The 72089-nt window shown below is 40.2% G+C and overlaps 2 protein-coding genes across 2 annotated transcripts in view; both read left to right on the top strand.

Moving 5' to 3' along the window:
• Positions 1 to 13366, top strand: part of LOC306821791 (immunoglobulin superfamily DCC subclass member 4-like) — a gene marked incomplete at its 5' end in the record, with an annotated part of 14014 nt that extends 648 nt beyond the window's left edge. The window contains 13 exons of the mRNA XM_079340364.1: positions 1 to 442; positions 722 to 886; positions 1244 to 1381; positions 3221 to 3403; positions 3837 to 4046; positions 4736 to 4922; positions 6278 to 6405; positions 7696 to 7866; positions 8015 to 8149; positions 9858 to 9960; positions 10146 to 10377; positions 10491 to 10619; positions 11458 to 13366. The exon at positions 1 to 442 is cut by the window's left edge and continues 648 nt beyond it. Coding sequence (XP_079196490.1) covers positions 1 to 442; positions 722 to 886; positions 1244 to 1381; positions 3221 to 3403; positions 3837 to 4046; positions 4736 to 4922; positions 6278 to 6405; positions 7696 to 7866; positions 8015 to 8149; positions 9858 to 9960; positions 10146 to 10377; positions 10491 to 10619; positions 11458 to 11988 — 2754 coding nt within the window. The 3' untranslated portion in view covers positions 11989 to 13366. The remainder of the gene's footprint in view (positions 443 to 721; positions 887 to 1243; positions 1382 to 3220; positions 3404 to 3836; positions 4047 to 4735; positions 4923 to 6277; positions 6406 to 7695; positions 7867 to 8014; positions 8150 to 9857; positions 9961 to 10145; positions 10378 to 10490; positions 10620 to 11457) is intronic.
• A 27237-nt stretch (positions 13367 to 40603) lies between these two features.
• LOC306821790 (immunoglobulin superfamily DCC subclass member 4-like) lies at positions 40604 to 53905 on the top strand (the record flags this gene model as incomplete). The annotated part of the gene is made up of 13 exons (XM_079340363.1): positions 40604 to 41693; positions 41973 to 42137; positions 42512 to 42649; positions 44489 to 44671; positions 45105 to 45314; positions 46004 to 46190; positions 47546 to 47673; positions 48964 to 49134; positions 49283 to 49417; positions 51126 to 51228; positions 51414 to 51645; positions 51759 to 51887; positions 52726 to 53905. 13 exons carry the CDS (start codon positions 40604 to 40606, stop codon positions 53254 to 53256), a joined length of 3402 nt encoding a protein of 1133 aa, XP_079196489.1. The 3' UTR covers positions 53257 to 53905.
• Between the last annotated feature and the right edge of the window lie 18184 nt (positions 53906 to 72089).

Genomic DNA, 72089 nt, shown 5'->3' with positions numbered 1-72089 from the left:
ACCCATGCACTGCTCACCATCACGCCATATACTATTGCATTGTTTAGAGACCAGTCTGGTAGATATGGACTCTTTGACTCCCATAGCAGAAATGCTGATGGCTTACCAGTGCCAGATGGGAAGGCAGTGATGATGACATTCACACAGTTGGATGATCTGATAAAGAAAATCGAAGAACTCAATGCTCAGCTCCATCCTTTTCAGTCTATTAACAGGATGCTGTTTGACTTCACACCACTTAAATTTGTACAGAAAGAGGCTGTTTCACTACAAATGCCAACTCAGATACCACTTGACACAGATGTTGGAATCCCAACCAATGTTGTCATGGATGACAAACAGCAACATGTGGCTTCTCTGGAGCCACTCACTGCACCATCCACAGTAGTGATGTCAAAGGCTACACAGGTTGTTAAATCTAAGAAAGTCAGTGAACACAAGCGTAGAAAGATAATGAGGAAACTAAGAAAAGATACAGAGGGGGGGAAAAAACCATCTCAGAGAGAGCGATACAGAAGCGATGAAACTTTCAGGCTGAACAAAAAAATAACCATGAAGAAATACCTCACCAACAAATATGCATCAGATGACATTTTCAGAGAAAAACAGAAGCAGGCAATAACCAAGAGGTACGCGACTGATGAGGATTTCAGAAAGAAACAGAAGCAAGCAACAACCAAGAGGTGCGTGTGTTGATTTTAAATATGTTTCTGCCTTTTAGGCTCTAATAATGTGGAGTACCAGTTTGCAATGAACAACGACACCACAGAGTATCATGTCAAAGAGCTTCTCCCACACACTGCCTACACATTCTTTGTGGTGGCTTACTCTCCCAAAGGAGCCAGTGGCCCATCCCTACCTGTCACTGTGGAGATGCTGGAGGACGGTTAGTATTCAAAATCACACAGGTAAAAAAATAAAAAGACCGTACAACTAAATAGCCTTGGATTGGTCATTGACTTAATTAGCAAACTTTATTGGTCTGCCAACCTTGTAACTTCTAATGAATTTTTAGGAGCTCATTAATTTTAAAAGAAAAGAAAAAAACACTGCAATTTTTTGAGAAAACACTGACTTTGTGCACACTTTTTCTCAGCATAGATGAGTTTTCTTTGTTTAACTGCTGTTTATAAACTCATGCTGTTTATAAACTGTGTCAGCTGGTTTCCTGTGCAGCTCTAAAAGACAGGCTTTGTACGTGAATCATGTAACAGTTCAGCGTGTCTTTTATTTCCTCATGCAGTGCCGAATGCACCTCCTCAGCTGTCTATAGCCAGCACCTCCCCCACAGACATCAGACTCATGTGGCACCCATTGTCCTCGCAGCATAGTCGAGGAGCTGTCACTCGCTACCGCATTGAGTACAGCGCTCTGGATCAGGGTGAGTAACCTTAACTGGTCAAAAGCTGGCCTTACCTGCCAGTAAAAACACCTTTTTAGTAAGACAGAGTATATTCAATTTGCCTATTTTGGTTTCAAATAAGTTGATAAAATAAAAAGGACATTACTTATAGAGAAATACCAGCTGTAATGTTTCTGTTCTGTTTGTAGAAATTGTCAATCATCGCATAAAAGTTTAGAGGCAGAGGCTTATATACACGCGTATGCTACTTAAGATTATTTGATCAACTTTTAGAGAAGAATAATATCTTCTGAATATTTACCTTTCCAGAAAAGAGAACAAGTTCAGTCTTCACCAAAACTGTGCTATGTTCTCTGCTTTCTAAAAGACAGCAAAATACCTGAATGAACGCAGGACCAACACAGTCATGAACACTGGAATAATTATCTGTGTAATATTCAGTATCACCTGTTGAATCATCAATTCAAAAGAGAATAAACCTAAATTTAATAATGTCATCGTCTTAAAAAAATATTCCAAACTACCAAATAAGAGTCAAACTGCATTCTTAGAAACATAAAAAATCCAAAGTATGCACATTGAAATATAACAGCAAATGTAGACACTCTATTTTGATTCTTACTGTGTCTTTAAATCATATACTGAAGCAAACTGTACAATTGCTGACAAGTCAAAGTCCTTTATTCGATTTGAAGAAATAATAAAAATGCTAATTAGTTCCACGGAAATAAATTAAAACGTGAAAAAGAAGGATGTGTCATCAGAAAGAACCCTATAGGGACCATCTGATTTCAAGTGTCTTGTTTATTCTTTGTTATGTATGTGTGTGATATCACCCTCACTATAGCAGATAAGCTCTCGGTCTTTGGTAATAGGTTGGAAGGTGTACAGGAGTCAGGTTGGGGTTGGAAGGTCTCCAAAAATATGTTTGTCTACAAGTGGCAAAGGTTACAGACAAATGTTTTAGTAGCAAGAAAACCTTAGCATTTGAGAAGGGCCTCATATCAACGATAAAACAAGAAAGGGGAAGTGTAACGGTTTCAGCTTGCTTTGTGTATCATGTTCAGGCAGAGGCGCTAGTTATCAACATGTAAGGTAGACAACCGCTTGGGGCCCCAGGCCAACAGGAGGCCCTGTAATGGCCGACATACTTCACAGCAATGAGGCCAACATGTTGAGGCTCAAAATGTGCAAATTCAGCAATGACAGTCGGAAACCGCACTCGCTTTCCTTGCTCTGTTAAGTGTCACATGCTATATTGAACGAGGAATTATCTGAATGGGAGTGAAAACCGAGGCAAAAAGAGGAATAGGCATCTCGACTCTTGCAGACATGATGGTGACGTACGCTGGTTTGAGGGGCCCCCAATGGATTTTTGTTTGGTGTCCTAATGGAGTCTAGAACCGCCACTGGGTTCAGTCCAACTTGCAATCAATTTAAACCTAAACTCTGTGAATGCTTGAGGAGACAGTGAGACCATCATTCCCTTAACCTGACAATGAAACATAAATGTGTCTTTCAACCTTGTTCCAGAGCATCCAAGAATCCCACAAAAGACTGGTTAAAGAAGAAGACATTTAGGGTTATTAAGCCGCCTAGTCAATAGCCACATTGGAATTTCCTCAAATGTTGTTTATTTTAATTTGCTTGACCTACATACCCAAAATATCTCTTCTGAATAAATGTTTGGAGGAATTGTGAAAAGGTCTTTCTGCAAAATGAGACAAATTATCAGCTCCTGAGTCAATAGTAGGCATTCATGTATTTCCCAGTAGAATATTTTCACTGTGTCACTCAACATTTCTTATGGAGTGTAGTGTATACATTTGTGAGGCTTTGTATTATGTGTTCCCACAGTGGACTCTGTGTTCTCAGTTGAAGTGGGGGGTAATGCGACTCAGTTCACACTCAGAGAGCTTCAGCCCAACCAGGCCTACAAACTGAGGATCGCAGCTGGAACAGTTGTTGGCTTCGGGGTTCCCTCTGAGTGGGCCCAGCACCAAACATTAGCCCTTTACAACCACAGCAACCACAGCTTGGGTAAGGACCACAACACAGCTGGCTCTAGTTTAGTTTATTATTGTTGTCAGTTTGTTTGGTTTTTTTTCCCCCCTAGGGTTGTCATTTGTCTTGTAGCACCATCTTTGAATTACTTGTAACCTCAACAGGTTTAGTCGGTACAGGGAATTTAAGATACCGTTACTAACCCTTTTTTCTAACCTTCACAGAAGACATTTTATTTGCTTCTAAACTGTTGCTCTGTTTCTCACAATCATTACAGTAAAGCCATCTTACTAATGTTTCAGATGTTTCAAATTCATGGCCCCCCCCTTTTTTTTTTTACTACTGACTTTGTAGTCTGCACGTTGAACTGCTGTGCTGTCCCTACCGCTGATATGTAACTACGCTTGTACTATATATGATGTTATCATGGCGAATTCTGTTATGTTTCCCCTTTTTAAATCCCTTTCAGTGATCTTTGCCCCTACTGAGCTGAAAGTCAGAGCCAGAGTGAACACACTCAATGTGACATGGCACCCTCCCAATCACACATTAGTGTCTGGGTATAAGCTGTCATGTCGAGAGATGGAGGCTGAAGATGCAACCAATGGAGAAAGAATGAAACAGACCCACACCATCAGGCTCCGGAAGAAAGCCCGGTATCATCTCCTCACTGGGCTGGGTACGTTTGTTGAAACGGGCCTGTTTGCTTAGCAGATTCCAGGGTGTTGAGTCCAGAACTTTTAATTACTCCAACTGTCTGACAAATAATATTTTATACACCACTTCGCTTAAAAAAGTCGCGCTTGGCGGACAGCCATTTCAAGGCTGACCAAGGGAACTTGTGTTCAATCAGAGACCTTGCAAGAGCAAATTTGACATGCATTTCTTGGAAAAATCAAAAAAAGCAGAAAATTATCAGACCCCTCTCTTAAAAAGTGATCATAAAACCTAAGAAATACATTAAAAGGGGCCACAAATGTAAGTATTTCCATGAAGGTGGTAGTGCAGTTGCCATATGTAATCTCCAGATACACGGTAAACATCAAGACTTTTCAAATTTCCCCAGTTTACTTGCAACATGTGCTACATACACAGTACGTATAACTTAATCATAAAACAGGTGAAGGTTTGGGCTTTCAACAAACAAATAGAAGGAGCAGCTGCTGTGTGGAAGGGAAGGACAGACAAGGCCCCAGGACGTAAGACTCATCTCCTTCATGTGTGCATCTATTCATAAAAAAACTGAATGAATAAGTGACATTTACCAGGACCCTCATCACTGTCTTGACCTATAAACAATGACAAATTGTATTTACATTGGCTAAGATCCATGTCTTATATGTCTGCGTGTGTGTGTTTGTGTTAAAGCAACAGTGCTGCCCATGCGCCCCCCTCCGCTGCCCCCAAGCAGCATCAGAGCCACGGCCAACAGCTCCACTTCCATCTGGCTGTGCTGGGAGAAGCCACGGTTCAGCAATGTACGCATCATCAACTACACAGTGCGCTGCAGCCCTGCAGGGACCACCAACGCCTCGCTGGTCTCCTATCACACCAGGTCAGATACAAGGAAAGGAAGCTAAGTCGTGTCTGCGATGTTGTACATTACATTTTTCATCAGTCACTGTTTGTATAGTATTTTATTGTATGAATGTGAAATAATGAAATCATGCCGGTTAATTTATGGAAAGAGGACCGTGCAGAGTAAGGTAAAAATTCAATGCCTTAGCATTTTTTGTATCTTATTTCTTCTCTTAGAAAGTCATTTTATTTTTCAAGTAGGCTAATAGAATTTCTCAACTTCATTAACAACTTCATCAAGAACCTTACCTGGCTTTCTTTTTGACTTTTTGACATTTACCTTGAGATTTCTAAAAAGAAAACTGTTGAATGAAACAAAAGGGAGCTTTTTATAAACCTTAAGTAGTCCCTTTGTGAAACATCTATTTAACATTAAGATTAGAGGAGCTCTGTTTTGAACCATCATTTAAACATTTTAGAAGAAATGTGTATTATTTCCACTGTAAAAAAGGAATGGTACGGTGACTTTTAACTGGGAGAATAGTGTCTCTGTCATGTCCCTGCTGCTATTAGCACTATGTAGCTTTGGCATCGGGCCGCAGCTACAGTGTATATTTATACTGTATTTTGGCGAAAGCTTTGTGAAACAACAGTTTGTAAGGAAGTTAAATAGTATATAAGCCTACACATACCTTACAGATTGCAACGTAACATTAGGCTGTATTGTTTTCTTTGTCATTGTTTTCTCATGTTTTCTCAGCCAAGTTGCAGTACAGTATGTCTCAGGCTTGAATACAAATAAATGAATAAATAATCTGAAGTCAAAAAGTTTTCTCTTTCCTTGCTGGTCTTAATATTATTCCACTTTGTCAGTTGGCGTGGTTCTTCGGCTTTTCAAAACATCTTTGTCCTCTGTGCACGGTGCCCATAAGAGAGAGGCAACAGCACTGTTTGACTTAGAATAATGCAGATAAAGTCAGAAACCATTGGCATGTGTGCAACCACAAGCGCACTTATCTGAAATCCGTCTTATTGTTGCTTTTACCCAAAACACTCAAAATGAGTCCACTAACTAACAGTTCAAACATATTGTCTGCTTTATTTTAGTTATGTTATTTACGCGTCCTGTTAGTATTTTCATGTAACATATACAAGAGTTATATTTTTATGTAGAGCATTAAGTCTTAAGGCAAAAGAGCTGCATAAATATTTACAAACATAACATTAAAGGATTGTCACCCTGGAGGCAGGTATTACGAGTTAATGATGTGAGAGAACATTTATTGTAGATAGTTAGGATTTGTTCAGTACATGTTTTTTTTTTGTTTCGAGCAGGTAATGAAGTGCAGAACACTCAACACACACACTAAAAACATTTTTTTTGTTTTGCAGCTCTGCTCAGGAGATACTGCTCGGGGCATTGAAGCCCTTCACCCGCTATGAGTTGGCAGTGCAGTCCAATGGGGTGGGCGTGGTGGGACCCTTCAGCGGCACTGTGGAAGAGTCTACTCTACCTGACCGTGAGTCTCTACTGCGCTCTTGTCACGATAGCCAGTCTCACTTAAGATCCAATTTACTAGATTATATATTTCATTTTCTCGGGTTGGATGTCTCTGGTGCGCTCCGGAGTGCGCTCGTCTCTTCACTCTACAGCCCCCTCCCCTGCTGCTGTGCTGTGGGACGCTTGAATGGGGGGTTCACCACTGCTTGTACCCCCAACTTCAGTACCTGTTGCCATGGCATTTACTGTATGTCCTGTATATCAGACACAGCGCTGACCAGCTTCTGGTCCGCAACAATGGCACGAGTGGCACACGCACTGAGCAACAGTGCCACAGAGGACTCGCACCTCCTGCGCAATGTATGACAATTCATTCAAAAGAGGGAGGGAAGAAAAGAGAGGCCGTGTTTAATACCAAGGTTTTCTTATAAGCCACGTTTTCCTTTTGTTATATTCAGATGTATTACTTGAAAATACTGGACGTTCATTTGCCTCTAACTAGTACCTATGTTGCGCTTGCAGTCGTCCTGCTTTCCATCCAAACTCTCCGTGACGTAAACCAGTACAACACGCAAAAGCCTATCTGAAATACTACCGCCTCCACAGGGTTTGCATCTGACGTTTTTCACGCAAATATTCTTAGGAAATGACCCGCAAAACGCCCACGAACTAAACGTGCAAACTTTTGCAGTGAACATGCAATTTAGTACACGTTAATTGAGATCTTAGTAAATCAGGCCCAAAGTTTCTTCTAGTTCTTGCGCAAAGTCCATCTTCCTGAATGTTTGTCTGATCAGTTTCAATTGGCTAATTCCAAGTTGTGGCTGCAGATGCTTTGATATTTACATGCAAGGTTGTGCTTGAGTGCATGCAGCTGAATATGTGCTCTCTCATGTGAATCATTTAGTTGGCTGGCTGTTTGCCAGCGGACATGGGAATAAGTGGTTGGCATCGATGGCTGATAACTGGCTGTAATGAAACACCCAGGTGTAGTAGCAGCTCCTGTGTTGGCCAGCAGCTCTGTCACACAGCCAAGTCAGGGTGCTGAGAGCAGAGTGGTCTGCTTTTAATGACATTATTACAACCAGTCACCCCTTCACACGCTCCACTTCCAGGTATTATCACTCAAGCCCTGGCCTATTCCACCCTGCTTGTCCTCTCTCTGCTGTACCCAGGTGGCCCAGACATGAGGGCGCAGATGGTTGTCACACAACATGTCAAATCCCCCACCAAGGCAATATACACGCTGCAGATGTGACGCCTCATTGCTGGGCTCTAATTACTGACCCTGTCGTCCGCTTTACTTCAGGGCCCTCAACACCTCCAGAGGAGCTTCAACTGAGTGCGCTGGACTCATCCTCTGTGCTGGTTAGCTGGCGCCCTCCACTGGAACCTAATGGTATCATTGTCAGCTATAAAATCCTTTACAGTGGCAACCTCAGCCAACCAGAGCACATGTGGGAAAACCTCTTTCAGGATGGTGAGTCTTAGTCAGCTATCATGGCTCTTCTTCACTAAAAACATCACTTCTAACTTTCTCCTTCTTTGTTGAAGAAGAACTTCATACTTTGACATTTCATTTTTAAAAGGCCATGACATTGTTTTCCTGTCTGGCATTTTTTTCTCAGGGAAAATCACCAGCATGGAGGTCCAGGGTTTGTCCAGTGATACACAGTACTTTTTCAAGTTGGGGGCATCTACTGAGGTTGGGCCAGGGCCTTATTCACCTGTAAAGGATGTTCACATCCCCCAACAGCAATATGGTGGGTATGGTGGTCATGAAATTAATCTTAAAAAAAAGAAGCAAATGTTTACTGAATGTAATTTCAAAAGTATTTGTATTAGAGCTGGGAATCTGTGGGTGTCTCACGGTTCCTTTTGATTACTGTGGTAATGGTTTGATTCAGAATCAATTTTCAATTCAAAATGATTCTGGATTAATTGAATCATGGATTCAAAGAGAGCAGGGAGTGACTGATTAGAAAAAAAAAACTTATTTAAAAAAAGAACGTTTTTAGAGTTATTTAGAAGAAAAAACTGGATTATTATTATCAGTTATGTGTATATGTATATACAGTAGTAGTGGTTAGAATTCACAATGAAATGTATGTCCTTTTGCTTCAAGATTTTGCTATTAGAAGCAGACACACATTGGACAACATGTACACATACACCCATCTACACTTACTACACACATACTCACACACAAAGTATTTCCTTGCAAAGTGGGTAATTTCCCTGCCAGCAGGGAAAATGTAGCTCAGCAGGACCCTATAATTTCACTTATCCTATTCTGGTGCATTTAGAGAATAATATTAAGTTTGGATATCAAAGAGCGGCTTCATCAGTGACCCCCAGGGGAGGGCTTAAAACTCCTCTGTACCCAGCAGAATAGCTGTAAAAAGCACTTTCTTCACTCGTACAGCACTTTGTGGTTAAGCATGCCATCTTATTTTGCACTTTTTAATTCCATTAGTCAGCATGCTAAAATCACCTGTAATTATTGAATGCCCCTTCTGTCTTGAGTCATAAATTCAACGCAATTAACTCCCCTGTCAACTGTTACACGACATGGGCCTGTCATTCCTCAAAGTTCTACAACAGGTCCCTGTTGTGCAGGAGGGCGCAATACGGCAGAAGCCTGGTGCCTGCAGTCATTTCAGCCCTCAATAAAAATCCACCTCAGTCCCAATTCCCGATCCCCCCATAACCATATGTACTGTATGTCCTGTTGTCCCACATGTATGTTCCTGTGTTCACCCTCTGTCGGCGCGCAGCCCTTAAAACTGTACTATGTTGGTGAAAAAGAATTTCCCCTCTGGGACAACAAAAATTAAAGTCTAAAAGTCTAAAGTGTATACATCGAAGTTAAAGATTAGAAGCATCTTGTGTTTTTCTCAACTTTGTGAATGTACTGTCTACTCACCTATTGTACTTAAAAAGACATTTAATTTCTAAATATTGAAATTCCCCTGTGAAAAAGCTTGATGATTTCCTCATAATGCAGTTTTGTTACTGTTATGTATGTGTGCCAAAGGTTTATTTGTTCACTTGGACTGTGATAGTGTTGCTTGTGTGCAGTGTGAATGGGACCGAGGCGGCTGGTGGGTGGGTGAGAGCTCCTGCCATCTGTTTCCTCTCCTCTCTATGTCCTGACTGCCAAAGAAACCCTGAATAAATGAATAATAATGAAGCTCTTCACTCCTCTGTCCAATGTTGCTTCATTCCTCAGCTACTTGTACTCTGTGTGAGTTCATGAGGCCTGATTATATGTATCATATTTACTAGATACGTTAATGTGATACTTAACGTCCTCTCTCTGTACTGTACTGTGAAAGTACTTATTAATATAGCCTCCAGCAAACGACTTAAACATGAAAATCAATATACAGTATATGTATATATAATAGTGTATACAGTATATCTTTAATTCTTATCACACTTATTCGATGTCTTCTGTTATTTTTACAGAGCTGGACATTCATGCTGTGACAGGCATCATAGTCGGCGTTTGTTTGGGACTGATTTGCATCCTGCTCTGCATGTGTTTTAGCTTTCGCAATGGCAAATCTAGGTAAGGTAATTCAGAGAGTAAGAACTTTGAATGATCTATTAACATGTCAAATGTGTTTTCTTACTTAAAACACTTGTTGTATTAGATACAAAAGTTAATATAAACGACCCTGACAAGAGTATTAATGTTCAGTATTCTATCCACCCCATCTCCTTTACTAACACTTTCATCTCTGCTCCACATAGGGAGGTGTCTGAGGGCCTGGACTCCACAGCTGTGACCCCAAAGTACAGGAGAGGAGGCAGCCCTGTTCCCTCCACAGCGCCGGAGTGCAGCGATAGCCATGAGCTGGAGACACTGATGCCCCTGGGCAGCCAAGAGTCTGGTCAGCCGTTAGAGGAGGCCCCAGAGGATCAAAGCCTGATGGCAAGTGCTAATTTAGGGGAGGGGGAGGAAGGCCCTGAAGCTGACGCCAAGGTCAAAGGGGGAGCTTTTTTCCAGAAGGGCTTTGGATGCTCTGTTACTTTTTTTCAGGTGTTGATAGAAGATAATTATGGTCATTTGGATCAACGTTGTTGTTCCTCTTGCAGGCTGCTTGGAATGGCTCTGTGAGCCATAACTGGGCCAACAGAATCACAAGATACAGAGAAACCATAACAGAAGACTCTCCAGCACTCATTAATGGAGCTCTCACCAAGCAAATTAGTGATAACAACACGGTAATGGATGACTCATTCATGGTATATAACATGTATCTGACAAGTGATTTTATTTTCACATCACTTGTTCATTAAATATGTTGCATTCAATTTTTGCCAAACCTATTTTATAGTCTTCTTTGACAGTCAAGTTTTCCAGTCTTGCACTTTATTCTCATATCACACTGAGGTTAGGGCAGCTTAAACACTTGAAATATAAGGTAAGTATTTTTTTATGAAGAAGGGGACCTAGATTTAAGTCCCACCCCCAGTTAACCTCTGAAAGAGGCTAACTGGGGGGTGGGGTCTTGCTTACTGTAGCCAGCTACTTTAGCTATAGGTCAAGTTCCCCAAAATGGTTGAATAAGATTTCCTGTGACTAACTGTGTGATATGTTAAACTGATTTATTAATGAAATCTATGAAGATTTCTCAAACATGCACCTGTGATACGGATGATACTAAACTCTTATATATCAGACAGGCTTCCACACAGTGGGGATATTAACACCTGGTGTCTTGAAGTGATTGGAGCCTTTTAACATATGCTTTAACTCTACTGAAGATATTCTGTATGCATTGAGCTGGTTTGATATTCAAACATTTAAAACTTATATTAAAGCAGAATAAAAACAAACAGTTTAATCCATACTTGCTCATACCTTTCTCTTTCAATAAAAATACAACCCTTCTGTACATATGGGAATTTTGGTCAGTTCTGTTATCGCTGTAAACATTTTGATCTTGCGGTGAGGGTTTGCACTGAGGAGAAGCTTTTGCTGACTTTTTACACATGTAACTCATAGATTAACTAAGAAGAAGTAACCAAAATAACCTTTTTTTTTTTTTTTTTCTCTCAGGACTGCGGAGATCGTCTGTGTACTTCCATGTGCAGTAACCAGGTGGAGGCAGAAGTCATAGTTCACTCAGAGCTGTCAGACCCAGTAAGAGAGAAAGAGAAGGAGGAGGGCAGCCAAAGGGAGACAGATAGTAATGCAACGAGGGGACACTCATTATCAGAGGACATGTATTCCCCTTTGAGCCCGCCAAGTCCACCAGGAGAGGAGGACACAGTTAAAGAACTATCAACAGCCCAGTGCCCCTTGAGTCTTCCCTTGATAAAGTTAGTGGCCAATCACAATGGAGAGCTGGAAGGCATGGGGGACCAGCCAGACAAAGAGCCACAGCAGAACACGGGGCTTACCAATGGCTTCCACTCCCCAAAGACAGTGCGTTGTGTGCTGAGGTCAGAGCAACTGGGGAATGGGGACTCAAGACACTGCCCATCAGGACCTGGGAAGGCCATTTCAGGAGGGCTATCCCCAGCCCCCTTTGTCAGCTCCGGCCTTGTCCACTCTACCTCAGCAGCTCATAGTTATTTGTGCCCGTAGCCTCTGCATGTAGGGCATGGACCCTTACACAAACACACAGACTGATTTTCTTTCTTTGATGTATCCAGCAAGTATCCCCTCGGATTATTTTTATGCACCTCATTATTGGATCCTTTCTCTCACTTGCAAAGGGTTTCTAGGTACCATTGTTTCATATGTGTGTATGTACAGTTTACATATATATCATTTTAGTGGTAGAGTACTGTGTATGGGAATGCTTTCTCTTGCATTGCAACCATAGTTTTTTCTCTGGATATCGTTCCTGTTCATAGGAGGGAAAGTAACGTTTAAAGAAACCAAGCAGAGGGAAGAGGATTGAAAGAGGCTATCCCCACTGTGTCACGCATGGCTCTGTTCCCCTCAGGAATGAGAAAAACTGGAATGTTCTGCTCGCGAGGGAGTCAGGCTCCCATCTCGGATGAATCCAGAGCACAGGGGTTTCCTTGGGTTTCGATGTGTGAATGCTACTTTAAAGAGTGACACAGAAGTGTAAGCCTTAAAGAATACCTGCACTCTCTGACAGTGCAGTACACCTGTGTCTCTATCCAGCCACCTGCTGTCTCAGGGTCCACACACACACACACACACACACACACACACACACACACACACACACACACACACACACACACGCGCACGCACGCACACACACACACATGCTCGTACACACAAACATACAAAGAAAGCTAAGTAAAGCTGATTCCTTGGTATTTCATGGTCATTTAAAACAAACATTTTCACATACATTTCTTGACAAGCGTGTGGGGGTCTCAGGTGCCTGACTATTAAGGTGAATTTATCACCTTTGTATATTTCTATAGATGTTATTCAGTACAAACACAAAACACACATCATCAAGAAAGAAAAAAACTCATGATTTAAAAATATTTGAAGAGTTCAGATTTGACACAAATGAAGATATGTTTCCAAAATGCTCTATGTCAAGGTGGTGTCATTCAGTAAACCAGGAGGCAGGCAGTTCGAAAGTGGTTTTGCAGTATTTCAGATAATCCCATTTTGGAATCCAAGTATTTACATGTTTATGTTAGGATTAGTTAAACTCTGTTGTTGAGAGAACTCGAGGATTTTACAGCAAACCATCTGTCGAAGATTCTTCTGGTTCTGCTCACACTTAGGGATGCACCAATGGGCAGCTATGCCACTAATTGGAGCCAGTACAAACACTGACGTGTTTTGGTTTGGTTTTACTTTGATGAAAATCACCTTACTCTACAAGCTTATTTGGTTCCAGCTGTATGAGCAAATCTCCAAACTGCTTTACTCTTACACAGTACAACTCACTCTAAATTAAGATGGATTATCTGAATGTCTCCGATAGGAAAGGAGTTAAGATGAGAAATAAACAAATCTATTCAAATGTTATTTTTTTCATTGATCCCAAAACCTTCAATGTTGTCCTCGTGAGTTCAATACAATTTCTTTCATAATAATGAAGTGTGAAAGAGGAAGTGGTGCATCTCTACTCCTTATCAACAACACTACCTCATTTATTTTCAGGACTATTTCCAATGTGTGTTATTTTTAGCTTAAATTAACTAGCACCTTTTTGAGATCTATCTTTAGCTTGTCTCATTCAACATTCTTTAGTATATTCCCAAATGTAGGGTCCCACATTCACAGTAAGTTCTTCACGTCAAAGGAATTTATGTCACTTTAGTGCATCTCTGCTTCCTCTCAGATCTTTGACACATTTTGTCAGTCAGTAATGTGCTTATGTTAAACTCTTCAGAAAACATACTGTACATCAAATGTCTTTCCTGTCTTTATTATCGAATAATGGTTTTGAACCTGAAGTTTCACTCAAAGTTGTGCCAAGTAAAGTAAGGTACTTATTATTGTTGGGGTTTTTTTAAATAACAGTCTGTTTTTGGGTTAGTTAGGAGCTGGTTTCATTGGGTTTTTCATCACATCAAAAATATTATTCTAAGGATGCTTAGGACTCAGAAAGGGTAAGTGTTACTTCACATGAGTGCCATATAAACTGCAGATGACACCGTTTGTTGTAGATCTGTGATTATGAGATAATGGCGGGTTAGCAAGGCTGGGATGAATTAATTAATAATAGTAATAATTTATCCCTTCAAAGGATGGACAGAGTGAGACAGCGTAGAGTCCAGCTTTGTTTTGCGTGACGTCTTATTTTCTATCAGGTGGCTTTTGTCTCGTCATTCAGCATTGATGGAGATTTAAAAAAAAACAACCTTTCTCTTCTTCTCGTCTGTGTATGTGTTACATTTCACTGGCTGAACTCGATTACATCAGCAACAAACATGACATGCCTGGAGCACCCTGAACGCGTTTGTCACAAGCATAGTTGTTTATTCTGTAGAAGTGAAATAGTTTTCTGATCGAAAAGCATGGTTGGTACCTCAAAGAGACTTATTTTTTTAGCCTTGCCATGTATGTTCTAAACATCACAAAAAGTGTGTGTTTTTACTGCACTAGCAGTCATATTGGGACAGAAGTGAATGTGTTCTTAGCAAACCTGGGTCAAACAAGAATTACTGTAGGTCCCCAAGGTTTGCAGAATCAGGATAAGTCAGATTTTACAGACTATAAATTGCATAACTATTTTAAAATAGTCTTATCAGATTTTAAAAATGTATGGCACTTAGTGCAGACATAGTTGGACAACTACAATGAATTGATGCATTAAGACCAAATAAATAGTCTGCACATCTATAGTAGGAAACTGCAGCAGCATGTTAAACTTAAACATTGGCGACAGTCCAGTCAATGATGTCAGAGCAGGTTTCAATCAGCTGAGGGAAAATCTTGCTGTGAAGTCATTTATTTGGGTGACAATTTGAATAAACAGAGCAGTTCAGCTAAATCTCTTTATATGCAGTAAGCTTAAGCAAACCACCAAAACCACCAGTAATGTTTTATCCAGGTTCTTTTCTGATACTGTTTTATCTTGATACTGTTTTACATCATCCTCAAAAGCCCATGTGTCGCGAGTCTTAAATGAAAGAATTGTGTGTTCAAAAGCATTCCAGTTTTATATCTGACATAATACCTCTCTCAGTCCAGGTCGGCCATTATTAGTGTGTAGGCCTACATTAAGAAGCAATGTGCTTGAATGCCTTGATGTGTTCTTACATGTCTAATATGTTTCATCCAAAAAATTCAGTTCTTCTGTTCACATTTAAAATGTTTTGTTTTTTTTTGTTTCAAATAAGTTGTCAATCACTTTTTCTCTCCTGAAGTGACCATTAAGAAAGTAGTTCTTCACACTAATGCTAGTACCAATTTGTTTTCCCCCTAAAATAAAGCTGCATTACCCAGTGAATTAAGTATGCCTTTCCTACAGAAGCTCTTTCATCTCATCATCCACTATCATTTTAAAACAAGGTATGTGTTTTCTTCTTCCTGTTTGTTGGCTATAACAATCACAGATTGTTGTGAAGAAAATTGCTCAACTCTCATAATTACTGTGATTGTTTAGCCTCCTTATTAAGGGTTTTATTAAACTGTATACCTCATGATGTAAACTTGTTGGTTTAATTCTGATCAGTTGGTTTTGTAACGAGTAGAACATAAGCATCCTTTTGTATTTGTACGTGTCAAGTCGACACAAGACGGCTGACTGTTTCATTTTACCTCAGTGAGAGTTTTCACTCATTTCAGTGGCCTGGATTGTCTGGTCGGGTAGAGGGGGTCATTCAACGTCATCGAAATTGGATTTTACATAGATATTCTGCAAGGGTACAATCTTTCAAACGTAAACCGTGAGATTAAGCATAAGACCTTTCTGCCTCTGCAGTGTAAAAGCCCTTTTCAGTAGAAAGCCACACTGACACATCCAGGTGACTGAAGTAGCCTACGTTAAAGGGAGAGGGGCTGAAAGAACACCCTCCCCAGACAGATCATACCTCAGTGCAGCCAGACAATAAAAAAAAAAAAAAGTCTCATCTCTACTCAGGTGCCCCATCTTTGCATAAAATTGTGGAGGATCATGCCAGCATATTCAACTCAGATACATGTCATTTGTTGTCAAACCAAGCCTAGTTTTTACCTTTTAGAAAGTACATCTAGGAAAATCTTATCCATTGATGATAATTTGTTTTGTACAATCAATGTAATTTCTGTCTCTCTTCCGGTGCTTTGTGATGAGCTGATTTGTCAAGTGATGTCACATTGTTGTGTATTTTTTGTACATCTTCTCTAGGTTTATGTGTACCAGCTCAATTGTGCTTCTCAGAATGTGTAAAGCACAGACTCAGACTCTGTAGTCATGTGCCTACACTCTGCAGCTATACTTAGACACCTTTGTAATAGTTGTGCGCTGGACAAGATCTCATTTGTATCGAAAAGATGCTACTGTCAGAGCAAATTGTAGGAACACTTCAACGATTAGCATTTTCTTTTTCTTGGGCCATAAGAAACTTTGGACGGTCATTTTTACATTTCTAGAAGTGCAATTTTCTTACTCTGTAAGATGACAGATGAATTACTCAGTGTTAGACATGGCAGCCATAAATTGTGATAGAAACATTGCTTGTTCAGAAGAATCTTCACAGGATAGGTAGTATTTGTGGTTGGTAGAAATGTTTCCACCATTGTTCTCGTCAAAACTCAAAACAACTCTCAGAGTGTTTGTCTAAAACAACTCTTCTGTAAATAAACATCAGAGAAAGATCAAGAGCACTGTGTCATGTTGTTGATATAGATATATATATATAAATATATGTGTGTGTGTGTGTGTGTATATATATATATATATATGGTAAATGGACTTGAGCTTAAATAGCGCTTTTCTAGTCTTCCGACTACTCAAAGCGCTTCTTACACCGCAGATCACACCTACCCATTCACACCCATTCACACTGATGGGCTGGATATGTGGCTCATCCAGTAACTATCCATTCACGGACATTCATACGCCCCAGACGGAGCAATTTGGGGTTAAGTGTCTTGCCCAAGGACACATCGGACATGTTGCTGTTTTTGCCTTCATAGTTATTAAACCCATATTTGCTTTTTGGCCTACCTTTGTCACTCAATATGTCTTTACAATAAGTACCACTTGGGGGCAGTGTGATACTTTCCAATGACTTGATATGAAGCGCCTGAAACTGCTGCCACTCCCGTTATTAGAAAAAAAGCTGCCTTAATGTTGGACCTCAGGTGTTGCTCTGACCTCATACCTGCCCTGGCTGTACAATTGTTTATTGAATCTATAGAGAACTATAATTAGTGAACTAAATTAATTTAAAAAATGTGTTTTCATCTCAAACCAAGGTGGGAGATGCAATTGTTCATGTGTATGTGTCCATGGGATGTGTGGGAATGTTGGTGGGTTTGTGTGTGTGTGTGTGTGTGTGTGTGTGTGTGTGTGTGTGTGTGTGTGTGTGTGTGTGTGTGTGTGTGTGTAAACAAGTGAGCTAGAAGAATGGGGAAAAAAAGGGGGAGGTAGAGAAGACAGGAGGGTGATATGAGGGCACAGAGTTAAGACTGGAGCTTGGAGGCAACGTCACATGACAGAATCCCCTGCAGAGATAGATAAAAGCTACCTCTGAGAGGAGGGTCGAATCATTCTTTAGCAAATCATCACTGTTATTAAAAGAGGAACATGCTTTGCTGAAAAAGAGGGGGCACATATGTTTAAAATCTACACATGAACACACAATATTTCACACCCATGCACAAACAAACATGCCTGCGTGCATTTACTGTACTCACTGCTGCACCTGTCTGACTGTGTATTGTTAGAGTGTACATTGTGTATGTGTCCTCCGGCAGCAGAGTGGTCCCTGGGCTACTTCAGCATGTCTCATATTTCATTGCAGAGTTAGGCAAGTGGAGCACGCAAAGTCAGGTGAGAGCTGGAACCATGAGGTAGAGCTCAATGCCTGTGGATCATAGTCATGTGCAAAGCTCTTGAATCTGCCTCTTCCTGCTTCTGCTACTACCACTACAACAGTCTCTAACTCAGCACCAGCTGTGTAAGTGTGCAGTCTAATACCTGCTGGGTTAGCAAGCATGGTTACATATTTACATTTCATTGTTTTGGATTGCAGAAACTGTTGGCTTTTGTGTCCAGGTATCCAACTGATAGATTTAAACAGTCTAATAGAAGAAATCCCAATGAAGATGTCTGAATAAAAACAAAAAGTTAACCTCAATCATAACATCACTGATTCCTTGCATGTTTATGACCTCGCCAGAAAAATAGGCATCATGATAATCCAGTTTTTGGAAAAAAAAACAAAAAAACAACAACCTATAATTCTGAAATTTCAGTTATAAATGGTGTATGGTGAGATCCATTGTCCTCTACATGTTAAAACACAGGTTCTAAATGACTCTTGTCATCTTTCTTTGGATAGCCGCCTGTTTAATTTTAACCTCTCATACTCTCTTTTCTTGGTCTACTCCTGCTGCATCTTCACAACTGTGTGATGTGTTGCAGCTGGTGTAATTATATTACATGGTGATCACACTTGGTGCTGGTCTAGCGCATAACCTTAGTTGAAAGTCATTTCACTCTTTTTTTATACTTAATATTTTCTCTTTATGAAAAAACCCCCCAACAAATTCTCTGAAGATTTCCACATCCCTGTCTCTCTTATTCCCTGCATTCATTTAGTTATTCTCTAAAATTACAAGATGAAATGCTTCTTACAGATAAGACATTTTCTCATTCTCGGCCCAGTGGGTTAAAACCTGCCAATCAAATATTCCCCAAACTCAACAGAGACAGCCAGAGGAGAAAGACAATGAAGGAGAATGAGGCGAGAGATAAATGAATGAAGTCAAAGAGAGGTTGGATTTGAGAAAAAAAAGTGAACGGGGAGGAAGTTGTATGATTTTTGTTGGACACATCTCTGGAATTGTATTTACTCGTGTGTGCTTCACAGTAAGCGTTAACATTGATTATAAAGTTAAAGATGTTAAAGATGAGCTCACAGGGGCCTGGCTGACAAAGAAAGGAGGGAGTCATGGCTGTAGACTGTTTGAGCCAGCTTTCTCTTTCACCTGTGCAGCTCACTATTTACTGTTGGCATGTCACGATAGGACCCTAATAGGAGCAGCTTTAAGACACATTCTACACCCACTTCCAACACTGTGGCCGCAGGTAAAGTGATGCCACTCACGCAGGAAGTTATTTCAAAATCAAAAAGTGATATATTGGGATAAATGAGGATGAAAAGCTTCACGAGGTCCCGGAGGTGTCGGAGGGCCATAACATCACAGACAACATTCTTCCTGACATCAAGAATACACTGTAGGGCCTTGAAAAAGAGGAGGAGCTTAAGTAAAGAAATTACGATTCACTAGGGGAGCAAGGAAGAAGAGTTATAGGAGATCTGCATTATGGTCAAGCGGACCAGGGAGGTGAGGAAGCTCCTGGTCATGAAGTTAAGAGTGAAAGACATTCACAGACCTTGCATGCCCAGAACCATTAACAACGTTGAAAGAGAGAAGCTAGAGAAAAAGATAGGTAATCTTGGTCAGGACAGGAAAGACAACGATGAGAGTCACTACATCCAACAAGCCTATATGGTGCCAAGGCAACACACATGAGAACCTGTAGCTACTCTCACTTCCAAAACCTGCAGGCAGAGCACCTCCAACCCACGCAGACACCAGTCAGGTTTCTGGGATCCAAAATAGACATTTGACATAAACACAAGGCCCTAATTAAGAAGCACTTTGAAAAGACATTCCATTTCCCAATCCTGCCCCTATAGCCTACTCTTAAGTTAAATAGCCTAACCTGTGGCCCTTAATTGCCACCACAAGTAAAACTGCATGGCCACCTTCTACAGGCCAAGGCTGTGTTGATGCAAGCTATAGGTAAAAATGGCGATATTGCTTACCTTACCACATGGCCACCCCCACAGCTCAACCGTATACGCCAAAGGACAGCAAGAGCCACGACTTAATTGGTGTTGTCAAGTGGGTCCCATGACACCTAGAGAAGGCCGGACATTGAGTTCCAGCATCCCAGAGGCAACCCCTCCAGGTGTATAGTTAGTCAGCGAGGGTGAGAAAAGCAAAGAGGTAGATCTTTCAGCAGACACAAGTGAGGCACTTTAAAGTGCACTTCTGAGTAGGAGATTCAAAAGGATTTGGGAGGAAAACATTTTGTGCCACAGGAAATTATTTACACTATCCTGAGGAATGACATGTGGTCTGCAAGTCAGTGGCTAGTTTATTTTATATAACTGACAGTTCCCTGTGAAGCAAACATGAGAAATAAAAAGGCTGAGATACCCAGGTTTAAGGGGCTGAAGCTGCAGCGACCAGAAGAAGCGTGATGTAAAGGGTTCATAGCGAGATCAGCTGTGTCATTACAGGTATGTCAGATGAAGCAGCTCAAGTCAGGATTTGCATAAGAGTAGTGGGAGAAAACAACTGATTTGTTTAACTCTGTTCTCCCCTTTCGACCCTCATAAAAATGAGGGGCTTGGGGAGTAGTGGGCTCGTCTCTTTTTTTTTCTCTTCTTTCTTTTGGAATGTGTAATGTGGGCACAAGGAATAGTTAAATTTTGTCTGTGGGGGGCCACAGACAAAATACAAAATTCAGTGGTAGGTTTACATAGTATCAGTGTTGTCACTATGTGTGTTGAAGGAGGCAATGCTTTTTGGTGCTGTCACATTCCATGTGATAAGGTAGTTCAAACAAAGCATTTCTACTGTACATGAAGGTGTGGTGAGTGGTTGCCATAGTTGATTCTTCTTCTTTCTGCTTCTTGGCGGATTTTCAAACAAATTATGTGCATACCCCCAGCTACTGCAGCCTTTATATACCCAAGTGTACTCTGGCATTGAACTATGTTACTCATGTAAAAGCAGACGGGGATAGGAAAAGAGGGGAAAAATGTTTTTCGGCTATATAGAAAACAGCCTTGCCCTATGTGAAAACGCTATTAAGAATTAATTTTGTAAAATTGTATCGTGTATTTCAGTACTCTTTGTGTGTATGCTTTCTCTTGTTTTATTCACTGCTGGAGTTTACCTGAAGTTTACCTTGATCATGCCCTTGACGAATGACTCCCTTATCCAGACAAATTCTAGTTTAAAGGATATAAAAGATTGTCTAATATTATGCTTGTCCCCAATTAAGGATTTATATACATTGTCAATTGTTAAGTCTGGGTTTTTGGGTGTTTCACTGGGTGTCCCCCAGTGAAACTGTGCCGATGACACACAGTTCTACATCTCCTCCACACACTGCCACCACCTGTCCCACCTCCATGGACAACATCCGGAGCTGGATGTGCAGAAACTTTCTGAAGCTCACGAGCAACAAAACTGAGGCCCTGTAGTGTACAGTGATAGTTATAGTGAGGTGAAACTCTAAACATATAAAGCTTCCAAGGATGGATCTTTCACTGGCTGTTAGCTTTCGTCAGCTTTACAGCTTGCAGTGTAGGTACAAGCAGTAAATGAACATACTACATCCTGCAGTGTGTGCTGCTGGTGGAGATGAGTCCAGGAGGAGGAGCCGATTTTTTTAATTTAACATTTCACATACACTACAATACAAACCCACCAGACTAATAAACACTTCTCTGAGGGGTGATAAATGGCAACATTAAAGCCATTAAACAATTTTTAGCCTGCTGGTTGAATGTTAACTTGTTTTAGGTTAAACAAAAGATAAAATATGTTTCCAATTGGGAGATGTGGCTGTACAATAATTTCTAAATGGACATCAACTCCAGGTCCATCAATTTCCTCAACAACATGCACACAGGGATTCAAACCAATGCTTTTTAGCCTTGGAGCTATTCTCAGGATTAATGCAAATAAAGTATCTGAAAACAAAACAAACACAGTAGTTAAATGTGGCCACACTAGTGTATCACTAAAACAGTTTTCCCCTTTAAGGGGTTGCATGCTTGTCAATATAGCAACAGTCTGCTGTCTCTAGATAACAGACTGTTGAAAGACGCACTCTTACTATAAACAGGGCTCATAAACATTTAGTCCCAAAAGTTTGCCACAGCTATTCAATGATTTTGAGACAAATTTTTCGCATCTGTGTAAACTAAACTAAAAAATAAGAATACTCTCTGCTTTCTCTGCTACTAACACACACTGCCTTTCTCCTGCATTGCAGTAATTTGAGTGATAGATTAGATGCACACGGGGGGAAGACATCCTTGATTTTAAATATTTAATAGTCCACAAATAAGCAGCTATCAGCTACCTTAGCTTGTTTTAAGACAGCTACGAAGCTAACTGTTTGAATGTAGGACTGAGATGGCGAGAGAGACAACGCAGGCTTAGGTATACGAACAATGAAATAAAAGATGGAGTAGAATGGGCTTAGTTAAATAAACCAAAGCAGCACTTAATTGTTGTTAACTTTGGATAAACTCTAAGATGCACAAAGCCTCTTTAGGATACTGCAGATTGAAGTCATAATAACTTGCAAAGACAGTTGCAATCCCATCGATAAAGTTGTCATGTGGTCCCGTGACCACTTGCCCCTCAAATGAACACTTCATTACATCACCTAAAGCCCCGTTTCCACACAGCAGTCCAGTACGGATTGGTACAGTTACGGTTTGGTTTGATTAAGCCCGCAGCCACCCGTTTCCACAGCCACCCGTGCCCTATTTGGTAGGCGCCTGGATGACGATAGCCGCTATGTATAGCGTCATATGGTAGCAGCTAACTGCTAACAGCTAACCGCTAACTAATAAATTCAACAAAGGAGAAAAACGCTACACAAACAAAACCAATGCTGGAAGACATTCATCTACTCGGCAGTTCAGTCTGAGGCCGTTTCGTCTGAGGCCGTTGAGTCTGAGGTCTGACGCCGTTTAGTCTGAGGTCTGACACCCGACGGAGGTTTTCCTGAGAACTGATGCTTTTTCGTCTGAGGTCTGACACCTTCGTCTGAGACCTGAGGATGTCCTAAAATGTATGCCGTACTCTATTACAAAAACTCAATCAAGCTATGCTTCAGAGAAGGCTGTGTGCCACGGAGAAATACAGACGTAAACAATCAGCTGTGTATTACAGTCAATGGTTTAAACACGGCGGAGTTTTGTTTGCCAACGTAACACGGGAAGTGACGATTCTTTCAACTAATCAACGGACTGCAGTGTTTAGCGCCAACTTATCGGGTCGGCTCCATATTCTTGGCACCCCAACGGAAGGGTCACAAAAAGTGGGACGGTACGGATCGGTTATTTGGGAATCTTTCTCTGGATAAGTCTATGGAAACGCCGCAAAATGCGCACCATACCGAGACGAACCGAGCCGGACCACTCGGTGGAAACGGGGTTTAAGATAGACACAAAGCAGGTTTATTCTATTTCTTTTAATTAGATTATTTATTTTTTAATAAATAATTATACACAAAATAAACTTGGGCTGAAGCTATTTGCATATGAGGCAATTTATCAAAAGGTGAATAATTTACAATTTTGACCGATTTGTTTCGGCCTCACGTGTTGCTGGAGCTTTTTGACCTATTCAGGTACTTTCGTGAGCATTCAGGCACTCACACAGTTTGCAATAATTGGCTGCATTACTGTGCCTCATTATGTTCTGAATGAATTGCATTACAGTATCTGAAAAATTTCCAATGGTACATTGTGACAAACAGCTTAGAAAGACTTAATAAAGTGAGCACTTATAGTATAATCAACAAAAATGTTACTACTGTTGAGCTGACAGAAGCTTGTCTGATTATTAGGATGCAAGAAACATTTTCAATAGTTTGTAATTAAGTATCTCAGTGATATCAAAGTTATCTTTATGTTACTGAATTATCAAAACATGTCTAATAAAGGTGCTTTAACTACTATTCTAATCAGGCTTCTACTACCTGATGTAATCAAACCAGGACACTTACCCACTTGCAGTTGTTGTGTAGTTGACTTACTCAAACCATGTCAAAGACAGGGGTTTAGAGTTCATAAAAATCAAGAATGGTTTAATATTTACTTAAATAAAGAAAATGTATTATCCCACTAAGCTATTTTTCAAAGCTAAATGACTGTATTTCACCTTGTGTCTTGCTGAGTGGCCACATAAGTTTCACTACTTGCTTCCAGTCAGGCTGAGGCAAGATGCAAGGCAATAAAGGTCTACAAACAACTACATCAAGCTACCATACAACATATTTATTTCATGACATGTTCACATTATTTGGAGAAACAACTTAATCTATTTATAGGTAGACATTGAGGGTGCCCATAGAGCGTGAATTGACTGGGGTTAATGAGTTTTATGTGTATATGGGGATTATTATTATTTGTTTTGGGGGTGGCAGTGGCTCAGTCCACAGGAACTTGGGTTGGGAACCCGCCAGTTCAAGTCCCGATGCAGACCAAAAATGTGGCAGTTGGTCTGGTTGCTGGAGAGGTGACAGACCACTTATCGGGTACTGCCGAGGAGCCCTTGAGCAAGGCACTGAACCTCCACCAGCTCAGGGGTCGCTTCCAGTGGGAGCAGATGCCGCACTCTGACATCTCTCCATTAATGCATTCCACAGGTCCTTCTTGTGCATGTGTGTAATTTAGGCGTGTGTGAGAGGCATGTCTCTAATATAAGAGTGCAAACCAGAATTTCCCCCTCTGGGATTAATAACGTATATAAAATGAATGAAAAATAAAAAAGTCAAACAAATTGTTAAAGATTTGATGCTTTGGGGTCAGTGCTACAATACACATTTATTATGCTCACTATTGTGCTTATGATGTAGACCTATGGATCTGAAATAAAGTATAATGTAAATAAAGTATAACCAATATGATGTTTGGAGTTTACCTATTGGTCTGATATTTAATTTTTACCTCAATTTAAACTAAGCAGGACTTTAGCCAATCGGGGGATGGCTTACATGTACTGCCAGCATGCCGGGCCTTATATTTGTCCAAGAGTGAGTTGATCTAGCAATAGCTTGGAGCCAACCATACCAATGAAAAAGCTGCTCTGGTCAATGCATGTGGATTAAAGGAAGCATGTAGCCTGCCATGAAGAGCCTGCTTAAAGTGAAGTGCTGGCTTCTGGCCATCAGTTATCCTTAAACAAGGGTTTTACTTGTCCTTACATTATATCCAAGAGTGACCCGATGTCAAAACTGCAGAAGCTCAAATGTTTGCTTACATTAGATTAGGCTCTGCAGAGTCATATGAACACATAGGCTCTACAAACGGTATGCCTGCTAGCAATACAATGTATTGTGTTACAATTGATAAACAGCAATCAAGTTTATGTGTCTAACTCTGTCTTGTGCAGGAGCATGTGAGGTGGCCTCAATGCCCACTGTTTACACCCCCTTCTTTTGTTGTTTTCTTTTTGTTATTACTGCATGTCTTTCTCTCTCCATCACAACAACAGAGGAATACAAGAGAAATAACTTGACTTGTTATATAATGCATGGCAATAACATGGCAATAAGGTCATAAAGGCTGTTCCTTGGAGAAAAAATGGCACTTATGTTTATGTTCTATCTAGTTATAATAACCTCAGTTTTAAATGCCACTATCTAATTGTGAACAGTCTTCAGGGTGTGTCAATTAAATAACTGTTAATATTATTTATTGAATAACTATTGTGGGGTGCAGATCCAAAATTGCAGAGAAAGACTCATTGCTGGGACCTGATGGTGGTTGTGTTTGGAAGTGCATTCTGCGAGCAGAGCCTGATGCAGGAGACTTATTTCCACATCAGTGAATGGTACAGGCTGCATCTCAGTGGGCTGGGTGACCCACTTTTCAGCTCTCCAAGTCTATGTAACCGTTGTGCACTGCATCGAATAGCACTCTACAGTTATGTACTACTCACATGCCAGCCAGTAGTGTCTTATCCCAACGCATCAGAAGCATCATTGAAGATAATTTGTTTTATATCTGCTGGCTATCAATTTAGATAAATCATCACAGTTCTAATAAGGAAGCTGTGTTTGCGTTGTAAAGTCAGCCTGAATTTTAAATTAAACAACATAAAGAGCTTGTTTATTGATTGCCTCATGTGAAGCTATTATAGTTGTGCCTTCAAAAATTGGTAAAAAATGGTATATACCGTAAGTATGGAGGCCAATTATATACTGTGCCCCCCAAGTTAGTTGAAAGTGGCGTGTGCATTAAAACCTGATATTAGAACTTCATCATTATCCGGCCAGGTTATCAAAAATATTTAACACATGCCTGTTATAGGTTTTGTGTCCTTTGCCTTAAGAATAAGTAATCAGATCTGCCTGACCTCTACTGGAGGAATCCTGGCACACATTTTGGATTTAAGTCAGGTGTGAAAGAATCTGACAGGCAGCTTCCAGTTTTGAAAAATGAGCCTAATGTGGGAGTGCAAAAGCAGTTTCTCAAATGTCCAGCTGAGAGGGGTTCCAAAAGCTAAGAAGTCACATTGAGTGGCTGCTAGCTGCATGCTAGACAACTCAATTCAGTCAATGAACTAAACATTGTTTGAGGTTGATTGTCCCTTCTGTGTTTTCGTATAATAATTGAATGAATATTTATAATATTATCATTTAATAAAAAATAAAAATGGGAAAACATTTTTGTAAATAGTCCACTTAAGGGATGTTATTGATTAATCAATGAATCGTTGTTAAGAATTTAACCGTTTAAAAATGCATTAACCTGTTTACAATTTTACCGGTTTTCACGTTTGCTATCTATTTAATTTGAAGTATATACATGTGTATTCAACTGTGGTCATGATGTCTAAGGGCTGTAGCTAGTGCAGCATAGTGAAGTTCCAATTTGCTGATAAACCTTTGCATGCTGCCTGACGTTGAAGTAAACATGATATCTCAGTATATTTGGATCTCGTTTAGGGCAATTTTTACTTGACAGTGCTGTTCAGTGTTGGCTGGGACGGCACACATTGGCCAGTGTCGTAGGCTTAGCTGCTTGCGGCTTATTGGGATGGTGTCATGTCATATGTCGACGGAGGTTGCTGCAGTACGTTACCTTGTTTCTGCAAAGTTTGCTAATTGAATGTGTCATATCCAACTCCAGACATCCTGGTGGCACAAAATCCAAAATTATCCCATATCTTTGCTTCCAATTTAGCTGGCGGTGGTTAGAGTTTCTCATTCATGCTTGTTTGTTTTTGGAATGTGTGCTGCGGCCTATAGTTTGGCTACTTCTGACACCTATTGTCTTTAATGTAAACTGCTCCGAAGTAAAAACCGAATATTTGAATATGCAGCCCTATTGATTCTGTAAATACTGCATCGACTGGAAAGGAATAAATGACAATGTGAGAAAGCTTTTTAGGGTTTTAATTTAATCTAACTTTTAATTATACTTTATATATTCTGGTTTGCACTTTGTAGAGAAATGCTTCTCACACACACAGGCCTAAATCACACACATGTACAAGCACGACCTGTGGACATGCATTAATGGAGAGATGTCAGGTCCAAAACTACTTTAATGAAGGCTTGATGAGGCCAATGCAGACATGATGCAGCGTGCTGAGTACATAGTGGATAAATACAAAATAAAATGTGTACTGGGTAAAGACTGGAGACAAGTTTGAGGACAAAATTTCACAGTGTATTATTATTATTATTATTTATTTTTTTTACATATAGGCAAAGTAAAAAAGAAGGTAAAATATTTGCCAACCACTAAACACTTGGCCAAAAGAATTAACACATTTGACCACAAATCCATCTATTGGATCAGTGGTTCCTGTAGTGGGGGCCTTGAGCCACCAAGAGGGGGATAGTGACATGCTTTCCAAAATATAATGAAAGGAGTGTGTTGTGTACTGTAGTTGGCTGTGCACTATATTGTATGTTTCAACCACCTCCACCTTATTTTGGGGGATCAAGCACTGAATTAGATATGACACTATTTATCCTTAAGTTGCTCAGCTTCACAATATGACCTCAGAGAGGAAGCAAAGAGTTAGCAGTTAGAACTACATGGCAGTAAGATGAATAGGAAACTACTCATGACTCAAAATATTTCCCCCAACATATAAGCCTCATCCTAAGCTTCTGACATACAGTGCGGCACTCACTCTTAAAGAATAAGTAGGTTGATTAAAAAAGGTTAATGAAGTTAATAATAAGCAATAGCTTATTTACAGTATAAACTCAAAAGCACTGCATGCAAAAGCAATTGGTACGAGTAAAAAAAAAATGTTGCAAATAGCCAAAACCATACATAACATTGGTGGTAAGTCAACTCAGGCACACTCCTAATTATGAACATCTCTTTGCTGAATACAATGAAAATAGATGAGTTACTAAAGGAAAATGTGAGAAAACTGAGCAAGGTTTTTTGGGGTCAGCCCTGGGATGCCTGGAGTCACCACAAGATGCAGGGCTAACTGAGCTTCATTGCTAACCCTGTTCGGACTTCTTCATTTTTAGCCCTCCGAAAAGGCTTATCAGGAAGAGCACAATGTCATAATTCGAGTTTATCCTTAATTTTTTATTTCAAATTAAATGACCACAGGTCATAAACCTGAAATAAAAAAACAAATATCATCAAATACTTTTCAAAAATATTATTCAAATAATATAATATAGAAATCAAAGAAGCCTGCAAAGACAAAAAAAAATGTCTTAAACAATATAAACTACATTACCCAGAATGCCTAGCCCCGGAGGAGCATGCGCACAGCGACTCTACCGTCACTGGTTGCTATGGACGCTGTCACAGAACCCGTGCCACCCGTGCTTCTTCCAAGTGATTTACACGCACAAACGAAACATAATGACGCGGCATTACACCGTGAATCACCAAACCAAACCACCGCCTTCACCAGAAACCAGCAGATTGCTCTAAACAATCAGACTCCCGTAAGTGGCTAATAATGATAGCCTAATGCTACACAGCTTCTGCGTTGCCGAGCGATCGCGTCTCGCGAGCTACAGGCTAACAAGCTACTCTCGGCCAGATAGCACAGACACATTGATGAACAGTGCTCACACATATAAGTGACTTTAACAGGGTTATTAGGCAGTGTGAGTAGTAGCAGTTGCATACCAACGGGCTAATGTGTTTTTACCGCAGCTGCGCATGCGCACACGTCTGAGCATTAAAACATCACTCATCAGGATTAGCTTGTATTTAATTAGCCAATCTCAGCAAAGCTGTGGGAACAACGTTTGTATTTCAAACAAGTTGCCATGACAACAATGGCTACATTCCATTGTGACGTTTACATCAAAGGCATATCAAATGACGTCACGTTATGACATCATATCTTTTGTTTTGGTGAACTGATCTGATTGAACTAACAAATCTGCGGTCTTATCAGGCAGCTAATTCGGACCTTATTGTCAAGAAAAACTAAGGCAAGAAGCAAAGAATCGAGGAGGAGAACCGTGAGATAGCCAGAGAACAGATGAAGGACCAAAAAGTCCAGGAGGCCATTCGGCATGCTAAAGAGCGCCAAAAACAAATAGAACAGGGTGTCAATACTGAGAAATACAAAGTAATGGTGCGAAAACATAAACAGGAGCAAAAAAATACTGGTGCTTTCCACTACCACACAGTATCTCCTCCCTATGCACTTGACGAACGGGTAAAGGCAAATTGTCCTGAAGAGGCTGTCTTGTCATCATCTCAGTGGCAGTCGATGGCCTTAAGGTCTCAGTTTAATGCAGAGGCTGAGAAGAATGCCTATCAGAGGGAGGATGAATACAAGGTAGGAGAAGCCATGAAGCATAAAATGATTGAGATAGACAATGTCTGCAGGCAGAACATGCCACCTTCTGAGACGGAGCTTCAGGCCCGGCAACGCAACAGGATGGTGAGGGAGCGAGCAGTCATTCTACCTACGATGGCTAACGATGAGGTCAAGAAGCGCCACTCGACATTTCTTGCTGCTCAGTGTCAAGAGGAACCTGAGGAGAAGATACAGACCAAGGAGAGAGCCAGACAAGAGACGGTGGAACGAAAAGCCCTGGAGTATAAACATACTAAAGAGCGCCGAAAACAAATAGAACAGAGTTTCATTACATATGATTACGAACTAATGTTGCAAAAAAATAAAGAGAAGCAAAAAATCAAAGACCAGGAACAAAAAGAGAGACTGAGAATGGAACAAAGTGATAGAGAGATGGTGAGACAGAAGAAAATCGAGGATCGGACGCAGGAAATAGAGATAGGACAGGCAGCTAATTTGGCCCTTATTATCAAGAAAAAAGAAGCCGAGAAGCAAAGAATCGAGGAGGAGAAGCGCGAGCTAGCCAGAGAACTGATGATGGACCATACAGCCGAGGAGGCCATTCGGCAGGATAAAGAGCGCCGACAACAAATAGAACTGGGTTTCAATACTGATAATTACGAACTGATGTTGCAAAAAAATAAAGAGAAGCAAAAAGTCAAAGACCATGAACAAAAAGAGAGACTGAGAATGGAAGAAAGAGATAGAGAGATGGTGAGACAGAAGAAAATCGAGGATCGGACGCAGGAAATAGAGTTAGGACGGTTTTATCAGGCAGCTAATTTGGCCCTTATTATCAAGAAAAAAGAAGCCGAGAAGCAAAGAATCGAGGAGGAGAAGCGCGAGCTAGCCAGAGAACTGATGATGGACCATACAGCCGAGGAGGCCATTCGGCAGGATAAAGAGCGCCGACAACAAATAGAACTGGGTTTCAATACTGATAATTACGAACTGATGTTGCAAAAAAATAAAGAGAAGCAAAAAGTCAAAGACCATGAACAAAAAGAGAGACTGAGAATGGAAGAAAGAGATAGAGAGATGGTGAGACAGAAGAAAATCGAGGATCGGACGCAGGAAATAGAGTTAGGACGGTTTTATCAGGCAGCTAATTTGGCCCTTATTATCGAGAAAAAAGAAGCCGAGAAGCAAAGAATCGAGGAGGAGAAGCGCGAGATAGCCAGAGAAGAGATGGACGAAATAATAATCCAGGAGGCTTTTCTGAAGTACGATAAGACGAACGGACAAAACTTTAAGGACTTAGAACATCAGAGAGAGACACGTGATCAATCGGCCTTTGCAAATCGTGAAAAGATCATGAAAGGCTCGTTATCTTACTGACTTAGCTAAGAAGAGACGTGCGAAAGCTGATGAGTTCCAACAAAACAACCATTACAACGCTATAGGACACAATGAATATTATTACAAAGAGTGTGAAAGGAGAAATAAGGAAGAGATTAAAAGACAAAAATATCAAACACCCAGGCATAATGCCCGTGGTTCATTGAATACATTCCTTAATGTCACAGGACAGAGGATTCAGCTTGGAAACCAAAGTGACAAAATTGGCAACATGCTGCCAATGCCACATGTACTGAATCAAAGACAACAGTTTGTGGATGGACGATTGTCTGCATGCCACCCAGACTTCCGCCTTCCCCCTATTTGAAAATAGTTCAAGGAAAGAGGCTAGAACTTTATTTCCTTTTCCTGTCCCACCCACCCGACTACTCACCATTTCTCATTTTCTGGGTTTTCTCCGGGTGCCCCGGTTTGTCCCAACGATATAATCAATTATGACCAAAAAGATCATTGACTACAAAGTAATAAATTGATAAATAAATGATTGACTCAATTTGAAATAAGAGATATTACTTTTTGACTGTGTTAAAGTAACTGAAAAAAGTCAAACAAAGCTGTTGTTCATTTAATGTGTTTTTGAATTCTAATTTATGTTTATGGATTAACCTTTTATTCTATTGGAACAACTTAAAAAAAATGCAGCAAGACTTTAAACTGGAATACTTAATTTAATCAATGCACTTTTTTAGATTAAGCAAGGTTTGCGTCAACCTGCGTCATGAGGCGGGAATGCGCTGTAACACTGTGCATGCGTCTGTCACGAGCCCACTGTAACTGAAGCGATGAATCTGCAATTTGACAGACGATCTGACATTTTTCAAGTATACTCCTCATAGCGTTCCTGAATTTTACACTGGTAAGTGAAAACTACAAGACATTACATGACAGTGAGGGAAAAAAACTAGTGGAAAATCGCAACCCAAATTTATTTTACTTTTCAATTAATTTGTTTTATTTATTGACAGCATTTGAAAAAAGCTCCACAACCCAAATTTGGGTCCCAAACCACCATTATAATAAGTCTGTATTCATGTCAAATGTGTTTTCCCTCTAAATTAATTTAGCTTTTGCAACAAACAACTTTGATCTGCTCAATTTATCCACACAGACACAAGCGAGCAGCTGTACATTAACATTATTAAAACAAAGCTGATTCTGTTTCAAACTCGCATAAATAACAGAATATCTGTTAAAGTACAACTGGTGAACTCCTATAAATAATGGAATATCAAGTGGGATTATTTGAAATGCGAGTCATTGAAAAATTAAGCAGATTAAATTTGTTGCAGAAACAAATTTAGAAGAAAAAACACATTAGATATAAATACCACGTTTACTGTAATATAAACATAACACATCATATTAAAAGGTACTCTATGTCATTGTATATGTGTATTTTTCATCTCTCTTATCACAGGTTTCCTGTTATTCATGCATGTGGAAATGCAAAGAATGTGCTATACCCAAGAATAGTGCAGCTTCTTAAACGCCACAGACTTGATCACCTGCATTATGGGAGGGGTCATGCCATTTTGACTCACTGGCCAAGGTGAGTCCTCAGCCTTTTTTTGATCATGGCCATTTTGTGTAAATTTACATCCAATGTGAAGCTACAAGCAAACTAAAGGGCACTACCATTAGCCTGCTAGTGTTGCTTCCCAGACCTGGCCTAGGGGTGCCAGGGAGGAGAGTTTCTCAAACCTTTATAAAAATACAAAGTGGCCATAAAGTTTAGCTGTTCAGCTCGGCTGCAGGATTTATTCTCTTATTACACTAATTAAACACAACCTTTCTGTAACTAGTATTACATTTACATTAGACAATACGTGAACCTCAGTAGCTGTCTTTACTTGAATTACTCAGTGTCAAACTACACATCACAAACCTACAAACATCAAACGTCCATATTTGCTCTCTGTATGATTTCTGAATCCTTAGTTTAACAAAACAAAAACCTTTAATGTGCCTTAATATGTTCACATGCTCCGTAATGTCACCATGCATAAGCACCAGGTGCGCTAGCCCAGCATGCTAGTGTAAAGCTTCACATCTCTATTTCTCACACAGGTAACTGTAAAAATACTGGACTTCAAACATTATATTCTTACTGATGTTGGGTCCAGCCAGGATGATGTGTCCTTTTGGAGAACTATGACAAAAGACTCTTATTCCCAGCATGCCTTGCAGGTACTCCCAGAATGCTTTGCCACACCTAACACATAGGTGTGAAGTTTGGGAGGGATACAACCAGTTGTCTCCCCTTGTTCTTCCTCTTCCACACGTCATCTGGAGACGTCCGGAGATACTCCTCTGCATCCTTTTTCACAGCACGCTTCTCTTTGTTCAAAAGTTTTGGCGCGCAGCTAACCCAAGGCCTTGTAGCATACCGACATCCATCTTTACTTTCATTTTAGCTTAAAACAATACTTACTTAAATGAATTATGTACACTTTTTTTCAAACCTTTACATTAGCGCAACAATGCAGCTCAAGTTTTGGTTTCATGCTGGTGATCAAGGGCGACATCTACTGGATCAAAACATTTCATATTCGTCTAAAGTTAGAGGAGATTTCCCCATGCTATTGTCTTGTCACTTTTGATGAATACTTTTATTGTGGAGTTGAGGGGGGGGAAAAATTATATATATAAGTAGTTTTTTAAGGGAATTAATAAAACAGTACTTTTGAAGCTTTTCCTTTTTTATTTGTATTTTTATAATTTAGAATGTGCTTGCTTAATATTTGTATGATTTTAGAAGAGAAATACATTTCATAAACAGCAGTTATACTGTGTGTCATTCGATGACTAAGCATATAGATTATTAACACCATTTAGTTTATTGCAGTCATAAAAGTTACTATATTGTCCACTGCAGTCCCACAGTTGTTTGCAGTCCCACAGTTTTTCCAAATCCTTAAAGAGCATATTGCAGGTTAAAGACAAAACTTAACTAATCATAGGAAAATACGTTAACAATACTGTTTTTAAAGAAATTCTGAAATTAATAACCCACAGGGTCTCCTGGAGACGTTTTAGTACGTTTTCGCACGTCTTTGCTTTTTACTTCCGCATTCGGCTGTGACGTAACATAAGGGAGTCCCGCTGAATCCCCGTCTGTTTAACATAGAAAATCATGGATCCGAGTGTCACTCCCGTCAATAAAGAGGAAGAAGACATGTATTCCTTTACATATAATGGTCCACTGGCTTATTATTCTGAACCTGTTAAATGTGATAGAGAGCAGAAACAGGCAGGATTAAAGGAATAACGGCCTCAGGAGAGAAGTGAAGCTGTGGTGTGAGGAGAGACCCGGAGCAGGCGTCCTGCTGAGTGACAGGTGTCAGCTCGCCATATATGGGCGAGTGCTGTGTTCACATCAGCATATGTAAAGTTTGTAATCACATTCAATCAATTAAAAAACTATTTGTAGAAGGTGCAAGTGACGATCATTCACCTTTACATTGTATGGGAGCTGCTTGTAAAAACGGCAAATCTGTACAACGTATTACGGTGCCGCGCTGTGCGCGCGCGAGAGAGAGAGCGAGAGAGAGAGAGAGAGAGAGAGAGAGAGAGACAGACAGACAGACAGACAGACATAGAACCCGATTACACGGCCTGTGCAAATGCAGCACCATGTCTTAATTGTTTATTCCTCATGCAGCCCAGTGCTCACGTTGTTATAGAAAATACAGTGTATGGTGCAGGATCACGGCGCACGTAATCCACACAAACATGCACAACAGCGCACACACTCCACAGTTTAATGCGTGCACATATATTAGGCTACTACAAAAAGTTTAAAGTTTTAATTGGATAGAGGACCGACGTAAAGCTTGTGTTTCTGTTTGTTTCCAAACCGCGCGTTCCGTCTTTTCCCACTGCGCACACACAAACACACACACACACACACACACACACACACACACACACACACACACTCCACAGTTTAATGCGTGCACATATATTAGGCTACTACAAAAAGTTTAAAGTTTTAATGGGATAAAGGACCGACAGAAGTAAAGGTTGTGTTTCGTTTCGTTTCCAAACTGCGCGTTCCGTCTTTCCCCACTGCGCACACACACACACACAAACACACACACACACACACACACACACACACACGCGCTCTCTTGTAACAGAGTTGGATTTATAATAAATCGTATGACTACATATATTAAAACAGACTGTCCGTGTCTATTACGCTCACACTAGAGAATATACAGAGGATTCCAGCAGATCAAATCATTAAACGCTTTCTGTCTGCGTATATAATATTTTATGTTAAACAGCCAGAGATTTAAATCATTAATAAGGAAACGTTTTTGTGTCTGATACCGAAATATTCAACGTGTCTGTTCGATCGTTTCTGAGGTTGTGAGAATAATTCACCAAAACACACTATGAATAATCAAGCCACTTACACTGTGCACCTGAATGTGCGCCGCTCAAGTTACAAACTATAGCAGGGAGGCATCCTGTCTGTTCTCACTCACTACCACGTATCATTACTCCTCTTTAATCATGTTTTAGCCTGTTTTTTTGTGCTTTAATTCTTTTGTGCTGCCTTCTAAATGTTTGTTTGTAAAGTGTTTGATGCTCTCGGTGCAAGACAAGTTCCCCCAGGGGCAATAAAGGCTTCATTCATTCATTCATTCATACACGGACGCATAAAGCCGATCAAAGCAGAGTCAGAGAACGGGACTCCCTCATGTTACGTCATATGACGCGTTGTTGAAAAAAAAGCACGTTCTAAACGGCTATGCTAAAACAGCCACTTTCTCCTCTAAATTAGAGCACTTATGTGTTGTAGAACATATTAAAAAAATAACCTACTTATTTTACAGCCATTAACAGACTATATAAAATATTAATTAAAATTTTTTTTAACCTGCAATATGCTCTTTAAGCTGTATTTCTAACATACTGATTTTTTGCTAAATTTGCAGAGCATTGAGGCTGAAGACCTCGAGCAGTCGACCCTGGCAAGTTTCACCATTGAGATAGAGGATCCTTTCCATCAACCCAAAGAAATCAAAATTGTCATCGAAGGATCAACAGTCATGAGCAGCCTGCACTCAGTTCCAGTATGCAATTTTAAAACATGAGTAAAAACTGAAATTCTGGACATCAGTTAGAGTGAGAGGCCAATGTGTGTGTATGTGGTGTGTGACTGTCAAACAAATGGCTCCCCTGGGAGACTGGAACATTTTATGTTTTTACTTTTTGCTTTATGACTGAGAGGACACTCAGAGCTTTATTTTGATGCAATATGTCCTCATGTATATATATACATATAGCTGAAAAATGACTTTATGAGGAAGAGGACATGCAGGTGAATGCGTTCATGTGATTTTTATGTCTGGGACCCAAGAAATGTGTTAACCACAGCGATGTAAATACTTAGTCCAAAGAGCGTTGCTCATTAAAGTTGTTGTGAAGATTAAATATAATTTAAAAACATATATATATATATATATATATATTAATATATATATACATATATAAATTAACACTTCATGTTGTCTGATAAGGGCTGTAGAGTAAGTACATCAATTTTCTGTATGTTCTTCAACACATAAGTGCTCTAATTTAGAGGAGAAAGTGGCGTCTTATGTCGTAACGTAAGGGATCGCATTCTGTTACTCTGCTTTGATCGGCTTTATGCGTGCGTACGTGTATGAATGACTGAATGAAGCCTTTATTGCCACTGGGGGAACTTGTCTTGCACAGAGAGCATAAAACCCTTTACAAACAAACATTTAGAAGGCAGCACAAAAGAATTAAAGCACAAAAAACACGCTTAAAACATCACATGATTAAAGGGGTGTAATTATACGTGGTAAGTGCTCTAATTTAGAGGAGAAAGTGGCGTCTTATGTCGTAACGTAAGGGATCGCATTCTGTTACTCGGCTTTATGCGTGCGTACCAGAGACTGTAAAAATAATGGACGGGACAAGGTCCCCTGTGAAGTGAAGCTTTTTTTTTTAGATCGCCCCCTACTGACTGGCTGCAGTATAGGTCATAAACCCCGCCTCCTCAATGATAACAGACGGGACTTGGGTCACATAATTTTTTTCCAGACCTAAACTCTGCTGTGATCATTAGATATTATCACCCTACATGGTGTTCAAGTGCTCATTTTTCTGTGAAGTTTGTTTTAAATAAGTTATTTGAGGTTAAAAAACGGGATTTTACGTCACACATGGCGATGATTGACAGCCGCGGATCTTGCGTAGCTCTCTTGGTAAATAATCAGTTACGTCGTGAAGTGAAGCCGAGACCCACGGAGCTTTTCTGTTCAGTTTTTTCGTCTTTTTTGAGCTGGTGAAAGCTGTTTTTTCTGCAGTAAACTAATGTCACGGACCTGTGGACTCTAACGCATCTTTGCAGTTTTTACAGTAAGTAATAAAGTTTGATTTATGTGTCATTGCTTAAAGCGCTATGAGCGAGCTAACATATTAGCAGTCTAAGCTAGGTTAGTTATCAGGCATGATTTATCTTTTTATTTTACTTTTTAATATGAGCAAACCTAATAACTGACATGATATGTTTCTTGATATTGTTATATCGTTTTTGTGAGTGGAATTGTATTTAAAACCAAAACATGGTAATTAAAATCAGCTCATAGATGGCGTTCATTGACTGTACAGTTATGTTTCAGTAAATAATAAATATGTCTGATAAGGTTTTTAAAAAAGTATCAAGGACAAAAACAAAGATAAATACTATAAATCTGTATAATTACTGATGTGTACATGTTTACAGTCTGTGTAAAGAGTGTGTTATACAGAGATTAACATGTCACCATGCAGCCTGATATTTATAATACTGTATAATGAGGGAGAATATGTCTGTAGATATCAGGATAAAACTAAAGTAAGCTCTGATCTAATATAACTTATAATACTGTATAATGAGGTAAAATATGTCTCTAGATATCAGGATAAAACTAAAGTAAGCTCTGATCTAATATAACTTCTGTCTGATTTAAGAGACTGACAGAAACATGAACACAAACAATCAGCGGTGGTGTAATATAATATTAACCAAGCATCACGCTGCTGTCAAATATTCAGCATGAGCTTACACACACATTACCAATCCAATAATCACAAGTTGATCATGTTGTACATTTAATGACGCTTATTAATAAATGGGGTTATAACTTCACACAACCTGACACAGACTACAAAACAGGCTGCTTGTGATGGTGGTTAGGAGGAGACAGACAGGCTCAATAACAGAAGTCATAAAGATCACGTTTCTCCCAAAATGATATATTAATGTTTTTTATTTTGCATCTATAATCATTAATGAAGATTTTATGTCTTTTAATAGGTATTTCCCTGTTTTCACCAACATATTATGCATTAAACTGAGGATTTCCTTTTTCTCATGTTCTCTCTCTCTCTTCCAGCTCGTCCTCGGAGGATTGGAGGACCTGACCACTGCTTCTCTTACCAGGGCGTTTGGTCTGATCTTACACTGGACGGCGGTCTGATGTGAAACAGTGGGCCGAGTGTCGCGCCTGAGCCACAGAGGACGCAGCTCGCACGTCCTGAGCAATGTTTGACAATTCATTCAAAAGATGAACGGAAGAAAAGAGAGGCTGTTTAATACAGAGGTTTTTCTTATAAGCCACATTTTGTTTTTGTTATTTTTAGATTAATCTGCTTTAACTTTAAAATACTGTTCACTCATTTGCCTCTTTCAAACCTGTATAACCCACAAAAACCTTAAATACTGCCTCCATCTAACTGAACAATCAAGTGAAAGAAAGTAGCTTAAAATACCACACTATGTTTTTAAGCACATTCTGTATTTGTTAAAGTTACAAGACTAGTGTTACATTTCATGTGATTGAATAAAATATAATAATGTAATTGCCTTCTCAGTTGTGTCTGTATCATACCACTCTACTGTCTTTATGTGCATGCTGTCTTTAACACTAACCTGAATTAAATGTTCAGCACTCGAGTGTTGAAGTACTTTTAAAGCTATTTGTTTCCCAGCTGGGAATTCTGTCATTGCCCTACACGAACATGAGACATTCAATGTTTTTACAGCTTAAAACAGGAGAGAAAAGGTTTAAATCAATAAATACTTTATTTGATTTATAACACATAGTGGGAATGATGGTTCGGTTATAAAAGTGAGGAGGCTACTGGTTTGAATCCCTGTCTGACAGGAGTCTCTCTGTGAGGAGTTTGCATGCTCTCTTCCCTCCACAGTCCAAAGGTGTTCACCGAGAGGAGAACAAAGTAAGGGAGACCATCAGGTGAGCTGGCAGGGGTATCTATCAGCCATCTTTCTTCTTCCTTGTGTCTAAAATGAGGATGATAAAAAAACAATGAGATAAACATGTTAGACAAGGAAAAGAACCAGAGAAAAGGTCCATACAAACAGAAACCTTAATGAAACAGATTCATTTACCAACTCCACAGTTATGCACAGAAACACATAGACTCTGTAAATGTACATAGAACTGAAGTAACTACTGACAGCAGATATAACTTAAGTACTATGTGCACCACTACTTTCTATCATATAACATATTTTCACCAGCATATGTTAGATCTGTACACAGCTTATGTTGCTAATTTAGCTAAAAATAGTTTTAGTTCGTTTTTTGCCAAAAATAAAAGGTTTAATAACCCACAGAGTTAAAGAAGATAGATAGACAGATAGACAGATAGAAAGATAGATAGATAGATAGACAGACAGACAGATAGACAGATAGATAGATAGATAGATGGATCCTGAGGGAAATTCAAGGCATCCAGTAGCAATAAACAAGACATACAGGACACGAAAAGACGTTTAAATTCAATAATTAATATAATAAGTGTGATTTTCTTAATTTCTGAATGAACTACGTTTAGATATTTGACTTGAAATATATGGTGGTTTTGTACTCACCTCTATGGTCGGTAGATGAATTTCTCTCCGTAAAGATTCTTAAATTCTTGGCGTAGCTGGGCTGCGTAAGCTATCAGAGCGGTACGCAAAGTGGGCGGGGCGTGTTGCCAGGGCTCCTCCCGCCAGACCCTACTGCGCAGACTGGTTGCAAAATTCCAAGATGACAGCGCCCATGAAGGCCGTAAAAAAGCTTCACGAACGTAGAACGGAAACAGCTACAGTCCACACCCACTGGTGCGTACGTGTATGAATGACTGAATTAAGCCTTTATTGCCACTGGGGGAACTTGTCTTGCACAGAGAGCATAAAACCCTTTACAAACAAACATTTAGAAGGCAGCACAAAAGAATTAAAGCACTAAAAACACGCTTAAAACATCACATGATTAAAGGGGTGTAATTATACGTGATAGTGAGTGAGAACAGACAGGATGCCTCCCTGCAGCACAGACTCTTCACTGCAATAGTTTGTAATTTCGTGGCGCACATTCGGGTGCATAGTGTAAGTGGCTTGATATTGTGTTTTGGTGAATTATTCCCACAACCTCAGAAAACAGCGTTGTCAACGTATTTTCCTATGATTACTTAAGTTTTGTCTTTAACCTGCAATATGCTCTTTAAATGCCAGCTTTATGGTGTGTGTTTGTGTCAGTGACCATTATCTATGTCATTATTTAGTGATAACAAAATGCCACGCAAAGGAAAGAGATCGCAAGCTGCGAAACAACGCTGGACAAAGTTTGTCCCTTCAGACCAACGGTTCCAGGACCCACAACCACACTGCAACACTGTTGCAAATGAGGTTTGTGAAATGGAGGTAAGTAGTCCACCTGTGGCTGAATCTCCATGCATGGCTCAGCAGGAACTACAGAGTGATGTTCAACTGTTAAGTAGCACGATGCAGCTCATAGACCTTTTGGAAGAGAAAGTTACACAGGTATCACCCTCCGTGATATCTGTCCAGGCATCTCACTCTCAAGACGATGACAGATATCACCCTACTTTAAGGAATAAACAGTGTTCATGCATGGCTCTGACATTCCTAACACACCATCAAGAGGGTCATGACTTGAAAGAGGCTGATCTGGATAACATACTAGATGAGGGACACATTCTCTATGGTCAAACCATTCAACGTCTTCAAGATGAAAACAGGTTTTACGACTACTATTTGAACATTCAAGAAACACCTCACACCGTGCAAACTGCTAAACACCAGTATAAGGTGCAGAAAACCTGCGAGTATTCTGGATACATTAGAGACAATGGATATCCTGGCACAGAAAGTTGGTGTCAAAATCTTCGTACAAGACTTCAGTGTCTGTCCTCAGATGTTACCCATGCACTGCTCACCATCACGCCATATACTATTGCATTGTTTAGAGACCAGTCTGGTAGATATGGACTCTTTGACTCCCATAGCAGAAATGCTGATGGCTTACCAGTGCCAGATGGGAAGGCAGTGATGATGACATTCACACAGTTGGATGATCTGATAAAGAAAATCGAAGAACTCAATGCTCAGCTCCATCCTTTTCAGTCTATTAACAGGATGCTGTTTGACTTCACACCACTTAAATTTGTACAGAAAGAGGCTGTTTCACTACAAATGCCAACTCAGATACCACTTGACACAGATGTTGGAATCCCAACCAATGTTGTCATGGATGACAAACAGCAACATGTGGCTTCTCTGGAGCCACTCACTGCACCATCCACAGTAGTGATGTCAAAGGCTACACAGGTTGTTAAATCTAAGAAAGTCAGTGAACACAAGCGTAGAAAGATAATGAGGAAACTAAGAAAAGATACAGAGGGGGGGAAAAAACCATCTCAGAGAGAGCGATACAGAAGCGATGAAACTTTCAGGCTGAACAAAAAAATAACCATGAAGAAATACCTCACCAACAAATATGCATCAGATGACATTTTCAGAGAAAAACAGAAGCAGGCAATAACCAAGAGGTACGCGACTGATGAGGATTTCAGAAAGAAACAGAAGCAAGCAACAACCAAGAGGTGCGTGTGTTGATTTTAAATATGTTTCTGCCTTTTAGGCTCTAATAATGTGGAGTACCAGTTTGCAATGAACAACGACACCACAGAGTATCATGTCAAAGAGCTTCTCCCACACACTGCCTACACATTCTTTGTGGTGGCTTACTCTCCCAAAGGAGCCAGTGGCCCATCCCTACCTGTCACTGTGGAGATGCTGGAGGACGGTTAGTATTCAAAATCACACAGGTAAAAAAATAAAAAGACCGTACAACTAAATAGCCTTGGATTGGTCATTGACTTAATTAGCAAACTTTATTGGTCTGCCAACCTTGTAACTTCTAATGAATTTTTAGGAGCTCATTAATTTTAAAAGAAAAGAAAAAAACACTGCAATTTTTTGAGAAAACACTGACTTTGTGCACACTTTTTCTCAGCATAGATGAGTTTTCTTTGTTTAACTGCTGTTTATAAACTCATGCTGTTTATAAACTCATGCTGTTTATAAACTGTGTCAGCTGGTTTCCTGTGCAGCTCTAAAAGACAGGCTTTGTACGTGAATCATGTAACAGTTCAGCGTGTCTTTTATTTCCTCATGCAGTGCCGAATGCACCTCCTCAGCTGTCTATAGCCAGCACCTCCCCCACAGACATCAGACTCATGTGGCACCCATTGTCCTCGCAGCATAGTCGAGGAGCTGTCACTCGCTACCGCATTGAGTACAGCGCTCTGGATCAGGGTGAGTAACCTTAACTGGTCAAAAGCTGGCCTTACCTGCCAGTAAAAACACCTTTTTAGTAAGACAGAGTATATTCAATTTGCCTATTTTGGTTTCAAATAAGTTGATAAAATAAAAAGGACATTACTTATAGAGAAATACCAGCTGTAATGTTTCTGTTCTGTTTGTAGAAATTGTCAATCATCGCATAAAAGTTTAGAGGCAGAGGCTTATATACACGCGTATGCTACTTAAGATTATTTGATCAACTTTTAGAGAAGAATAATATCTTCTGAATATTTACCTTTCCAGAAAAGAGAACAAGTTCAGTCTTCACCAAAACTGTGCTATGTTCTCTGCTTTCTAAAAGACAGCAAAATACCTGAATGAACGCAGGACCAACACAGTCATGAACACTGGAATAATTATCTGTGTAATATTCAGTATCACCTGTTGAATCATCAATTCAAAAGAGAATAAACCTAAATTTAATAATGTCATCGTCTTAAAAAAATATTCCAAACTACCAAATAAGAGTCAAACTGCATTCTTAGAAACATAAAAAATCCAAAGTATGCACATTGAAATATAACAGCAAATGTAGACACTCTATTTTGATTCTTACTGTGTCTTTAAATCATATACTGAAGCAAACTGTACAATTGCTGACAAGTCAAAGTCCTTTATTCGATTTGAAGAAATAATAAAAATGCTAATTAGTTCCACGGAAATAAATTAAAACGTGAAAAAGAAGGATGTGTCATCAGAAAGAACCCTATAGGGACCATCTGATTTCAAGTGTCTTGTTTATTCTTTGTTATGTATGTGTGTGATATCACCCTCACTATAGCAGATAAGCTCTCGGTCTTTGGTAATAGGTTGGAAGGTGTACAGGAGTCAGGTTGGGGTTGGAAGGTCTCCAAAAATATGTTTGTCTACAAGTGGCAAAGGTTACAGACAAATGTTTTAGTAGCAAGAAAACCTTAGCATTTGAGAAGGGCCTCATATCAACGATAAAACAAGAAAGGGGAAGTGTAACGGTTTCAGCTTGCTTTGTGTATCATGTTCAGGCAGAGGCGCTAGTTATCAACATGTAAGGTAGACAACCGCTTGGGGCCCCAGGCCAACAGGAGGCCCTGTAATGGCCGACATACTTCACAGCAATGAGGCCAACATGTTGAGGCTCAAAATGTGCAAATTCAGCAATGACAGTCGGAAACCGCACTCGCTTTCCTTGCTCTGTTAAGTGTCACATGCTATATTGAACGAGGAATTATCTGAATGGGAGTGAAAACCGAGGCAAAAAGAGGAATAGGCATCTCGACTCTTGCAGACATGATGGTGACGTACGCTGGTTTGAGGGGCCCCCAATGGATTTTTGTTTGGTGTCCTAATGGAGTCTAGAACCGCCACTGGGTTCAGTCCAACTTGCAATCAATTTAAACCTAAACTCTGTGAATGCTTGAGGAGACAGTGAGACCATCATTCCCTTAACCTGACAATGAAACATAAATGTGTCTTTCAACCTTGTTCCAGAGCATCCAAGAATCCCACAAAAGACTGGTTAAAGAAGAAGACATTTAGGGTTATTAAGCCGCCTAGTCAATAGCCACATTGGAATTTCCTCAAATGTTGTTTATTTTAATTTGCTTGACCTACATACCCAAAATATCTCTTCTGAATAAATGTTTGGAGGAATTGTGAAAAGGTCTTTCTGCAAAATGAGACAAATTATCAGCTCCTGAGTCAATAGTAGGCATTCATGTATTTCCCAGTAGAATATTTTCACTGTGTCACTCAACATTTCTTATGGAGTGTAGTGTATACATTTGTGAGGCTTTGTATTATGTGTTCCCACAGTGGACTCTGTGTTCTCAGTTGAAGTGGGGGGTAATGCGACTCAGTTCACACTCAGAGAGCTTCAGCCCAACCAGGCCTACAAACTGAGGATCGCAGCTGGAACAGTTGTTGGCTTCGGGGTTCCCTCTGAGTGGGCCCAGCACCAAACATTAGCCCTTTACAACCACAGCAACCACAGCTTGGGTAAGGACCACAACACAGCTGGCTCTAGTTTAGTTTATTATTGTTGTCAGTTTGTTTGGTTTTTTTTCCCCCCTAGGGTTGTCATTTGTCTTGTAGCACCATCTTTGAATTACTTGTAACCTCAACAGGTTTAGTCGGTACAGGGAATTTAAGATACCGTTACTAACCCTTTTTTCTAACCTTCACAGAAGACATTTTATTTGCTTCTAAACTGTTGCTCTGTTTCTCACAATCATTACAGTAAAGCCATCTTACTAATGTTTCAGATGTTTCAAATTCATGGCCCCCCCCTTTTTTTTTTTACTACTGACTTTGTAGTCTGCACGTTGAACTGCTGTGCTGTCCCTACCGCTGATATGTAACTACGCTTGTACTCTATATGATGTTATCATGGCGAATTCTGTTATGTTTCCCCTTTTTAAATCCCTTTCAGTGATCTTTGCCCCTACTGAGCTGAAAGTCAGAGCCAGAGTGAACACACTCAATGTGACATGGCACCCTCCCAATCACACATTAGTGTCTGGGTATAAGCTGTCATGTCGAGAGATGGAGGCTGAAGATGCAACCAATGGAGAAAGAATGAAACAGACCCACACCATCAGGCTCCGGAAGAAAGCCCGGTATCATCTCCTCACTGGGCTGGGTACGTTTGTTGAAACGGGCCTGTTTGCTTAGCAGATTCCAGGGTGTTGAGTCCAGAACTTTTAATTACTCCAACTGTCTGACAAATAATATTTTATACACCACTTCGCTTAAAAAAGTCGCGCTTGGCGGACAGCCATTTCAAGGCTGACCAAGGGAACTTGTGTTCAATCAGAGACCTTGCAAGAGCAAATTTGACATGCATTTCTTGGAAAAATCAAAAAAAGCAGAAAATTATCAGACCCCTCTCTTAAAAAGTGATCATAAAACCTAAGAAATACATTAAAAGGGGCCACAAATGTAAGTATTTCCATGAAGGTGGTAGTGCAGTTGCCATATGTAATCTCCAGATACACGGTAAACATCAAGACTTTTCAAATTTCCCCAGTTTACTTGCAACATGTGCTACATACACAGTACGTATAACTTAATCATAAAACAGGTGAAGGTTTGGGCTTTCAACAAACAAATAGAAGGAGCAGCTGCTGTGTGGAAGGGAAGGACAGACAAGGCCCCAGGACGTAAGACTCATCTCCTTCATGTGTGCATCTATTCATAAAAAAACTGAATGAATAAGTGACATTTACCAGGACCCTCATCACTGTCTTGACCTATAAACAATGACAAATTGTATTTACATTGGCTAAGATCCATGTCTTATATGTCTGCGTGTGTGTGTTTGTGTTAAAGCAACAGTGCTGCCCATGCGCCCCCCTCCGCTGCCCCCAAGCAGCATCAGAGCCACGGCCAACAGCTCCACTTCCATCTGGCTGTGCTGGGAGAAGCCACGGTTCAGCAATGTACGCATCATCAACTACACAGTGCGCTGCAGCCCTGCAGGGACCACCAACGCCTCGCTGGTCTCCTATCACACCAGGTCAGATACAAGGAAAGGAAGCTAAGTCGTGTCTGCGATGTTGTACATTACATTTTTCATCAGTCACTGTTTGTATAGTATTTTATTGTATGAATGTGAAATAATGAAATCATGCCGGTTAATTTATGGAAAGAGGACCGTGCAGAGTAAGGTAAAAATTCAATGCCTTAGCATTTTTTGTATCTTATTTCTTCTCTTAGAAAGTCATTTTATTTTTCAAGTAGGCTAATAGAATTTCTCAACTTCATTAACAACTTCATCAAGAACCTTACCTGGCTTTCTTTTTGACTTTTTGACATTTACCTTGAGATTTCTAAAAAGAAAACTGTTGAATGAAACAAAAGGGAGCTTTTTATAAACCTTAAGTAGTCCCTTTGTGAAACATCTATTTAACATTAAGATTAGAGGAGCTCTGTTTTGAACCATCATTTAAACATTTTAGAAGAAATGTGTATTATTTCCACTGTAAAAAAGGAATGGTACGGTGACTTTTAACTGGGAGAATAGTGTCTCTGTCATGTCCCTGCTGCTATTAGCACTATGTAGCTTTGGCATCGGGCCGCAGCTACAGTGTATATTTATACTGTATTTTGGCGAAAGCTTTGTGAAACAACAGTTTGTAAGGAAGTTAAATAGTATATAAGCCTACACATACCTTACAGATTGCAACGTAACATTAGGCTGTATTGTTTTCTTTGTCATTGTTTTCTCATGTTTTCTCAGCCAAGTTGCAGTACAGTATGTCTCAGGCTTGAATACAAATAAATGAATAAATAATCTGAAGTCAAAAAGTTTTCTCTTTCCTTGCTGGTCTTAATATTATTCCACTTTGTCAGTTGGCGTGGTTCTTCGGCTTTTCAAAACATCTTTGTCCTCTGTGCACGGTGCCCATAAGAGAGAGGCAACAGCACTGTTTGACTTAGAATAATGCAGATAAAGTCAGAAACCATTGGCATGTGTGCAACCACAAGCGCACTTATCTGAAATCCGTCTTATTGTTGCTTTTACCCAAAACACTCAAAATGAGTCCACTAACTAACAGTTCAAACATATTGTCTGCTTTATTTTAGTTATGTTCTTTACGCGTCCTGTTAGTATTTTCATGTAACATATACAAGAGTTATATTTTTATGTAGAGCATTAAGTCTTAAGGCAAAAGAGCTGCATAAATATTTACAAACATAACATTAAAGGATTGTCACCCTGGAGGCAGGTATTACGAGTTAATGATGTGAGAGAACATTTATTGTAGATAGTTAGGATTTGTTCAGTACATGTTTTTTTTTTGTTTCGAGCAGGTAATGAAGTGCAGAACACTCAACACACACACTAAAAACATTTTTTTTGTTTTGCAGCTCTGCTCAGGAGATACTGCTCGGGGCATTGAAGCCCTTCACCCGCTATGAGTTGGCAGTGCAGTCCAATGGGGTGGGCGTGGTGGGACCCTTCAGCGGCACTGTGGAAGAGTCTACTCTACCTGACCGTGAGTCTCTACTGCGCTCTTGTCACGATAGCCAGTCTCACTTAAGATCCAATTTACTAGATTATATATTTCATTTTCTCGGGTTGGATGTCTCTGGTGCGCTCCGGAGTGCGCTCGTCTCTTCACTCTACAGCCCCCTCCCCTGCTGCTGTGCTGTGGGACGCTTGAATGGGGGGTTCACCACTGCTTGTACCCCCAACTTCAGTACCTGTTGCCATGGCATTTACTGTATGTCCTGTATATCAGACACAGCGCTGACCAGCTTCTGGTCCGCAACAATGGCACGAGTGGCACACGCACTGAGCAACAGTGCCACAGAGGACTCGCACCTCCTGCGCAATGTATGACAATTCATTCAAAAGAGGGAGGGAAGAAAAGAGAGGCCGTGTTTAATACCAAGGTTTTCTTATAAGCCACGTTTTCCTTTTGTTATATTCAGATGTATTACTTGAAAATACTGGACGTTCATTTGCCTCTAACTAGTACCTATGTTGCGCTTGCAGTCGTCCTGCTTTCCATCCAAACTCTCCGTGACGTAAACCAGTACAACACGCAAAAGCCTATCTGAAATACTACCGCCTCCACAGGGTTTGCATCTGACGTTTTTCACGCAAATATTCTTAGGAAATGACCCGCAAAACGCCCACGAACTAAACGTGCAAACTTTTGCAGTGAACATGCAATTTAGTACACGTTAATTGAGATCTTAGTAAATCAGGCCCAAAGTTTCTTCTAGTTCTTGCGCAAAGTCCATCTTCCTGAATGTTTGTCTGATCAGTTTCAATTGGCTAATTCCAAGTTGTGGCTGCAGATGCTTTGATATTTACATGCAAGGTTGTGCTTGAGTGCATGCAGCTGAATATGTGCTCTCTCATGTGAATCATTTAGTTGGCTGGCTGTTTGCCAGCGGACATGGGAATAAGTGGTTGGCATCGATGGCTGATAACTGGCTGTAATGAAACACCCAGGTGTAGTAGCAGCTCCTGTGTTGGCCAGCAGCTCTGTCACACAGCCAAGTCAGGGTGCTGAGAGCAGAGTGGTCTGCTTTTAATGACATTATTACAACCAGTCACCCCTTCACACGCTCCACTTCCAGGTATTATCACTCAAGCCCTGGCCTATTCCACCCTGCTTGTCCTCTCTCTGCTGTACCCAGGTGGCCCAGACATGAGGGCGCAGATGGTTGTCACACAACATGTCAAATCCCCCACCAAGGCAATATACACGCTGCAGATGTGACGCCTCATTGCTGGGCTCTAATTACTGACCCTGTCGTCCGCTTTACTTCAGGGCCCTCAACACCTCCAGAGGAGCTTCAACTGAGTGCGCTGGACTCATCCTCTGTGCTGGTTAGCTGGCGCCCTCCACTGGAACCTAATGGTATCATTGTCAGCTATAAAATCCTTTACAGTGGCAACCTCAGCCAACCAGAGCACATGTGGGAAAACCTCTTTCAGGATGGTGAGTCTTAGTCAGCTATCATGGCTCTTCTTCACTAAAAACATCACTTCTAACTTTCTCCTTCTTTGTTGAAGAAGAACTTCATACTTTGACATTTCATTTTTAAAAGGCCATGACATTGTTTTCCTGTCTGGCATTTTTTTCTCAGGGAAAATCACCAGCATGGAGGTCCAGGGTTTGTCCAGTGATACACAGTACTTTTTCAAGTTGGGGGCATCTACTGAGGTTGGGCCAGGGCCTTATTCACCTGTAAAGGATGTTCACATCCCCCAACAGCAATATGGTGGGTATGGTGGTCATGAAATTAATCTTAAAAAAAAGAAGCAAATGTTTACTGAATGTAATTTCAAAAGTATTTGTATTAGAGCTGGGAATCTGTGGGTGTCTCACGGTTCCTTTTGATTACTGTGGTAATGGTTTGATTCAGAATCAATTTTCAATTCAAAATGATTCTGGATTAATTGAATCATGGATTCAAAGAGAGCAGGGAGTGACTGATTAGAAAAAAAAAACTTATTTAAAAAAAGAACGTTTTTAGAGTTATTTAGAAGAAAAAACTGGATTATTATTATCAGTTATGTGTATATGTATATACAGTAGTAGTGGTTAGAATTCACAATGAAATGTATGTCCTTTTGCTTCAAGATTTTGCTATTAGAAGCAGACACACATTGGACAACATGTACACATACACCCATCTACACTTACTACACACATACTCACACACAAAGTATTTCCTTGCAAAGTGGGTAATTTCCCTGCCAGCAGGGAAAATGTAGCTCAGCAGGACCCTATAATTTCACTTATCCTATTCTGGTGCATTTAGAGAATAATATTAAGTTTGGATATCAAAGAGCGGCTTCATCAGTGACCCCCAGGGGAGGGCTTAAAACTCCTCTGTACCCAGCAGAATAGCTGTAAAAAGCACTTTCTTCACTCGTACAGCACTTTGTGGTTAAGCATGCCATCTTATTTTGCACTTTTTAATTCCATTAGTCAGCATGCTAAAATCACCTGTAATTATTGAATGCCCCTTCTGTCTTGAGTCATAAATTCAACGCAATTAACTCCCCTGTCAACTGTTACACGACATGGGCCTGTCATTCCTCAAAGTTCTACAACAGGTCCCTGTTGTGCAGGAGGGCGCAATACGGCAGAAGCCTGGTGCCTGCAGTCATTTCAGCCCTCAATAAAAATCCACCTCAGTCCCAATTCCCGATCCCCCCATAACCATATGTACTGTATGTCCTGTTGTCCCACATGTATGTTCCTGTGTTCACCCTCTGTCGGCGCGCAGCCCTTAAAACTGTACTATGTTGGTGAAAAAGAATTTCCCCTCTGGGACAACAAAAATTAAAGTCTAAAAGTCTAAAGTGTATACATCGAAGTTAAAGATTAGAAGCATCTTGTGTTTTTCTCAACTTTGTGAATGTACTGTCTACTCACCTATTGTACTTAAAAAGACATTTAATTTCTAAATATTGAAATTCCCCTGTGAAAAAGCTTGATGATTTCCTCATAATGCAGTTTTGTTACTGTTATGTATGTGTGCCAAAGGTTTATTTGTTCACTTGGACTGTGATAGTGTTGCTTGTGTGCAGTGTGAATGGGACCGAGGCGGCTGGTGGGTGGGTGAGAGCTCCTGCCATCTGTTTCCTCTCCTCTCTATGTCCTGACTGCCAAAGAAACCCTGAATAAATGAATAATAATGAAGCTCTTCACTCCTCTGTCCAATGTTGCTTCATTCCTCAGCTACTTGTACTCTGTGTGAGTTCATGAGGCCTGATTATATGTATCATATTTACTAGATACGTTAATGTGATACTTAACGTCCTCTCTCTGTACTGTACTGTGAAAGTACTTATTAATATAGCCTCCAGCAAACGACTTAAACATGAAAATCAATATACAGTATATGTATATATAATAGTGTATACAGTATATCTTTAATTCTTATCACACTTATTCGATGTCTTCTGTTATTTTTACAGAGCTGGACATTCATGCTGTGACAGGCATCATAGTCGGCGTTTGTTTGGGACTGATTTGCATCCTGCTCTGCATGTGTTTTAGCTTTCGCAATGGCAAATCTAGGTAAGGTAATTCAGAGAGTAAGAACTTTGAATGATCTATTAACATGTCAAATGTGTTTTCTTACTTAAAACACTTGTTGTATTAGATACAAAAGTTAATATAAACGACCCTGACAAGAGTATTAATGTTCAGTATTCTATCCACCCCATCTCCTTTACTAACACTTTCATCTCTGCTCCACATAGGGAGGTGTCTGGGGGCCTGGACTCCACAGCTGTGACCCCAAAGTACAGGAGAGGAGGCAGCCCTGTTCCCTCCACAGCGCCGGAGTGCAGCGATAGCCATGAGCTGGAGACACTGATGCCCCTGGGCAGCCAAGAGTCTGGTCAGCCGTTAGAGGAGGCCCCAGAGGATCAAAGCCTGATGGCAAGTGCTAATTTAGGGGAGGGGGAGGAAGGCCCTGAAGCTGACGCCAAGGTCAAAGGGGGAGCTTTTTTCCAGAAGGGCTTTGGATGCTCTGTTACTTTTTTTCAGGTGTTGATAGAAGATAATTATGGTCATTTGGATCAACGTTGTTGTTCCTCTTGCAGGCTGCTTGGAATGGCTCTGTGAGCCATAACTGGGCCAACAGAATCACAAGATACAGAGAAACCATAACAGAAGACTCTCCAGCACTCATTAATGGAGCTCTCACCAAGCAAATTAGTGATAACAACACGGTAATGGATGACTCATTCATGGTATATAATATGTATCTGACAAGTGATTTTATTTTCACATCACTTGTTCATTAAATATGTTGCATTCAATTTTTGCCAAACCTATTTTATAGTCTTCTTTGACAGTCAAGTTTTCCAGTCTTGCACTTTATTCTCATATCACACTGAGGTTAGGGCAGCTTAAACACTTGAAATATAAGGTAAGTATTTTTTTATGAAGAAGGGGACCTAGATTTAAGTCCCACCCCCAGTTAACCTCTGAAAGAGGCTAACTGGGGGGTGGGGTCTTGCTTACTGTAGCCAGCTACTTTAGCTATAGGTCAAGTTCCCCAAAATGGTTGAATAAGATTTCCTGTGACTAACTGTGTGATATGTTAAACTGATTTATTAATGAAATCTATGAAGATTTCTCAAACATGCACCTGTGATACGGATGATACTAAACTCTTATATATCAGACAGGCTTCCACACAGTGGGGATATTAACACCTGGTGTCTTGAAGTGATTGGAGCCTTTTAACATATGCTTTAACTCTACTGAAGATATTCTGTATGCATTGAGCTGGTTTGATATTCAAACATTTAAAACTTATATTAAAGCAGAATAAAAACAAACAGTTTAATCCATACTTGCTCATACCTTTCTCTTTCAATAAAAATACAACCCTTCTGTACATATGGGAATTTTGGTCAGTTCTGTTATCGCTGTAAACATTTTGATCTTGCGGTGAGGGTTTGCACTGAGGAGAAGCTTTTGCTGACTTTTTACACATGTAACTCATAGATTAACTAAGAAGAAGTAACCAAAATAACCTTTTTTTTTTTTTTTTTCTCTCAGGACTGCGGAGATCGTCTGTGTACTTCCATGTGCAGTAACCAGGTGGAGGCAGAAGTCATAGTTCACTCAGAGCTGTCAGACCCAGTAAGAGAGAAAGAGAAGGAGGAGGGCAGCCAAAGGGAGACAGATAGTAATGCAACGAGGGGACACTCATTATCAGAGGACATGTATTCCCCTTTGAGCCCGCCAAGTCCACCAGGAGAGGAGGACACAGTTAAAGAACTATCAACAGCCCAGTGCCCCTTGAGTCTTCCCTTGATAAAGTTAGTGGCCAATCACAATGGAGAGCTGGAAGGCATGGGGGACCAGCCAGACAAAGAGCCACAGCAGAACACGGGGCTTACCAATGGCTTCCACTCCCCAAAGACAGTGCGTTGTGTGCTGAGGTCAGAGCAACTGGGGAATGGGGACTCAAGACACTGCCCATCAGGACCTGGGAAGGCCATTTCAGGAGGGCTATCCCCAGCCCCCTTTGTCAGCTCCGGCCTTGTCCACTCTACCTCAGCAGCTCATAGTTATTTGTGCCCGTAGCCTCTGCATGTAGGGCATGGACCCTTACACAAACACACAGACTGATTTTCTTTCTTTGATGTATCCAGCAAGTATCCCCTCGGATTATTTTTATGCACCTCATTATTGGATCCTTTCTCTCACTTGCAAAGGGTTTCTAGGTACCATTGTTTCATATGTGTGTATGTACAGTTTACATATATATCATTTTAGTGGTAGAGTACTGTGTATGGGAATGCTTTCTCTTGCATTGCAACCATAGTTTTTTCTCTGGATATCGTTCCTGTTCATAGGAGGGAAAGTAACGTTTAAAGAAACCAAGCAGAGGGAAGAGGATTGAAAGAGGCTATCCCCACTGTGTCACGCATGGCTCTGTTCCCCTCAGGAATGAGAAAAACTGGAATGTTCTGCTCGCGAGGGAGTCAGGCTCCCATCTCGGATGAATCCAGAGCACAGGGGTTTCCTTGGGTTTCGATGTGTGAATGCTACTTTAAAGAGTGACACAGAAGTGTAAGCCTTAAAGAATACCTGCACTCTCTGACAGTGCAGTACACCTGTGTCTCTATCCAGCCACCTGCTGTCTCAGGGTCCACACACACACACACACACACACACACACACACACACACACACACACACACACACACACACACACACACACACACACACACACACACACGCGCACGCACGCACACACACACACATGCTCGTACACACAAACATACAAAGAAAGCTAAGTAAAGCTGATTCCTTGGTATTTCATGGTCATTTAAAACAAACATTTTCACATACATTTCTTGACAAGCGTGTGGGGGTCTCAGGTGCCTGACTATTAAGGTGAATTTATCACCTTTGTATATTTCTATAGATGTTATTCAGTACAAACACAAAACACACATCATCAAGAAAGAAAAAAACTCATGATTTAAAAATATTTGAAGAGTTCAGATTTGAGCTCTATGTCAAGGTGGTGTCATTCAGTAAACCAGGAGGCAGGCAGTTCGAAAGTGGTTTTGCAGTATTTCAGATAATCCCATTTTGGAATCCAAGTATTTACATGTTTATGTTAGGATTAGTTAAACTCTGTTGTTGAGAGAACTCGAGGATTTTACAGCAAACCATCTGTCGAAGATTCTTCTGGTTCTGCTCACACTTAGGGATGCACCAATGGGCAGCTATGCCACTAATTGGAGCCAGTACAAACACTGACGTGTTTTGGTTTGGTTTTACTTTGATGAAAATCACCTTACTCTACAAGCTTATTTGGTTCCAGCTGTATGAGCAAATCTCCAAACTGCTTTACTCTTACACAGTACAACTCACTCTAAATTAAGATGGATTATCTGAATGTCTCCGATAGGAAAGGAGTTAAGATGAGAAATAAACAAATCTATTCAAATGTTATTTTTTTCATTGATCCCAAAACCTTCAATGTTGTCCTCGTGAGTTCAATACAATTTCTTTCATAATAATGAAGTGTGAAAGAGGAAGTGGTGCATCTCTACTCCTTATCAACAACACTACCTCATTTATTTTCAGGACTATTTCCAATGTGTGTTATTTTTAGCTTAAATTAACTAGCACCTTTTTGAGATCTATCTTTAGCTTGTCTCATTCAACATTCTTTAGTATATTCCCAAATGTAGGGTCCCACATTCACAGTAAGTTCTTCACGTCAAAGGAATTTATGTCACTTTAGTGCATCTCTGCTTCCTCTCAGATCTTTGACACATTTTGTCAGTCAGTAATGTGCTTATGTTAAACTCTTCAGAAAACATACTGTACATCAAATGTCTTTCCTGTCTTTATTATCGAATAATGGTTTTGAACCTGAAGTTTCACTCAAAGTTGTGCCAAGTAAAGTAAGGTACTTATTATTGTTGGGGTTTTTTTAAATAACAGTCTGTTTTTGGGTTAGTTAGGAGCTGGTTTCATTGGGTTTTTCATCACATCAAAAATATTATTCTAAGGATGCTTAGGACTCAGAAAGGGTAAGTGTTACTTCACATGAGTGCCATATAAACTGCAGATGACACCGTTTGTTGTAGATCTGTGATTATGAGATAATGGCGGGTTAGCAAGGCTGGGATGAATTAATTAATAATAGTAATAATTTATCCCTTCAAAGGATGGACAGAGTGAGACAGCGTAGAGTCCAGCTTTGTTTTGCGTGACGTCTTATTTTCTATCAGGTGGCTTTTGTCTCGTCATTCAGCATTGATGGAGATTTAAAAAAAAACAACCTTTCTCTTCTTCTCGTCTGTGTATGTGTTACATTTCACTGGCTGAACTCGATTACATCAGCAACAAACATGACATGCCTGGAGCACCCTGAACGCGTTTGTCACAAGCATAGTTGTTTATTCTGTAGAAGTGAAATAGTTTTCTGATCGAAAAGCATGGTTGGTACCTCAAAGAGACTTATTTTTTTAGCCTTGCCATGTATGTTCTAAACATCACAAAAAGTGTGTGTTTTTACTGCACTAGCAGTCATATTGGGACAGAAGTGAATGTGTTCTTAGCAAACCTGGGTCAAACAAGAATTACTGTAGGTCCCCAAGGTTTGCAGAATCAGGATAAGTCAGATTTTACAGACTATAAATTGCATAACTATTTTAAAATAGTCTTATCAGATTTTAAAAATGTATGGCACTTAGTGCAGACATAGTTGGACAACTACAATGAATTGATGCATTAAGACCAAATAAATAGTCTGCACATCTATAGTAGGAAACTGCAGCAGCATGTTAAACTTAAACATTGGCGACAGTCCAGTCAATGATGTCAGAGCAGGTTTCAATCAGCTGAGGGAAAATCTTGCTGTGAAGTCATTTATTTGGGTGACAATTTGAATAAACAGAGCAGTTCAGCTAAATCTCTTTATATGCAGTAAGCTTAAGCAAACCACCAAAACCACCAGTAATGTTTTATCCAGGTTCTTTTCTGATACTGTTTTATCTTGATACTGTTTTACATCATCCTCAAAAGCCCATGTGTCGCGAGTCTTAAATGAAAGAATTGTGTGTTCAAAAGCATTCCAGTTTTATATCTGACATAATACCTCTCTCAGTCCAGGTCGGCCATTATTAGTGTGTAGGCCTACATTAAGAAGCAATGTGCTTGAATGCCTTGATGTGTTCTTACATGTCTAATATGTTTCATCCAAAAAATTCAGTTCTTCTGTTCACATTTAAAATGTTTTGTTTTTTTTTGTTTCAAATAAGTTGTCAATCACTTTTTCTCTCCTGAAGTGACCATTAAGAAAGTAGTTCTTCACACTAATGCTAGTACCAATTTGTTTTCCCCCTAAAATAAAGCTGCATTACCCAGTGAATTAAGTATGCCTTTCCTACAGAAGCTCTTTCATCTCATCATCCACTATCATTTTAAAACAAGGTATGTGTTTTCTTCTTCCTGTTTGTTGGCTATAACAATCACAGATTGTTGTGAAGAAAATTGCTCAACTCTCATAATTACTGTGATTGTTTAGCCTCCTTATTAAGGGTTTTATTAAACTGTATACCTCATGATGTAAACTTGTTGGTTTAATTCTGATCAGTTGGTTTTGTAACGAGTAGAACATAAGCATCCTTTTGTATTTGTACGTGTCAAGTCGACACAAGACGGCTGACTGTTTCATTTTACCTCAGTGAGAGTTTTCACTCATTTCAGTGGCCTGGATTGTCTGGTCGGGTAGAGGGGGTCATTCAACGTCATCGAAATTGGATTTTACATAGATATTCTGCAAGGGTACAATCTTTCAAACGTAAACCGTGAGATTAAGCATAAGACCTTTCTGCCTCTGCAGTGTAAAAGCCCTTTTCAGTAGAAAGCCACACTGACACATCCAGGTGACTGAAGTAGCCTACGTTAAAGGGAGAGGGGCTGAAAGAACACCCTCCCCAGACAGATCATACCTCAGTGCAGCCAGACAATAAAAAAAAAAAAAAGTCTCATCTCTACTCAGGTGCCCCATCTTTGCATAAAATTGTGGAGGATCATGCCAGCATATTCAACTCAGATACATGTCATTTGTTGTCAAACCAAGCCTAGTTTTTACCTTTTAGAAAGTACATCTAGGAAAATCTTATCCATTGATGATAATTTGTTTTGTACAATCAATGTAATTTCTGTCTCTCTTCCGGTGCTTTGTGATGAGCTGATTTGTCAAGTGATGTCACATTGTTGTGTATTTTTTGTACATCTTCTCTAGGTTTATGTGTACCAGCTCAATTGTGCTTCTCAGAATGTGTAAAGCACAGACTCAGACTCTGTAGTCATGTGCCTACACTCTGCAGCTATACTTAGACACCTTTGTAATAGTTGTGCGCTGGACAAGATCTCATTTGTATCGAAAAGATGCTACTGTCAGAGCAAATTGTAGGAACACTTCAACGATTAGCATTTTCTTTTTCTTGGGCCATAAGAAACTTTGGACGGTCATTTTTACATTTCTAGAAGTGCAATTTTCTTACTCTGTAAGATGACAGATGAATTACTCAGTGTTAGACATGGCAGCCATAAATTGTGATAGAAACATTGCTTGTTCAGAAGAATCTTCACAGGATAGGTAGTATTTGTGGTTGGTAGAAATGTTTCCACCATTGTTCTCGTCAAAACTCAAAACAACTCTCAGAGTGTTTGTCTAAAACAACTCTTCTGTAAATAAACATCAGAGAAAGATCAAGAGCACTGTGTCATGTTGTTGATATAGATATATATATATAAATATATGTGTGTGTGTGTGTGTGTATATATATATATATATATGGTAAATGGACTTGAGCTTAAATAGCGCTTTTCTAGTCTTCCGACTACTCAAAGCGCTTCTTACACCGCAGATCACACCTACCCATTCACACCCATTCACACTGATGGGCTGGATATGTGGCTCATCCAGTAACTATCCATTCACGGACATTCATACGCCCCAGACGGAGCAATTTGGGGTTAAGTGTCTTGCCCAAGGACACATCGGACATGTTGCTGTTTTTGCCTTCATAGTTATTAAACCCATATTTGCTTTTTGGCCTACCTTTGTCACTCAATATGTCTTTACAATAAGTACCACTTGGGGGCAGTGTGATACTTTCCAATGACTTGATATGAAGCGCCTGAAACTGCTGCCACTCCCGTTATTAGAAAAAAAGCTGCCTTAATGTTGGACCTCAGGTGTTGCTCTGACCTCATACCTGCCCTGGCTGTACAATTGTTTATTGAATCTATAGAGAACTATAATTAGTGAACTAAATTAATTTAAAAAATGTGTTTTCATCTCAAACCAAGGTGGGAGATGCAATTGTTCATGTGTATGTGTCCATGGGATGTGTGGGAATGTTGGTGGGTTTGTGTGTGTGTGTGTGTGTGTGTGTGTGTGTGTGTGTGTGTGTGTGTGTGTGTGTGTGTGTGTGTGTGTGTAAACAAGTGAGCTAGAAGAATGGGGAAAAAAAGGGGGAGGTAGAGAAGACAGGAGGGTGATATGAGGGCACAGAGTTAAGACTGGAGCTTGGAGGCAACGTCACATGACAGAATCCCCTGCAGAGATAGATAAAAGCTACCTCTGAGAGGAGGGTCGAATCATTCTTTAGCAAATCATCACTGTTATTAAAAGAGGAACATGCTTTGCTGAAAAAGAGGGGGCACATATGTTTAAAATCTACACATGAACACACAATATTTCACACCCATGCACAAACAAACATGCCTGCGTGCATTTACTGTACTCACTGCTGCACCTGTCTGACTGTGTATTGTTAGAGTGTACATTGTGTATGTGTCCTCCGGCAGCAGAGTGGTCCCTGGGCTACTTCAGCATGTCTCATATTTCATTGCAGAGTTAGGCAAGTGGAGCACGCAAAGTCAGGTGAGAGCTGGAACCATGAGGTAGAGCTCAATGCCTGTGGATCATAGTCATGTGCAAAGCTCTTGAATCTGCCTCTTCCTGCTTCTGCTACTACCACTACAACAGTCTCTAACTCAGCACCAGCTGTGTAAGTGTGCAGTCTAATACCTGCTGGGTTAGCAAGCATGGTTACATATTTACATTTCATTGTTTTGGATTGCAGAAACTGTTGGCTTTTGTGTCCAGGTATCCAACTGATAGATTTAAACAGTCTAATAGAAGAAATCCCAATGAAGATGTCTGAATAAAAACAAAAAGTTAACCTCAATCATAACATCACTGATTCCTTGCATGTTTATGACCTCGCCAGAAAAATAGGCATCATGATAATCCAGTTTTTGGAAAAAAAAACAAAAAAACAACAACCTATAATTCTGAAATTTCAGTTATAAATGGTGTATGGTGAGATCCATTGTCCTCTACATGTTAAAACACAGGTTCTAAATGACTCTTGTCATCTTTCTTTGGATAGCCGCCTGTTTAATTTTAACCTCTCATACTCTCTTTTCTTGGTCTACTCCTGCTGCATCTTCACAACTGTGTGATGTGTTGCAGCTGGTGTAATTATATTACATGGTGATCACACTTGGTGCTGGTCTAGCGCATAACCTTAGTTGAAAGTCATTTCACTCTTTTTTTATACTTAATATTTTCTCTTTATGAAAAAACCCCCCAACAAATTCTCTGAAGATTTCCACATCCCTGTCTCTCTTATTCCCTGCATTCATTTAGTTATTCTCTAAAATTACAAGATGAAATGCTTCTTACAGATAAGACATTTTCTCATTCTCGGCCCAGTGGGTTAAAACCTGCCAATCAAATATTCCCCAAACTCAACAGAGACAGCCAGAGGAGAAAGACAATGAAGGAGAATGAGGCGAGAGATAAATGAATGAAGTCAAAGAGAGGTTGGATTTGAGAAAAAAAAGTGAACGGGGAGGAAGTTGTATGATTTTTGTTGGACACATCTCTGGAATTGTATTTACTCGTGTGTGCTTCACAGTAAGCGTTAACATTGATTATAAAGTTAAAGATGTTAAAGATGAGCTCACAGGGGCCTGGCTGACAAAGAAAGGAGGGAGTCATGGCTGTAGACTGTTTGAGCCAGCTTTCTCTTTCACCTGTGCAGCTCACTATTTACTGTTGGCATGTCACGATAGGACCCTAATAGGAGCAGCTTTAAGACACATTCTACACCCACTTCCAACACTGTGGCCGCAGGTAAAGTGATGCCACTCACGCAGGAAGTTATTTCAAAATCAAAAAGTGATATATTGGGATAAATGAGGATGAAAAGCTTCACGAGGTCCCGGAGGTGTCGGAGGGCCATAACATCACAGACAACATTCTTCCTGACATCAAGAATACACTGTAGGGCCTTGAAAAAGAGGAGGAGCTTAAGTAAAGAAATTACGATTCACTAGGGGAGCAAGGAAGAAGAGTTATAGGAGATCTGCATTATGGTCAAGCGGACCAGGGAGGTGAGGAAGCTCCTGGTCATGAAGTTAAGAGTGAAAGACATTCACAGACCTTGCATGCCCAGAACCATTAACAACGTTGAAAGAGAGAAGCTAGAGAAAAAGATAGGTAATCTTGGTCAGGACAGGAAAGACAACGATGAGAGTCACTACATCCAACAAGCCTATATGGTGCCAAGGCAACACACATGAGAACCTGTAGCTACTCTCACTTCCAAAACCTGCAGGCAGAGCACCTCCAACCCACGCAGACACCAGTCAGGTTTCTGGGATCCAAAATAGACATTTGACATAAACACAAGGCCCTAATTAAGAAGCACTTTGAAAAGACATTCCATTTCCCAATCCTGCCCCTATAGCCTACTCTTAAGTTAAATAGCCTAACCTGTGGCCCTTAATTGCCACCACAAGTAAAACTGCATGGCCACCTTCTACAGGCCAAGGCTGTGTTGATGCAAGCTATAGGTAAAAATGGCGATATTGCTTACCTTACCACATGGCCACCCCCACAGCTCAACCGTATACGCCAAAGGACAGCAAGAGCCACGACTTAATTGGTGTTGTCAAGTGGGTCCCATGACACCTAGAGAAGGCCGGACATTGAGTTCCAGCATCCCAGAGGCAACCCCTCCAGGTGTATAGTTAGTCAGCGAGGGTGAGAAAAGCAAAGAGGTAGATCTTTCAGCAGACACAAGTGAGGCACTTTAAAGTGCACTTCTGAGTAGGAGATTCAAAAGGATTTGGGAGGAAAACATTTTGTGCCACAGGAAATTATTTACACTATCCTGAGGAATGACATGTGGTCTGCAAGTCAGTGGCTAGTTTATTTTATATAACTGACAGTTCCCTGTGAAGCAAACATGAGAAATAAAAAGGCTGAGATACCCAGGTTTAAGGGGCTGAAGCTGCAGCGACCAGAAGAAGCGTGATGTAAAGGGTTCATAGCGAGATCAGCTGTGTCATTACAGGTATGTCAGATGAAGCAGCTCAAGTCAGGATTTGCATAAGAGTAGTGGGAGAAAACAACTGATTTGTTTAACTCTGTTCTCCCCTTTCGACCCTCATAAAAATGAGGGGCTTGGGGAGTAGTGGGCTCGTCTCTTTTTTTTTCTCTTCTTTCTTTTGGAATGTGTAATGTGGGCACAAGGAATAGTTAAATTTTGTCTGTGGGGGGCCACAGACAAAATACAAAATTCAGTGGTAGGTTTACATAGTATCAGTGTTGTCACTATGTGTGTTGAAGGAGGCAATGCTTTTTGGTGCTGTCACATTCCATGTGATAAGGTAGTTCAAACAAAGCATTTCTACTGTACATGAAGGTGTGGTGAGTGGTTGCCATAGTTGATTCTTCTTCTTTCTGCTTCTTGGCGGATTTTCAAACAAATTATGTGCATACCCCCAGCTACTGCAGCCTTTATATACCCAAGTGTACTCTGGCATTGAACTATGTTACTCATGTAAAAGCAGACGGGGATAGGAAAAGAGGGGAAAAATGTTTTTCGGCTATATAGAAAACAGCCTTGCCCTATGTGAAAACGCTATTAAGAATTAATTTTGTAAAATTGTATCGTGTATTTCAGTACTCTTTGTGTGTATGCTTTCTCTTGTTTTATTCACTGCTGGAGTTTACCTGAAGTTTACCTTGATCATGCCCTTGACGAATGACTCCCTTATCCAGACAAATTCTAGTTTAAAGGATATAAAAGATTGTCTAATATTATGCTTGTCCCCAATTAAGGATTTATATACATTGTCAATTGTTAAGTCTGGGTTTTTGGGTGTTTCACTGGGTGTCCCCCAGTGAAACTGTGCCGATGACACACAGTTCTACATCTCCTCCACACACTGCCACCACCTGTCCCACCTCCATGGACAACATCCGGAGCTGGATGTGCAGAAACTTTCTGAAGCTCACGAGCAACAAAACTGAGGCCCTGTAGTGTACAGTGATAGTTATAGTGAGGTGAAACTCTAAACATATAAAGCTTCCAAGGATGGATCTTTCACTGGCTGTTAGCTTTCGTCAGCTTTACAGCTTGCAGTGTAGGTACAAGCAGTAAATGAACATACTACATCCTGCAGTGTGTGCTGCTGGTGGAGATGAGTCCAGGAGGAGGAGCCGATTTTTTTAATTTAACATTTCACATACACTACAATACAAACCCACCAGACTAATAAACACTTCTCTGAGGGGTGATAAATGGCAACATTAAAGCCATTAAACAATTTTTAGCCTGCTGGTTGAATGTTAACTTGTTTTAGGTTAAACAAAAGATAAAATATGTTTCCAATTGGGAGATGTGGCTGTACAATAATTTCTAAATGGACATCAACTCCAGGTCCATCAATTTCCTCAACAACATGCACACAGGGATTCAAACCAATGCTTTTTAGCCTTGGAGCTATTCTCAGGATTAATGCAAATAAAGTATCTGAAAACAAAACAAACACAGTAGTTAAATGTGGCCACACTAGTGTATCACTAAAACAGTTTTCCCCTTTAAGGGGTTGCATGCTTGTCAATATAGCAACAGTCTGCTGTCTCTAGATAACAGACTGTTGAAAGACGCACTCTTACTATAAACAGGGCTCATAAACATTTAGTCCCAAAAGTTTGCCACAGCTATTCAATGATTTTGAGACAAATTTTTCGCATCTGTGTAAACTAAACTAAAAAATAAGAATACTCTCTGCTTTCTCTGCTACTAACACACACTGCCTTTCTCCTGCATTGCAGTAATTTGAGTGATAGATTAGATGCACACGGGGGGAAGACATCCTTGATTTTAAATATTTAATAGTCCACAAATAAGCAGCTATCAGCTACCTTAGCTTGTTTTAAGACAGCTACGAAGCTAACTGTTTGAATGTAGGACTGAGATGGCGAGAGAGACAACGCAGGCTTAGGTATACGAACAATGAAATAAAAGATGGAGTAGAATGGGCTTAGTTAAATAAACCAAAGCAGCACTTAATTGTTGTTAACTTTGGATAAACTCTAAGATGCACAAAGCCTCTTTAGGATACTGCAGATTGAAGTCATAATAACTTGCAAAGACAGTTGCAATCCCATCGATAAAGTTGTCATGTGGTCCCGTGACCACTTGCCCCTCAAATGAACACTTCATTACATCACCTAAAGCCCCGTTTCCACACAGCAGTCCAGTACGGATTGGTACAGTTACGGTTTGGTTTGATTAAGCCCGCAGCCACCCGTTTCCACAGCCACCCGTGCCCTATTTGGTAGGCGCCTGGATGACGATAGCCGCTATGTATAGCGTCATATGGTAGCAGCTAACTGCTAACAGCTAACCGCTAACTAATAAATTCAACAAAGGAGAAAAACGCTACACAAACAAAACCAATGCTGGAAGACATTCATCTACTCGGCAGTTCAGTCTGAGGCCGTTTCGTCTGAGGCCGTTGAGTCTGAGGTCTGACGCCGTTTAGTCTGAGGTCTGACACCCGACGGAGGTTTTCCTGAGAACTGATGCTTTTTCGTCTGAGGTCTGACACCTTCGTCTGAGACCTGAGGATGTCCTAAAATGTATGCCGTACTCTATTACAAAAACTCAATCAAGCTATGCTTCAGAGAAGGCTGTGTGCCACGGAGAAATACAGACGTAAACAATCAGCTGTGTATTACAGTCAATGGTTTAAACACGGCGGAGTTTTGTTTGCCAACGTAACACGGGAAGTGACGATTCTTTCAACTAATCAACGGACTGCAGTGTTTAGCGCCAACTTATCGGGTCGGCTCCATATTCTTGGCACCCCAACGGAAGGGTCACAAAAAGTGGGACGGTACGGATCGGTTATTTGGGAATCTTTCTCTGGATAAGTCTATGGAAACGCCGCAAAATGCGCACCATACCGAGACGAACCGAGCCGGACCACTCGGTGGAAACGGGGTTTAAGATAGACACAAAGCAGGTTTATTCTATTTCTTTTAATTAGATTATTTATTTTTTAATAAATAATTATACACAAAATAAACTTGGGCTGAAGCTATTTGCATATGAGGCAATTTATCAAAAGGTGAATAATTTACAATTTTGACCGATTTGTTTCGGCCTCACGTGTTGCTGGAGCTTTTTGACCTATTCAGGTACTTTCGTGAGCATTCAGGCACTCACACAGTTTGCAATAATTGGCTGCATTACTGTGCCTCATTATGTTCTGAATGAATTGCATTACAGTATCTGAAAAATTTCCAATGGTACATTGTGACAAACAGCTTAGAAAGACTTAATAAAGTGAGCACTTATAGTATAATCAACAAAAATGTTACTACTGTTGAGCTGACAGAAGCTTGTCTGATTATTAGGATGCAAGAAACATTTTCAATAGTTTGTAATTAAGTATCTCAGTGATATCAAAGTTATCTTTATGTTACTGAATTATCAAAACATGTCTAATAAAGGTGCTTTAACTACTATTCTAATCAGGCTTCTACTACCTGATGTAATCAAACCAGGACACTTACCCACTTGCAGTTGTTGTGTAGTTGACTTACTCAAACCATGTCAAAGACAGGGGTTTAGAGTTCATAAAAATCAAGAATGGTTTAATATTTACTTAAATAAAGAAAATGTATTATCCCACTAAGCTATTTTTCAAAGCTAAATGACTGTATTTCACCTTGTGTCTTGCTGAGTGGCCACATAAGTTTCACTACTTGCTTCCAGTCAGGCTGAGGCAAGATGCAAGGCAATAAAGGTCTACAAACAACTACATCAAGCTACCATACAACATATTTATTTCATGACATGTTCACATTATTTGGAGAAACAACTTAATCTATTTATAGGTAGACATTGAGGGTGCCCATAGAGCGTGAATTGACTGGGGTTAATGAGTTTTATGTGTATATGGGGATTATTATTATTTGTTTTGGGGGTGGCAGTGGCTCAGTCCACAGGAACTTGGGTTGGGAACCCGCCAGTTCAAGTCCCGATGCAGACCAAAAATGTGGCAGTTGGTCTGGTTGCTGGAGAGGTGACAGACCACTTATCGGGTACTGCCGAGGAGCCCTTGAGCAAGGCACTGAACCTCCACCAGCTCAGGGGTCGCTTCCAGTGGGAGCAGATGCCGCACTCTGACATCTCTCCATTAATGCATTCCACAGGTCCTTCTTGTGCATGTGTGTAATTTAGGCGTGTGTGAGAGGCATGTCTCTAATATAAGAGTGCAAACCAGAATTTCCCCCTCTGGGATTAATAACGTATATAAAATGAATGAAAAATAAAAAAGTCAAACAAATTGTTAAAGATTTGATGCTTTGGGGTCAGTGCTACAATACACATTTATTATGCTCACTATTGTGCTTATGATGTAGACCTATGGATCTGAAATAAAGTATAATGTAAATAAAGTATAACCAATATGATGTTTGGAGTTTACCTATTGGTCTGATATTTAATTTTTACCTCAATTTAAACTAAGCAGGACTTTAGCCAATCGGGGGATGGCTTACATGTACTGCCAGCATGCCGGGCCTTATATTTGTCCAAGAGTGAGTTGATCTAGCAATAGCTTGGAGCCAACCATACCAATGAAAAAGCTGCTCTGGTCAATGCATGTGGATTAAAGGAAGCATGTAGCCTGCCATGAAGAGCCTGCTTAAAGTGAAGTGCTGGCTTCTGGCCATCAGTTATCCTTAAACAAGGGTTTTACTTGTCCTTACATTATATCCAAGAGTGACCCGATGTCAAAACTGCAGAAGCTCAAATGTTTGCTTACATTAGATTAGGCTCTGCAGAGTCATATGAACACATAGGCTCTACAAACGGTATGCCTGCTAGCAATACAATGTATTGTGTTACAATTGATAAACAGCAATCAAGTTTATGTGTCTAACTCTGTCTTGTGCAGGAGCATGTGAGGTGGCCTCAATGCCCACTGTTTACACCCCCTTCTTTTGTTGTTTTCTTTTTGTTATTACTGCATGTCTTTCTCTCTCCATCACAACAACAGAGGAATACAAGAGAAATAACTTGACTTGTTATATAATGCATGGCAATAACATGGCAATAAGGTCATAAAGGCTGTTCCTTGGAGAAAAAATGGCACTTATGTTTATGTTCTATCTAGTTATAATAACCTCAGTTTTAAATGCCACTATCTAATTGTGAACAGTCTTCAGGGTGTGTCAATTAAATAACTGTTAATATTATTTATTGAATAACTATTGTGGGGTGCAGATCCAAAATTGCAGAGAAAGACTCATTGCTGGGACCTGATGGTGGTTGTGTTTGGAAGTGCATTCTGCGAGCAGAGCCTGATGCAGGAGACTTATTTCCACATCAGTGAATGGTACAGGCTGCATCTCAGTGGGCTGGGTGACCCACTTTTCAGCTCTCCAAGTCTATGTAACCGTTGTGCACTGCATCGAATAGCACTCTACAGTTATGTACTACTCACATGCCAGCCAGTAGTGTCTTATCCCAACGCATCAGAAGCATCATTGAAGATAATTTGTTTTATATCTGCTGGCTATCAATTTAGATAAATCATCACAGTTCTAATAAGGAAGCTGTGTTTGCGTTGTAAAGTCAGCCTGAATTTTAAATTAAACAACATAAAGAGCTTGTTTATTGATTGCCTCATGTGAAGCTATTATAGTTGTGCCTTCAAAAATTGGTAAAAAATGGTATATACCGTAAGTATGGAGGCCAATTATATACTGTGCCCCCCAAGTTAGTTGAAAGTGGCGTGTGCATTAAAACCTGATATTAGAACTTCATCATTATCCGGCCAGGTTATCAAAAATATTTAACACATGCCTGTTATAGGTTTTGTGTCCTTTGCCTTAAGAATAAGTAATCAGATCTGCCTGACCTCTACTGGAGGAATCCTGGCACACATTTTGGATTTAAGTCAGGTGTGAAAGAATCTGACAGGCAGCTTCCAGTTTTGAAAAATGAGCCTAATGTGGGAGTGCAAAAGCAGTTTCTCAAATGTCCAGCTGAGAGGGGTTCCAAAAGCTAAGAAGTCACATTGAGTGGCTGCTAGCTGCATGCTAGACAACTCAATTCAGTCAATGAACTAAACATTGTTTGAGGTTGATTGTCCCTTCTGTGTTTTCGTATAATAATTGAATGAATATTTATAATATTATCATTTAATAAAAAATAAAAATGGGAAAACATTTTTGTAAATAGTCCACTTAAGGGATGTTATTGATTAATCAATGAATCGTTGTTAAGAATTTAACCGTTTAAAAATGCATTAACCTGTTTACAATTTTACCGGTTTTCACGTTTGCTATCTATTTAATTTGAAGTATATACATGTGTATTCAACTGTGGTCATGATGTCTAAGGGCTGTAGCTAGTGCAGCATAGTGAAGTTCCAATTTGCTGATAAACCTTTGCATGCTGCCTGACGTTGAAGTAAACATGATATCTCAGTATATTTGGATCTCGTTTAGGGCAATTTTTACTTGACAGTGCTGTTCAGTGTTGGCTGGGACGGCACACATTGGCCAGTGTCGTAGGCTTAGCTGCTTGCGGCTTATTGGGATGGTGTCATGTCATATGTCGACGGAGGTTGCTGCAGTACGTTACCTTGTTTCTGCAAAGTTTGCTAATTGAATGTGTCATATCCAACTCCAGACATCCTGGTGGCACAAAATCCAAAATTATCCCATATCTTTGCTTCCAATTTAGCTGGCGGTGGTTAGAGTTTCTCATTCATGCTTGTTTGTTTTTGGAATGTGTGCTGCGGCCTATAGTTTGGCTACTTCTGACACCTATTGTCTTTAATGTAAACTGCTCCGAAGTAAAAACCGAATATTTGAATATGCAGCCCTATTGATTCTGTAAATACTGCATCGACTGGAAAGGAATAAATGACAATGTGAGAAAGCTTTTTAGGGTTTTAATTTAATCTAACTTTTAATTATACTTTATATATTCTGGTTTGCACTTTGTAGAGAAATGCTTCTCACACACACAGGCCTAAATCACACACATGTACAAGCACGACCTGTGGACATGCATTAATGGAGAGATGTCAGGTCCAAAACTACTTTAATGAAGGCTTGATGAGGCCAATGCAGACATGATGCAGCGTGCTGAGTACATAGTGGATAAATACAAAATAAAATGTGTACTGGGTAAAGACTGGAGACAAGTTTGAGGACAAAATTTCACAGTGTATTATTATTATTATTATTTATTTTTTTTACATATAGGCAAAGTAAAAAAGAAGGTAAAATATTTGCCAACCACTAAACACTTGGCCAAAAGAATTAACACATTTGACCACAAATCCATCTATTGGATCAGTGGTTCCTGTAGTGGGGGCCTTGAGCCACCAAGAGGGGGATAGTGACATGCTTTCCAAAATATAATGAAAGGAGTGTGTTGTGTACTGTAGTTGGCTGTGCACTATATTGTATGTTTCAACCACCTCCACCTTATTTTGGGGGATCAAGCACTGAATTAGATATGACACTATTTATCCTTAAGTTGCTCAGCTTCACAATATGACCTCAGAGAGGAAGCAAAGAGTTAGCAGTTAGAACTACATGGCAGTAAGATGAATAGGAAACTACTCATGACTCAAAATATTTCCCCCAACATATAAGCCTCATCCTAAGCTTCTGACATACAGTGCGGCACTCACTCTTAAAGAATAAGTAGGTTGATTAAAAAAGGTTAATGAAGTTAATAATAAGCAATAGCTTATTTACAGTATAAACTCAAAAGCACTGCATGCAAAAGCAATTGGTACGAGTAAAAAAAAAATGTTGCAAATAGCCAAAACCATACATAACATTGGTGGTAAGTCAACTCAGGCACACTCCTAATTATGAACATCTCTTTGCTGAATACAATGAAAATAGATGAGTTACTAAAGGAAAATGTGAGAAAACTGAGCAAGGTTTTTTGGGGTCAGCCCTGGGATGCCTGGAGTCACCACAAGATGCAGGGCTAACTGAGCTTCATTGCTAACCCTGTTCGGACTTCTTCATTTTTAGCCCTCCGAAAAGGCTTATCAGGAAGAGCACAATGTCATAATTCGAGTTTATCCTTAATTTTTTATTTCAAATTAAATGACCACAGGTCATAAACCTGAAATAAAAAAACAAATATCATCAAATACTTTTCAAAAATATTATTCAAATAATATAATATAGAAATCAAAGAAGCCTGCAAAGACAAAAAAAAATGTCTTAAACAATATAAACTACATTACCCAGAATGCCTAGCCCCGGAGGAGCATGCGCACAGCGACTCTACCGTCACTGGTTGCTATGGACGCTGTCACAGAACCCGTGCCACCCGTGCTTCTTCCAAGTGATTTACACGCACAAACGAAACATAATGACGCGGCATTACACCGTGAATCACCAAACCAAACCACCGCCTTCACCAGAAACCAGCAGATTGCTCTAAACAATCAGACTCCCGTAAGTGGCTAATAATGATAGCCTAATGCTACACAGCTTCTGCGTTGCCGAGCGATCGCGTCTCGCGAGCTACAGGCTAACAAGCTACTCTCGGCCAGATAGCACAGACACATTGATGAACAGTGCTCACACATATAAGTGACTTTAACAGGGTTATTAGGCAGTGTGAGTAGTAGCAGTTGCATACCAACGGGCTAATGTGTTTTTACCGCAGCTGCGCATGCGCACACGTCTGAGCATTAAAACATCACTCATCAGGATTAGCTTGTATTTAATTAGCCAATCTCAGCAAAGCTGTGGGAACAACGTTTGTATTTCAAACAAGTTGCCATGACAACAATGGCTACATTCCATTGTGACGTTTACATCAAAGGCATATCAAATGACGTCACGTTATGACATCATATCTTTTGTTTTGGTGAACTGATCTGATTGAACTAACAAATCTGCGGTCTTATCAGGCAGCTAATTCGGACCTTATTGTCAAGACAAACTAAGGCAAGAAGCAAAGAATCGAGGAGGAGAACCGTGAGATAGCCAGAGAACAGATGAAGGACCAAAAAGTCCAGGAGGCCATTCGGCATGCTAAAGAGCGCCAAAAACAAATAGAACAGGGTGTCAATACTGAGAAATACAAAGTAATGGTGCGAAAACATAAACAGGAGCAAAAAAATACTGGTGCTTTCCACTACCACACAGTATCTCCTCCCTATGCACTTGACGAACGGGTAAAGGCAAATTGTCCTGAAGAGGCTGTCTTGTCATCATCTCAGTGGCAGTCGATGGCCTTAAGGTCTCAGTTTAATGCAGAGGCTGAGAAGAATGCCTATCAGAGGGAGGATGAATACAAGGTAGGAGAAGCCATGAAGCATAAAATGATTGAGATAGACAATGTCTGCAGGCAGAACATGCCACCTTCTGAGACGGAGCTTCAGGCCCGGCAACGCAACAGGATGGTGAGGGAGCGAGCAGTCATTCTACCTACGATGGCTAACGATGAGGTCAAGAAGCGCCACTCGACATTTCTTGCTGCTCAGTGTCAAGAGGAACCTGAGGAGAAGATACAGACCAAGGAGAGAGCCAGACAAGAGACGGTGGAACGAAAAGCCCTGGAGTATAAACATACTAAAGAGCGCCGAAAACAAATAGAACAGAGTTTCATTACATATGATTACGAACTAATGTTGCAAAAAAATAAAGAGAAGCAAAAAATCAAAGACCAGGAACAAAAAGAGAGACTGAGAATGGAACAAAGTGATAGAGAGATGGTGAGACAGAAGAAAATCGAGGATCGGACGCAGGAAATAGAGATAGGACAGGCAGCTAATTTGGCCCTTATTATCAAGAAAAAAGAAGCCGAGAAGCAAAGAATCGAGGAGGAGAAGCGCGAGCTAGCCAGAGAACTGATGATGGACCATACAGCCGAGGAGGCCATTCGGCAGGATAAAGAGCGCCGACAACAAATAGAACTGGGTTTCAATACTGATAATTACGAACTGATGTTGCAAAAAAATAAAGAGAAGCAAAAAGTCAAAGACCATGAACAAAAAGAGAGACTGAGAATGGAAGAAAGAGATAGAGAGATGGTGAGACAGAAGAAAATCGAGGATCGGACGCAGGAAATAGAGTTAGGACGGTTTTATCAGGCAGCTAATTTGGCCCTTATTATCAAGAAAAAAGAAGCCGAGAAGCAAAGAATCGAGGAGGAGAAGCGCGAGCTAGCCAGAGAACTGATGATGGACCATACAGCCGAGGAGGCCATTCGGCAGGATAAAGAGCGCCGACAACAAATAGAACTGGGTTTCAATACTGATAATTACGAACTGATGTTGCAAAAAAATAAAGAGAAGCAAAAAGTCAAAGACCATGAACAAAAAGAGAGACTGAGAATGGAAGAAAGAGATAGAGAGATGGTGAGACAGAAGAAAATCGAGGATCGGACGCAGGAAATAGAGTTAGGACGGTTTTATCAGGCAGCTAATTTGGCCCTTATTATCGAGAAAAAAGAAGCCGAGAAGCAAAGAATCGAGGAGGAGAAGCGCGAGATAGCCAGAGA

The sequence above is a fragment of the Symphodus melops genome, assembly GCF_947650265.1.
Source record: "Symphodus melops genome assembly, chromosome: 3".
In the NCBI taxonomy this organism is placed as follows: Eukaryota; Metazoa; Chordata; class Actinopteri; order Labriformes; family Labridae; genus Symphodus; species Symphodus melops.
Note: the sequence above shows the minus strand (reverse complement) of the source record. Positions and strands in the feature narration are given on the sequence as shown.